General features: G+C 43.8%; 1 protein-coding gene across 1 annotated transcript; it reads right to left on the minus strand.

Annotated features, from left to right (window-relative positions):
- Positions 1-6,977: 6,977 nt before the first annotated feature.
- LOC126424602 (mucin-5AC-like) lies at positions 6,978-35,808 on the minus strand. Its single transcript, XM_050087342.1, has 3 exons — positions 35,770-35,808; positions 21,938-22,086; positions 6,978-9,450 (listed from the first exon to the last, which is right to left on the minus strand). Exons 1-3 carry the CDS (start codon positions 35,806-35,808, stop codon positions 6,978-6,980), a joined length of 2,661 nt encoding a protein of 886 aa, XP_049943299.1.
- Between the last annotated feature and the right edge of the window lie 36,281 nt (positions 35,809-72,089).

Below are 72,089 nucleotides of genomic sequence, written 5' to 3' on the forward strand. Positions count from 1 at the left end.
ACTATGACATCGGAAACAGTGGACCTGGGGATGTTTAGGAATGTGGAAATCTCGCGTACAGACGTATGACTCAAGTGACACCCAATCACCTGACAACGTTCGAAGCCTGTCAGTTCCGCGGAACGTCCCATTCTGTTCTCTCGCGATGTCTAATGACTACTGAGGTCGCTCATATGGAGTAGCTGGCAGTAGGTTGCAGCACAATATACCTAATATAAAAAACGTATGTTTTCTGGGGTGTCCGGGTACTCTTGATCACATAGTGTATATTACCACTTTCTGATACACAATGGTAGTACTGGCAACAATGTACACTCCTAGAAATGGAAAAAAGAACACATTGACACCGGTGTGTCAGACCCACCATACTTGCTCCGGACACTGCGAGAGGGCTGTACAAGCAATGATCACAAGCACGGCACAGCGGACACACCAGGAACCGCGGTGTTGGCCGTCGAATGGCGCTAGCTGCGCAGCATTTGTGCACCGCCGCCGTCAGTGTCAGCCAGTTTGCCGTGGCATACGGAGCTCCATCGCAGTCTTTAACACTGGTAGCATGCCGCGACAGCGTGGACGTGAACCGTATGTGCAGTTGACGGACTTTGAGCGAGGGCGTATAGTGGGCATGCGGGAGGCCGGGTGGACGTACCGCCGAATTGCTCAACACGTGGGGCGTGAGGTCTCCACAGTACATCGATGTTGTCGCCAGTGGTCGGCGGAAGGTGCACGTGCCCGTCGACCTGGGACCGGACCGCAGCGACGCACGGATGCACGCCAAGACCGTAGGATCCTACGCAGTGCCGTAGGGGACCGCACCGCCACTTCCCAGCAAATTAGGGACGCTGTTGCTCCTGGGGTATCGGCGAGGACCATTCGCAACCGTCTCCACTGTTAGGCCGTCTTCCGCTCACGCCCCAACATCGTGCAGCCCGCCTCCAGTGGTGTCGCGACAGGCGTGAATGGAGGGACGAATGGAGACGTGTCGTCTTCAGCGATGAGAGTCGCTTCTGCCTTGGTGCCAATGATGGTCGTATGCGTGTTTGGCGCCGTGCAGGTGAGCGCCAGAATCAGGACTGCATACGACCGAGGCACACAGGGCCAACACCCGGCATCATGGTGTGGGGAGCGATCTCCTACACTGGCCGTACACCACTGGTGATCGTCGAGGGGACACTGAATAGTGCACGGTACATCCAAACCGTCATCGAACCCATCGTTCTACCATTCCTAGACCGGCAAGGGAACTTGCTGTTCCAACAGGACAATGCACGTCCGCATGTATCCCGTGCCACCCAACGTGCTCTAGAAGGTGTAAGTCAACTACCCTGGCCAGCAAGATCTCCGGATCTGTCCCCCATTGAGCATGTTTGGGACTGGATGAAGCGTCGTCTCACGCAGTCTGCACGTCCAGCACGAACGCTGGTCCAACTGAGGCGCCAGGTGGAAATGGCATGGCAAGCCGTTCCACAGGACTACATCCAGCATCTCTACGATCGTCTCCATGGGAGAATAGCAGCGTGCATTGCTGCGAAAGGTGGATATACACTGTACTAGTGCCGACATTGTGCTGCTCTGTTGCCTGTGTCTATGTGCCTGTGGTTCTGTCAGTGTGATCATGTGGTGTATCTGACCCCAGGAATGTGTCAATAAAGTTTCCCCTTCCTGGGACAATGAATTCACGGTGTTCTTATTTCAATTTCCAGGAGTGTATTTGCTTATACACAGAGGTCCATAGCAAATTGCCAGTCGTATTTACGAATACGTCCGATTTCTGCCACATGTTTCATGTTGCTGTTTTGCTACTCAGTCCAAACACTGCAGCTCTCTACACCAGTCTATATTGTGCAGATCTGTTCATATCTCCATAACTATTCCAGAGCAAATCTTTCTGAATCTGCTAACTGTATTCATCCCATGCTCTCGAAAACTTTCACCTCGTACAGTTTGCTCTATTGCCAAATTGACGATTCCTTCATGCTTCAGCACATGTCCTATCAACTTACTGCTTTTCTTAGTCAATTGATGAAATAAATTTCTTTTTTTACCATATAGATTCGATACATTCTTTTTTGTTACTTGAACTAAACTTCTAATCTTCAGCATTCTTTTGTAGCACCACATTTCTAGCGTGAAATACTCACTGTGCTCCTTTCACTTCTGTACAAGGCTACACACTAAGCAGATACCACCAGCAAAGACTTCTTACCACTTAATTTTATATCAGAAGTTAACAAGGTCCTCTTTTCCAGAAATACTTTTTTTTTTTGCTATAGGCAGTCCGCATTTTACTACGGCCGTCATTAGTCATTTTCATGCCGAAATAACAAAACTCATTTACTGCTTTTACTGTACATTTCCTAATCCAATTCCTCAGCATCGCGTGGTTTAATTCGACAACATTCCACTACCCTTGTGTAATTTTTGTTGATATTCCTATTTTCTAGACACTGTAAATTCCATTCAACGTTGCTGTCTATGCTATGACAGAATTACAATGACGTCGAGAAACCTCGAAGTTTTTATTCCTTTCCCCAGAATTTTAATTCCTTTTCCATCTTTCCCATTGCTTACCTTTACTGCACGTGCAGACTGAATAACGTCGGCGGTATCTCATTCGCTTCTTTACTGGCGCTTTCCATTCCTCTCCTTTGACTCTTATAAATGGGAGTGAACACTGAAAATAACATTTGTCCCTGTATTTTCCCTGATACCTTCAGATTTCAAAGAGTGTTTTCCAGTCAGTATAGTCAAAAGCCGTCTCTAAATCTACAAATTCTATAAACGTAGCTTTGGCTTCTCGCACTCTATATTCTTAGAGGAGTCATAGGGCAAGTACATTTCTCCAGAACCAAAACTGATCTTCCCAGAGGTCGACTTCTAAGAGATTCTTCTACAAATAATTCGTGTTAGTATTTTGCAACGACACCCTATGAAAGTGATATTTTCGTAAAATTCACACCTATCAACACTCATCTTCTAGGAAATGAACTAATTGTATTATTTTTTGTATCAGGTTTTTTCACCTGTCTCATACATCTTGCACACCTGGTGGAATGGCTTTTTAATGGCTAGCTTTCCCAGGAATCTCATTAATTCTGAAGGAATGTAGTCCTCTCCAGTGGCCTCTTTTCCACGTCGGTTTTTGAATGTTTTGTCAGACTGAGCTTTCAGTATCATATCTGTGGTATTGCACAGAGACTGCTTTGGCACACCAACGTGAATGGATACTACTGAAATTAGTGAAAGCTAACTGCAATTCACATTGATGTATGGGAGGCGCTTCGGAAGACCACACCTCCCATCTCAGAACAGCAGGGACCTCACACTGATGTCAATATAGGATCGAGCATGTAAGAGCTCGGTCCCAGTTCGAGACCTCAGCAACAGCCGTCGACATCGTAGTGTAGGACCAAAAAATTGTTAAAGTTTCAGATGAACATATAGTGTTATTAATGTTGAACATTGAACCTCAAGGTGCATCAAATGATGCTTTGCTAGTCCATGGCAGTTGCAAATTATATACTCCAATGGCAATGAAGAGTGTCAAAGTTAAGTAAATCTTGTATTCATTTGTGCAATAAACTGAATTAACATTTCGTTTGTTCTAGTACGATAAGCCTACTCCCAGCTTAATCAAAGAACACACAATTGCGTCTGAATGAAAGTAGTTTCACCTAATCACGACAATATCTCCCATCTTACTTCCTTTTTCTATAACATCGTCTTCAGTTCCCTGTTTAATCCTTCTGTATCCCAAATATAACTTTTTTTGCTAAGTACTGACTTGCCACTTGAGCTCTTTATGTTCATACAGCTGCTTTTCTCTCCTCCAATGGTCTGTTTAATTTTCCTAAACGTCTCTACTCCTTTTTTCTGCTCCATTTTTACATGTTTTTCTTTTTTGAATTAAATTCAGTATTTCCTGTGATTTCTAAGGATTTATATTGGGTTTTGACTTTTCCTTATACCCCTCAGAGATGAAAGAATGAATTCACAAAAGAAAACCGTGTAAAAATGGAGCAGAAAAAAGGAGACGTTTAGGAAAATTAAACAGACCTATGGAGGACAGAAAAGCAGCAGTATGAACAGATTCTCTGCTGCATCCACTACTTCATCCCCCAAAGCTATCTATTCACATTTTATTGTATTCCTTTCTCCTGTTTCAGCGAGTCATTACATCATGCTCTTTCTGTAGCTTTCAACAACCTCTGATTCTTTCACTTATACGAGGTCTCATCTTAATTTCCCACTTTTTGCATTTTCTTCATATTTTAACCTACAGTTCGTGACAGTAAATTATGGCTAACATCTGCCCCTGGAAATGCCTTATAACATAAAATTAGGTTTCTAGATCTGTGTGTTACCATTATATAATCAATCTGAAACCTTCAGGTGTTTCCAGGTCTCTTCCAAGTACATAGCCTACTTAAATGACTGTTAAACCAAATGTTACAGCTGATAATATTATGCTCTGTCGAAAATTAAACCATGTGGCCGCCTCCCTCATTTCTTTCTTCTAGTCCATATTCTTCTACTTTTTTTCCTCCTCTTGTTTTTCCTACTATGGAAAACCAGTCCCTAACTATCTCAATAACTCTTTTTTATCTCATCCTATACTATTTCAATCTCTTCATCACCTGCATAGGTGCGTGGCATACGAACTTGCACTACTGTTTTGGGTGGAGGCTTTGTGTCTGCCTTCGCTACAATAATGTGTTTACTATGGTGGTCGTAGTTGCTTACCTGCATTCCTGTTTTCTTATCCATTATTAGACTACCCTAGTTTTAGCCCTATTGGATTTTTTATTTATAACCCTGTACTCACCTGACCAGAAGTCCTGTTCTTGTTGCCATCGCACTCCACTAATTCTCACTATATCTATCTTCAATCGATCCATTCCCTTCTTAATTTCTCTAACCTACCTAACATGTCATAGCGTGTCCTGCAGAATACAAGTTTTGTTTTTCCTGATGGCATGACATAAGTCTCGTTAATCACGTTTGTAGGAAAATGGTTTCTTTAAAGATATGTGTCTGTCAAGTTAGTATCATGTTCACATTTTATCTTACGATGGTGGAAAACACAGTTACAGCAGTCACAACAGTGATTTATTCGGCATAATAAGTTTAGCCGCAGTTTAGGCTCGTTATTGTTGATCAGTTGGTGGTAGACTTATGACTGATTTGTCAATAAATAGTTCTTCAATTATTATTTTACTGCTGCGTCTTTCCTGTTAGAGTAGAGTTCTTGAAATACTGTGACTGATCGACAAATTGGCTAGTTGATTATTTTCCGAAGTTCATTTTACACTGAAATCAGTACAATGGTTATATTGGCTGTTTTGTAATTTTATTTCAATTCCCTTTTAATTAATTCGCTTGTGCAATATTCTGAATCTTTCTAAGTTTAATCACATCTTTTTCTTGTCTCTTCAAAAAGGAGAAGAACTGCAATAGAGAAATTTAATTTCAAAGCAGCTAATTAGCTGTAAATGATGTAAGTATGTTTCAAAATGATTTACACGAAAGTACACTGTTGTCATCGGTTTATTTGAACGCATTTAGACACATAAAGTAACATATGATTCTTAATTCTTAACAACAAGTAAACAGTCATAAAATATGACAGCAAAAACACATAAACATACGAAACGGCAAACAAACGTCTTTATGGCAACTTTTAACTTACTATTCTTTTTAACAAATAAATCTTACTGTAAGTGTAACATTAAACTGTGACACTGTATTCAGTCTTTAATCTATGAAACGATTTGTACTCAGTAGGAAAAGGGACACTACACAAGTCATCAGAGTCATCCTGGGCTAACCTGATAGACATATTGTGTGTCAACATCAAGTCGAAGAAGCTCGCCACTTGCGCTTGTTAAGAATAGCCGAGTTCACTGTTAGCACTTTGCCCTTACTGTCTGGTCACGCATTCAGTCATCCACTGATTTACGATCTTCCTTAGGTTCTTCAACTGGCTTATGATGTAACCAGCATATTATTTGCACTGATTGTGGAAACTGATTGGAAGTTATGTTGTAGTGCCATTCCTCATATCGTATATATAGATGCTGAAACGAGAGCCCATCGTGGGAGTAATATAAGTACACAGTACTGATCTTTGTCTTCCGAATGTTATGGTCTTCGTAATCGCATACACCATGCACACATGAAGTTTCTATGAACATCCTTAATGGCTTCATCTAGTTGCTTACACTGTTAAAGCGGCGGAAGTGTTCACTTTTAGACTTACTCTATTACAGTGAAGCTGCACACTAGAGGAATAGTTTGTATAACATTAGTGTGTTCTACGCTCCTGATATTAATTGTCACAAAGGCAATGTCGCAGGATCCACAAGGGATGCTGGCGAAAATGTCATGTAGACAGAAGTTGCTGGTAATAGACTGGTAGAATGTGGTTACGATGAACAAGTAGATGAGTAACTATACGAGACACTTGTTGCCTTCGGTGAGGAGATCTGGGGTGGTGAAATGAGTTTTAATTGGAACGGTCTCTGCAAGCGATGATACTCTGTTGCCACTATGCTGATCACAGGCTAGCAGAAGACGATTCGACAGATAATCTGTTGTTTGAATTCTACATCTTGTAGATGTATAACAGCAGTTTATGACTCATGTAATGGCATGTTGAGAATTTATGGCTACTGGTTTATATCTGTGTTTGATTTCCCCAGTGATCCATATAGGATAGTCTAAATTGTGTGAGAGACATCAAATAATTCCATAGGTTAGAGATGGTTGTTCAACTTTGGACTCTGAACTTTCCCAGTAAATGCATCTAACGTAGATGTGTGCACCTAATGGCCCCACACAATCATATGGCACAGCCATACAGACAAGCAAATCCATACAGTCAGACAGTCTGTTCAACGGCTAACACATTTTAGGCTATTTCTCTGTCACACTGTGGCCATACGTGAATGAAACTTTTCGTCCAATGAGAGCTTATTCTACATTGGCATACTCCACTGGTGATGTACACCATCTCCAGAAAATGGTGGTAGGAACTGCTGTGGTTGTGGCTGGTAGTATGGTGTGAAAACGGGTTGATGTTGTGGCTGCTGATGGACTGGAAAACTCTGCTGTTGATAAGGAACTAGAACAGCTAGTCCAATTGTTTGCTGTCCTCCCTGAGAAACGACATTCGGTACTGGCTGCGACGCCCCAACGCTGCCAAGCTGACCTTCAACAGTTGCTACTTGTGTTGGAACTGTGTCGATCACGGGTTGGCGGAAGCGAACTGGAGCGAAAACTTGTTGCTTTGCTGCTTCTCTCGTCTGTATTGGTTGCTCAGATGTAGATGACACTGGATTCTGTGTGGTCGTGGAGACGTCAGTGGGCTGTTCAGAAGTGGAGGTCACGAGTGTCGAGGTCAGAGTTGACGTTGTCGAGGTTGTGGGTGTGATTGCGTCCTGCGTCACAGTCGCAGATACTGATGAGATGTCGTCTGGCGAGTTAGCACTAGTAGCTGCTGAAGCATCTACGCTTGAGGTTGTGGAAACAGCTTCTCTTGTTGGTGCAGGTGAAACAGCCAGTGATGGAGTAGCTGTCTCTGATGTTATGATAATCTCTGGGGCAGAAGTCGACTGTGGAGCGAGAGATAACGGCGCCGATGTTGTTGTTGTCGTCGTCGTCACCACTCCAGTTGACGTTTCTGACGTAGATTCAGGAACAAGCTCCGCTGGCGTTTGAGACTGAGGTCCAATAATCTTCGGAATTAGAGCAGAAGGTGGGGTGGCCGGCAGTGCTACACTAGCCTTGGTGGTGGTGCTCTGTGCACCTTGCTGGTTTGTAGACAATGGGAACAACGCAAATGCACTTTGATAGTGTTGTGAGACGCCTTGATTGTTCTGCTGCAAGTTCTGTTCGATAAATTTCTGCTCCAGTTGCTGTTTGTATGTGGCGAACGTATTTTGGAGCACATCTAGCTGTTTCTGATAGAGTTTGTCCTGGTCTTGTGCTTTCTGTAAGAGATCGATTCCTGTAGTGTGATCTTGAGTAAAGTTCAACTGTGCTGCAGTTTGTTGTTGATGCTTGGACAGGAATATTCGGTGCTGCAGATCAGCTATTAGGTTCTCACTTACCAATGCCGCATCCTGAATATCTGCAGTAGTACTTCTCAGTCCTGCATCAGCTGCTGGAGTTGTCTCACTTACAGCGTCCACCACAGCCTCTGATGTCACCTCAGTTGTAGCATCCTTTTGCTGATTGTAGTCTCCAAAAGAAGACAGGAGCAGCTGGTGATATTGCTCAGGTGATTGTTGTACTTGGTTTTCGTGTTGTGTAGGTGTAAGGTCTTGAGGATGAGGCATGTGGGGATCAGAAGGATGAGGAAATTCTATGGATGAAGAATTTGCCAGTGTCAAGGCATCGTAGGAAACGTTCAGCGTAGCTAATGGTCCAGTACTGTCTATACTGCCATTTGAGAGCAGTGGTGGTGCAGGAATTGGAATTGCAGGATGCAGTATTTGGTGGTACGCTGGGACAGCGACTGATTGATACTGAGGTGTTCCAGCAGTCACTAGCTGCAGTTGTAATACAGGCGATTCACTTGCTGGAAGTTCTTCGTTTGATGTGTTGTGAATTCCAGGCTCATCACTGAACACAGGTGATTGAGGTGTTTCTTCATCACCTCCTGGCTGTACAGGTGGCTGGCTGACTGACTGATCATCTGCTGCTGTATCTATGCTCGACTGATTTGATGTTTGCATAGCAGTTAGTTGCTGCTGGATGAGGCCCACGAGCGCATACTGTAGGGGGATGTTGGAGTCCTGTTGTTGAGAATTGTCAGCACCTGTTGAGATGGCGGCAGTTTGCTGCTGGTTCTGAGCGATGATTGCTGGTTGCTGCTGAACGGAAACAAGAACTCCTCCAGTTGGATAGTGTAGTGGATGCTGGGCTGTGGCAGTGACTCCCGGAGTCTGGTCCAGAGGGTAGCCCTGAGCAGTGGGCAGAATTTGCGGTTGCACACTACCTACTGGCAGTGGCTGCAGAAGCTCTCCCGGTCCAGTTGGTGCAAAGTCCCCACCAAAACCAGATACACCTGGGTTCTGCTCGAGACTGTTCTCCAGCTGCTCTCCAACCTGGAAGGCTCCATTTGGGGCTGAGACAGGTACTGGGTGTGGGACTGGGAAAGGCCTGGGAACACCATAAGGTATCAGATGCTTGACTGGGTAAGGTTCTGGCTTTCTGACAGGCACAGGATATGGGTGGTTCACAGCAACTGGTACAGCTTGGGGAACTGGAATAGGGATATCTTGTGGAAATGGTATGGGTACGGGATGGGGCACTCCATACTGGACAGGGTGCTGTACTGGTACTTGGAAAGGTGCATCTACAGGTACAGGAACTGGATGAGGCACAGCATACGGCACAAGCTTCTCCACTGGGTATGGTCGTGGCACTGGGAATCTGACAGCATACCTGGAAATGGAGACAGAAAAAGTTGCTTGGATGCATCTGGTGACTTCTTATTAACAAATAAGCAAGATGTAATTTAGAATACGCTGAAGATATTTTAATAAAGTGAAGTACATTTAGTGTTTTTCTCAAAGCATATTGTCACAGAGCATGTAGGTCTGAAACTTGCTCACTCTGTGAGACATGGTAGGAGGTGATATGTGGCAAATCTGACGACTGTAGAAAATGCTGATAGAGGTACTAGTGTTTCTTGTGATCACATGTTAACTCACTCACATCGTTACTTAATATTCCACTGGGCTTGGGATTATCGAGACAGGGACGTCAATCAATGGAAAAGTGTCGTCTGGTTGGATGAGTTATGTTTCTTGTTGCACCAGGTCGATGACTGCGTCCAGATACTCTCATCTAGGCGAATGGCTGCTCGAAACATGCACCACACAATGGACATGGGCACCTGTAGGATCAGTGTTATACTGATGGAGACATTCACCTGGAATTAGGTCTGTGGTAGTTCTCGAAGGCACGGTGACACATGTGGACTGCATGGACATTGTTGTGGACCACCTGCATCCTTAATATTTGATGTCTCTCCAGTGTCGAAGGCATCTTCGAGCACGAGTGTGACAAAGCCAGGATCGTACTGCAGTCGTTTGAGAAGCATGGTAGCGATCTTGAAGTTGATGTCTTGGCCACCAAATATGCTTGGCCTGAACCCAATGTAGCTCCTCTGAACCACTACTGCTCGCCAGATCCGAATAAAAATAAGAAAAAAAAAAGAGCTCGAACTCCGTCCAGCAAGGTCTCGGAAAGGTCAACAGTACCGATCGATCACCATGTCATCCACAACAAAAAGCTGCACTGGACAGGGATGTGCAGGGAACATCGTCAGCACACTGCGCTCCTGGCTGGCTTCATAAGGGCTTAGTGCACCCTGCTTGCCAACAGCGCTCGGGAGACCAGAACGGTCACCCATCGAAATACTAGCCAAGCCCAACAGCACTTAGCTTCGGTGTTCTGAAGGGAACTATGACAAGACCGATGGCAATCAACAAACAAATGGTCCTCAATTTATGGTAATTGCATGAGCTGTGCATAGACATCTCGTGGCACAGACTTCTGGAACGCTACCAACGTCTTGTCGAATCCAGACCGTGGAGAATCGCTGCTGTTGTGCATTCCAAAACTGAAGTAAGATGCTACCAAGCATGTGGTTATAACGGTTTGCAGCTTCTTCTTATGTGCTTTGCTTGTCCATGAATGGTCTATTACGGCGTTCCTGTGCAGCGCATCTTAAATTCTATCTGTTCTTTGGATATATACACTCCTGGAAATGGAAAAAAGAACACATTGACACCGGCGTGTCAGACCCACCATACTTGCTCCGGACACTGCGAGAGGGCTGTACAAGCAATGATCACACGCACGGCACAGCGGACACACCAGGAACCGCGGTGTTGGCCGTCGAATGGCGCTAGCTGCGCAGCATTTGTGCACCGCCGCTGTCAGTGTCAGCCAGTTTGCCGTGGCATACGGAGCTCCATCGCAGTCTTTAACACTGGTAGCATGCCGCGACAGCGTGGACGTGAACCGTATGTGCAGTTGACGGACTTTGAGCGAGGGCGTATAGTGGGCATGCGGGAGGCCGGGTGGACGTACCGCCGAATTGCTCAACACGTGGGGCGTGAGGTCTCCACAGTACATCGATGTTGTCGCCAGTGGTCGGCGGAAGGTGCACGTGCCCGTCGACCTTGGACCGGACCGCAGCGACGCACGGATGCACGCCAAGACCGTAGGATCCTACGCAGTGCCGTAGGGGACCGCACCGCCACTTCCCAGCAAATTAGGGACACTGTTGCTCCTGGGGTATCGGCGAGGACCATTCGCAACCGCCTCCATGAAGCTGGGCTACGGTCCCGCACACCGTTAGGCCGTCTTCCGCTCACGCCCCAACATCGTGCAGCCCGCCTCCAGTGGTGTCGCGACAGGCGTGAATGGAGGGACGAATGGAGACGTGTCGTCTTCAGCGATGAGAGTCGCTTCTGCCTTGGTGCCAATGATGGTCGTATGCGTGTTTGGCGCCGTGCAGGTGAGCGCCACAATCTGGACTGCATACGACCGAGGCACACAGGGCCAACACCCGGCATCATGGTGTGGGGAGCGATCTCCTACACTGGCCGTACACCACTGGTGATCGTCGAGGGGACACTGAATAGTGTACGGTACATCCAAACCGTCATCGAACCCATCGTTCTACCATTCCTAGACCGGCAAGGGAACTTGCTGTTCCAACAGGACAATGCACGTCCGCATGTATCCCGTGCCACCCAACGTGCTCTAGAAGGTGTAAGTCAACTACCCTGGCCAGCAAGATCTCCGGATCTGTCCCACGTTGAGCATGTTTGGGACTGGATGAAGCGTCGTCTCACGCGGTCTGCACGTCCAGCACGAACGCTGGTCCAACTGAGGCACCAGGTGGAAATGGCATGGCAAGCCGTTCCACAGGACTACATCCAGCATCTCTACGATCGTCTCCATGGGAGAATAGCAGCCTGCATTGCTGCGAAAGGTGGATATACACTGTACTAGTGCCGACATTGTGCATGCTCTGTTGCCTGTGTCTATGTGCCTGTGGTTCTGTAAGTGTGATCATGTGATGTATCTGACCCCAGGAATGTGTCAATAAAGTTTCCCCTTCCTGGGACAATGAATTCACGGTGTTCTTATTTCAATTTCCAGGAGTGTACACAAGGACTTCCTCGTGTGTGGGGTGAACGGGGTCTCGCTTGCTACCATGTGGCCAACAAGACAGCTACAATTTGATGTCGGAACCGCTGAAGGGAAAGCTTTGTTCAGTATACGAGCAGCAAAGCAGTTGATTTTGGCAGCTGGATGGAAATAGAGATGTTTTTTGCAGAGGACCATGCTGGTTCTGGAATTCTCGATGTATGTGTTTCCTAACTGAATGCAGACACATGTGCAGGACGGTCTGATGGGGGGGGGGGGGGGGCGTGAAAGAACCATTGGGAAGATTTTAAGTAATTAGTCTACTATTGGCCACTATCGCCTTCTAAATGGTCACATAGTCAGACCTAGGGAGGCGAAAGTGAGCCAGAACATAGTCAGGGACGAGCCATAGTTCGCATAGTTAAGGAAAAGCAGTGTGTGGAAAGACAGAGTCTTCGGTACTGCAGCAGTGGGAAGGGCAGGCGATATTGACTGCTACAGGGCACGCGATTGAGAGAGAGAGAGGTCCCGGTGGCGGGCGGCTGGGTACATCCAGCACGGCCAATTGGCTTCCTCTGCCCTGATTGGTCAGAAGCCGAGGAACCCGCAAAGGCGACATGGAATTTTTCAGAGCGTGGCTTGCTCAGCGTCGACACCGTTAGTAAATAAAAAGTAAAATAAAATCCCCTACTATCGGTCTACTATCTCGCTTATTCTTACAGACACCATGCTTGAAGTAGCCATGAGTTTATTTTTCCTTTCTTGGTTTATCTAGACTTACAAATTGATGCAAGGAGAAAATATAAAAATGCAGTAAATGAAGCAGGCAAAAAGGAATACAAACGTCTCAAAAATGAGATCGACAGGAAGTGCAAAACTGCTAAGCAGGGATGGCTAGAGGACAAATGTAAGGATGTAGGGACTTATCTCACTAGGGGTAAGATAGATACCGCCTACAGGAAAATTAAAGAGACTTTGTATGAATATCAAGAGCTCGGATGAAAATCCAGTTCTAAGCAAAGAAGGGAAAGCAGAAAGGTGGAAGGAGTATATAGAGGGTCTATACAAGGGCGGTGTACTTGAGGACAATATTATGGAAATGGAAGAGGATGTAGATGAAGATGAAATGGGAGATATGATACTGCGTGAAGAGTTTGACACAACGCTGAAAGACGTGAGTCGAAACAAGGTCCCGGGAGTAGACAACATTCCATTAGAACTACTGACGGCCTTGGGACAGCCAGTCCTGACAAAACTCTACCATCTGGTGAGCAAGATGTACGAGACAGGCGAAATACCCTCAGACTTCAAGAAGAATATAATAATTCCAATCCCAAAGAAAGCAGGTGTTGACAGATGTGAAAATTACCGAACTATCGGTTTAATAAGTCACAGCTGCAAAATACTAACGCGAATTTTTTACAGACGAATGGAAAAACTGGTAGACGTCAACCTCAAGAAAGATCAGTTTGGATTCCGTAGAAATGTTGGAACACGTGAGGCAATACTGACCCTACACTTTGTCTTAGGAGAAAGATTAAGGAAAGGCAAACCTACTTTTCTAGTATTTGTAGACTTAGAGGTAGCTTTTGACAATGTTGACTGGAATACTCTCTTTCAAATTCTAAAGGTGGCAGGGGTAAAATACAGGGAGCGAAAGGCTATTTACAATTTGTACAGGAACCAGATGGCAGTTATAAGAGTGGAGGGGCATGAAGGGGAATTTCTACTATTTCTCATTGCCTTCGTCTTTCTCCGATTTACTCTCAAACCATACTGTGTACTCATTAGACTATTCATTCCGTTCAGCAGATCATTTAATTCTTCTTCACTTTCACTCAGGATAGCAATGTCATCAGCGAATCGTATCATTGATATTCTTTCACCTTTTAATTCCACTCCTGAACCTTTCTTTTATTTCCATCATTGCTTTCTCGATGTACAGATTGAAGAGTAGGGGCGAAAGGCTACAGCCTTGTCTTACACCCTTCTTAATACGAGCACTTCGTTCTTGATCGTCCACTCTTATTATTCCCTCTTGATTGTTGTACATATTGTATATGACCCGTCTCTCCCTATAGATTACCCCTACATTTTTCAGAATCTCGAACAGCTTGCACCATTTTATATTGTCGAACGCTTTTTCCAGGTCGACAAATCCTATGAAAGTGTCTTGATTTTTCTTTAGCCTTGCTTCCATTATTAGCCGTAACGTCAGAATAGCCTCTCTCGTCCCTTTACTTTTCCTAAAGCCAAACTGATCGTCACCTAGCGCATTCTCAATTTTCTTTTCCATTCTTCTGTATATTATTCTTGTAAGCAGCTTCGATGCATGAGCTGTTAAGCTGATTGTGCGATAATTCTCGCACTTGTCAGCTCTTGCCGTCTTCGGAATTGTGTGGATGATGCTTTTCTGAACGTCAGATGGTATGTCGCCAGACTCATATATTCTACACACCAACGTGAATAGTCATTTTGTTGCCACTTCCCCCAATGATTTTAGAAATTCTGATGGAATATGGCAACGATTATTTCCTGACTGGACTTTGCACGCCACATAGTCACCCGTTGATGGAGAAGAGACTTCTCGATCGTGAAATGCCTATTGTCAGTCCCCCAAATGCATCAATTCTGCTTGTTGACGAACCTATCCAAATGATTATGGGCTTCGTCGCTAAACGTGCATTCTAATTCCCACCATGTTCCGCTACCAACTGTGCAGTTTGAACGTCCGAACGCAAACCGTTCAGAATTTGTGACGATTTTGTTTCATATAGTTCAATAATTGTCACCCTGATTATTGCAGGATGCTTAACATGTTGTCAGGCTGAAAGCTGGCCACGAATTAAGAAAAATGTTGCCTCCCCACGAAATGCCAGATGTAAAATCACCATCTTGTAACAGATCAGTAAATAATCGTGGGAGCACGTTGTATTAGTAAAAACTAATTTGTTGATACCTTCAGTGTACGAGTATAATGTTTGACTTTGTTGACGGAGCATTAACCTCGCCTCTGCTTGCACCATCAAAAGTGAAGGCCTCGAATGTGTCCTTTAAGTTCTGGAAAGGGACGAAAATCGGATGGGGCGAAGTCGGGACTGTATGGAGGATGATGGATCACAGTGAACCCAAGGCGGGAGTTCGGCAAGTTCATAGTGCATTCCATCTCCAAAGACGGATAACCACATTTAAAAATATTTTGAGGGATCAGTGGTACTCTGACAAACCAGCTAGAAGATCAACAACGATGGATTTGTAGGGAGAAAGCTGTTTTTAATCTCTATTGCGCTACTCCGTAACAAACTGATTTCTAATTGGAAGGAGAATCAGCATTGGTTGTATTTTTTTGTTTTATTATCCGCAAAATCGATTTTCGGACACTTAGTGACCAATTTTAATTGTGTATTACAGCACTGAGGATGGTCACTAAGTGACCGAAAATCGATTTTGCGGATAATAAAACAAAAAATACGACCAGTGCTGATTCTCCTTCCAATTATATCCACTATTTGGTCGTGGTGCACAGAACACTCCATGGAGTCGCTAATCAATAAACTGGTTTCTGTTACGTTTTCGACTGATACAACGTGGATAGACCTCCGAGATTTACTTTATAATGTTAGATCTTCGGGGAGAAACAAAATGGATGAACTCTTATATTTTGAAACTCGATTTCAACAAGCTGTTTCTGACACACCGACATAGTTACTCAAATGGGTTAGGCGTCCCTTATAGTTATTTAAATGGATTAGGTGTCACTTATCAGATAGAAGCGTTTTTACGAATCGCATTTTTGTACCAAAACATTTTTTTAGCCAACTTTAGCCCAATACGCCTAAAAAGACTTGACACTCACGTTATCAAACTATACGTGTTATCAACAATCTATTAGACGACAGAACTACGTAAGTAGACGTTCCTAAACTATGTGAAGAAATGAAGCTGCTTAATATTTGGAAAAAATTTTTTCGAGACGAAATGACGGGAAAAAGAGCACAGGTAGTCTCAGTCTTCCAGAAGGGTCGTCGAGCAGATGCGCAAAACTATAGACCTGTATATCTGACGTCGATCTGTTACAGAGTTGTAGAACATGTTTTTTGCTCGCGTATCATGTCGTTTCTGGAAACCCAGAATCTACTCTGTAGGAATCAACATGGATTCCGGAAACAGCGATCGTGTGAGACCAAACTCGCTTTATTTGTTCATGAGACCCAGAAAATATTAGATACAGGCTCCCGAGTAGATGCTATTTTCCTTGACTTCCGGAAGGCGTTCGATACAGTTCCGCACTGTCGCCTGATAAACAAAGTAAGAGCCGACGGAATATCAGACCAGCTGTGTGGCTGGATTGAAGAGTTTTTAGCAAACAGAACACAGCATGTTGTTATCAATGGAGGTCCGTCTACAGACGTTAAAGTAACCTCTGGCGTGCCACAGGGGAGTGTTATGGGACCATTGCTTTTCACAATATATATAAATGACCTAGTAGATAGTGTCGGAAGTTCCATGCGGCTTTTCGCGGATGATGCTGTAGTATACAGAGAAGTTGCAGCATTAGAAAATTGTAGCGAAATGCAGGAAGATCTGCAGCGGATAGGCACTTGGTGCAGGGAGTGGCAACTGACCCTTAACATAGACAAATGTAATGTATTGCGAATACATAGAAAGAAGGATCCTTTAGTGTATGATTACATGATAGCGGAACAAACACTGGTAGCAGTTACTTCTATAAAATATCTGGGAGTATGAGTACGGAACGATTTGAAGTGGAATGATCACAAAAAATTAATTGTTGGTAAGGCGGGTAATAGGGTGAGATTCATTGGGAGAGTCCTTAGAAAATGTAGTCCATCAACAAAGGAGGTGGCTTACAAAACACTTGTTCGACCTATACTTGAGTATTGCTCATCAGTGTGGAATCCGTACCAGGTCTGGTTGACGGAGGAGATAGAGAAGATCCAAAGAAGAGCGGCGCGTTTCGTAACAGGGTTATTTGGTAAGCGTGATAGCGTTACAGAGATGTTTAGCAAACTCAAGTGGCTGACTCTCAAGAGAGGCGCTCTGCATCGCGGTGTAGCTTGCTGTCCAGGTTTCGAGAGGCTGCGTTTCTGGATGAGGTATCGAATATATTGCTTCCCCCTACTTATACCTCCCAAAGAGATCACGAATGTAAAATTAGAGAGATTCAAGCGCGCACGGAGGCTTTCCGGCAGTCGTTCTTCCCGCGAACCATACGCGACTGGAACAGGAAAGGGAGGTAATGACAGTGGCACGTGAAGTGCACTCCGCCACACACCGTTGGGTGGCTTGCGGAGTATGAATGTAGATGTAGATGTACGTCTCTTGATAGTGTCTTGATAGTACCAACTTCCCAGTACGCTCTTCATAGAAGGCATCCTCCTGTGTTTTCAGGCAATTTTTTGCGGTGGACTGCAGCTCGTTCTCTGTGTCAAAATGTTACCTTCATAGTCAGCGGTTCATTTGAGCAGACATGAAAATCAGAGGGAGCCAAGTCCGAGCTGTATGGTGGGGGTGATCCATTCCTAGTGCAAAAGAACTGTCATGGAGAATGGAATGTGAGTGAACCCCTAAGGGACCAAACTACTGAGATCATCGGTCCCTAGACATACACACTACTTAAACTAACTCAGGCTAAGAACAACACACACACCCATGCCCGAGGGAGGACTCGAACCTCCGGCGGGAGGGACCGCGCAATCCGTGACATGACGCCTCAAACCACGCGGCCACTCCGCGCGGCTCATAAAGAATGACGTGCGTGACAGTTGCTTTATATGGGCTGCATGAAATCAGGCGAAAATCTCTCTCTAGGCTCTCATACTTGGCAAGAGACAGTAATTTCTAGGCATTTTTGCGTGCTTACTGTGTTCTCAGAACAGAAACATTCAACGTGAAGCAGTGGACGGGTATACTGGAGACACAGCCAAACACATTTGTACAAAGCTTCATCGAACTCTAGCCATGGTTTCCATTTCACAACCGATCGTTCATTACTGTCCGAATAGGTCACGTATTAAATTTCATGACCTAGATCTCTGTATATCTTCCTTTGATCATTTAGCAGACCTGCACATTAAATCTGCACATATCTGAGATCTCCACTAAGATTATGTTCACCAGTTTTCCCAAATGTGTTGTTCATTTCGTTTAAAAACACATCTATCGGAACGGCATGATCCCATTACCAAGTTCTTATAGTGGGGTCACGTATTCCAGAAAGATGTGACTTTAATCACACATTTGGACAACTGGTGCATAATAATCTCCGTATTGATGTCGTCATATACAGGGTGAATCACTAACTATTGACACCAAGATTAACTCTGAAAGTATGATAGCAGTTGAAAAGTTTATGGGACAAAAGTTGCATGGGACAACGGGGGCCATAATATAACGTTGGTTTTTTTTAAATTTTTTTTTTCTTAGTGGGATCGCTTCAGAGATATGAAGGTCAACCTTTTTTTTTTTTAATGGGATGCTATAGTTCGGTACTTATTGTCTGATAACGGCTATTGAGACGAATCCAATGATGTGTAACAGTAAGGTCTTTGAAGGTCAACGAAGGTCAAAATGTGGCACGAACATCCGTTTACAGAAGGTGTTCGAAGTGATTTTGGTATCAATGCAGTGCTACAACCTTCTTATCGTGGATTGAGTGGTATTCCCTATCACATCGGCACTTATCGAAGCACATACTCTGACAGTTCTCTCTCGCATATATTCAGGTATAGTTGGAACGTCTTTACAAACAATGTCTTTCACGAATCCCCACAACAAAAACTTCAAAGGCGTCAAGTGTGGTGAACGAGCCGGCCACAACACATCTCCTCCGCGTCCAATCCGACGATTTGGGAATTGTCTCTGCAACTCACTTCTGGTCATGAGGGAAAATGTGCCTGACACCCATCGTGTTGATACGACATTCTATTCCATGCTCCTACAGGTATTTGTTTCAATAACAGACCTAATGTTTCTTGCAGGAATGTGGTGTCCCTCCTACCATTTCCTTCGATGAAATAGGGGCCTATAATTCTGTCCTCCAGAATTCCACCATACATTCACCGGCTACGGTTTTTCTGTGTGCAACCTGCCGTAGCCAGCATGGATTTTCAGGTACCCAATAATGAATGTTATGCAAATTAACATTTACATGGTTCGTGAATGTAGTCTTGTCAGTAAATAAAATCAAATTAATAAATGTGTCGGCCCTATGAATCTGAAGTTGAGCCCATCAGTGGAATTCAGTGTTACGCATAGAATCCCTACCAGTTAATTCTTGGTGGAGACTGATATGGGAAGGATGATATTTATGGCAATGCAGAACACGAACAACACTACTATGGCTCACGCCAGATTCCCTTGCGATTTGACGCGAACCAACACAAGGATCTCGAAACACAGTGGCAAGAATACCAATTTCCGTCTCCTCGTTAATAACTTTCCTTTGCCGGATATGTTTCCGATGCGTTAAAGATCCAGTTGTTCTCAATTTATCATACACATATTTAAATATACGACGTGTAGGGTGAGTACGTTGAGGATATCTTTCAGCGTGTAAGTCTCTAGTTCTCACTGAATTTCGTTGGCATTCTCCGTAAATGAGAAGCATATCGACTTGCTCTTCTAGGGAATACATCATTCACATTCGCTTGATTCGACGATACTAGTATTATCGTTCCTGTTAGTGCTGTATTGCGAAACCGTCGAATGGTGTTTGCATATCAATGGCACGTTAGATGTATACGCTGTATTCGGGGAATATTTACTACACTACTGGCAATTAAAATTGCTACACCACGAAGATGACGTGATACAGACGCGAAATTAAACCGACAGGAAGAAGCTTTTCAGAGCATTCACACAAGTTTGGCGCCGGTGGCGACACCTGCAACGTGCTGACATGAGGAAAGTTTCCAACCCATTTCTCATACACAAACCAATTGATCGGCATTGTCTGGTGAAACGTTGTTGTGATGCCTCGTGTAAGGAGGAGAAATGCGTACCATCACGTTTCCGACTTTGATAAAGGTCGGATTATAGACTATCGCGAATGCGGTTTACCATATCGCGACATTACTGCTCGCGTTGGTCGAGATCCAATGACTGTTAGCAGAATATGGAATTGGTGGGTTCAGGAGGGTAATGCGGAACGCCGTGCTGGATCCCTACGGCCTCGTATCACTAGCAGTCGAGATGACAGGCATCTTATCCGCACGGCTGTAACGGATCATGCAGCCACGTCTCGATCCCTGAGTCAACAGATGGGGACGTTTGCAAGACAACAACCATCTGCCCGAACAGTTCGACGACGTTTGCAGCAGCATGGACTACCAGCTCGGATACCATGGCTGCGGTTACCCTTGACGCCGCATCAGAGACAGGAGCGCCTGCGATGGTGTACTCGACGACGAACCTGGGTGCACGAATGGCAAAAGTAATTTTTTCGGATGAATCCAGGTTCTGTTTACAGCATCATGATGGTCGCTACCGTGTTTGGCGACATCGCGGTGAACGCACGTTGGAAGCGTGTATTCGTCATCGCCATACTGGCGTATCACCCGGCGTGATGGTATGGGGTGTCATTGGTTACACGTCTCGGTCATCTCTTATTCGCACTGACGGCACTTTGAACAGTGGACGTTACATTTCAGATGTATTACGACCACTGAGTCTACCCTTAATTCGATCCCTGCGAAACCCTACATTTCAGCAGGATAATGCACGACCGCGTGTTTGGGTCCTGTACGGGCCTTTCTGGACACAAAAAATCTTTGACTGCTGCCCTGGCCAGCACATTCTCCAGATCTCTCACCAATTGAAAACGTCTCGTCAATGGTGGCCGAGCAACTGGCTCGCCACAATACGCCAGTCACTACTGTTGATGAACTGTGGTATCGTGTTGAAGCTGTATGGGCAGCTGTACCTGTACACGTCATCCAAGCTCTGTTTGACTCAATGCCCAGGCGTATCAAGGCCGTTATTACGGCCAGAGGTGGTTGTTCTGGGTACTGATTTCTCGGATCTATGCACTCAAATTGCGCGAAAAGGTAATCACATGTCAGTCCTAGTATAATATATTTGTCTAATGAACACTCGTTTATCATCTGCATTTCTTCTTGGTGTAGCAATTTTAATGGCCAGTAGTGTATTTGTACGATATACGAGAAAGAAGCGTCAGAGCATGTGCTTCGATAAGTGCCGATGTGATAGGGAACACCACTCAATCCATGATAAGAAGGTTGCAGCACTGCATTGATACCAATGGTCATCACTTCGAACACCTTCTGTAAATGGCCGATCATGCCACCTTTTGACTTTCGTTGACCTTCAAAGACCTTACTGTTACATAGCATAGGATTCGTCTCGATAGCCGCTGTCAGAAAATAGCATCCCATAAAAAAAAGCGACAAAAAACCAACGTCATATTATGGCCCCCGTTGTCCCATGCAACATTTGTCCTAGAAACATTTCAGCTACTATCATAGTTTCGGAGTTATTTTTCGGAGTTATTCTAGGTGGCAATAGTGATTGACCATGTATTTGCACTGTATTTTCACAATAGATAACAAAATCTGAGATTGTGAAATGAGCGCCAGTGGATCATACGCCGTGGATTCACTCACAAGGGGAGGTAATCTCGTGGTATAACGGCGGCAAAAAGCTATATTGTAGTTTCCATAGTTCTAAGTTTCAAAACACAATGCCCGTGCAGCATTACACAGTACAGTGGCGGCTGTCTCACCTGTGTATCCTCCGGACGCGCGTGGGCGGCAGGAGTTCCGGGAAAGAGATGGTGGTCAGCGTCGCCCCGGCGTGGTCGGCGCCGGCCAGCGAGGCCCACGTGGGCGGCAGGGGCGACACCGCGCACGTGGCCACCAGCACGAGTGCCACCTGCAGAAGGAAACACCTTTAGTTGTCGAAATAACACAGACGTCTCTTACTAGGGGCTGGATGCAAGGCCTTCTCTTACTGCAGGACTTACGATCAGAATTCGAGTGGGCAGCAACTGCGTCCTGCATCCACATCCATAATGTACGAAACACAGTGGACTGCATTGCAGAGGGCATTTTCTCCCTATCCGGGTTCTGTCTCTCTTATGGAGCGCGCCATGAATGTGTACATAAACGCATCTCCGCGCATTGTAACTAAGCACTATTTCGAAACCAAACCGAGCGAGATGGCGCAGCGGCTAGCTCACAGGACTCGCATTCGGGATGACGGTTGAATCCCGTGTCCGGTCATCCTGATTTAGCTTCACAAGCTGCGACATCGTCGCGAAAAAGCACAGTGACCCGTACTGTGTAACAATTTTCCTTCAATTTACGTCTATGATCACAATCTTTTTGTTTAACAGAGGCACGATGCATGAGTCATGTGATGTGATTTATATGTATTTGACTATGCTTGTGCTGATTCCGCATTTAACATTTGACGATGCCACTATGGCTGCAGTAAAGTAGGACTTTGTTTTTATGAGACAGATCTGATGATGGTCATTAAAGACCGAAACCGGTAATCTGTTAAACAAAAAGATTGTGACCATTGACGTAAATTAAAGGAAACTTAATCATGATTTACGTTTTCCGTGATTTCCCTAAATCGCTTCAGGCAAAAGCCGGGATGGTTCCTTCGAAAGGGCGCGGCCGACTTCCTCCCCCATCCTTCCCTAATCCGATGAGACCGATGACCTCGCTGTCTGGTCTCCTCCCCCAAAACAACCCAACCATCGAAACCAAGTGCGTTGTCTTCGACAGCGAGTGTTCGTCAGAGACAAGGGTATCGTCAGAAGTGCCCCAGGGAAGTGACGTAGGACCGATGTTGTTCTCTATATAGTGTGATTCATGTGCCCGTACCACTGGGTTTTATGCAGCCCGCAACATCTGGAAATACTATACGCGAGATTTTCATATTCTCTCTCTCTCGCTATCCGCAAACTGTTAGTCCTAAAAACAAAGTGAACTCGGCTGGAAATTTAACATAGTTAGATTTTATACTGGAATATACTTCCGCTGGAGGCCACGGTTTTCGAGTTTGAAGATCCGTTTTCTAAGTTTTTCTTCAATAATTCGAAAACTAAGGCCTCTACTGAGAACATATCCCAGTACAAAATTTAACTACATGAGATGTCCTAGGAAAATGTCTTTCATTTTTTTCTATAGGACATGTAGTTTGTACGTAGTAAGCGAGACAGTATGACAGTCTTGCACGTGGTATTTGAAGGTATTGCGGGTTGCATAAAACCCAGCAATAGGGGCAGCTCATATTTGACCGGATGGGCAGCGTGAGCAGCAAAATTGTGGCTGTTTCCTGATGATGCTATGAGTACAAGAAGGTATCGTCATCGAGTGACTTCAAATGTCATCTTGTAGATGACTTAGAAAAATATTTGTAGTTGCTGTGGTGGATGCTTGTTTGCTCTAAATGTTGGAAAAAATGGCTCTGAGCACTATGGGACAACTTCTGAGGTCATCAGTCCCCTAGAAATTATAACTACTTAAACCTAACCTAAGGACATCACACACATCCATGCCCGAGGCAGGATTCGAACCTGCGACCGTAGCGGTCTCGCGGTTCCAGACTGTAGCCCCTAGAACCTCTCGGCCACTCCGGCCGGCCTCTAAATGTTGGAGAGTGTAAGTTAATACAGATGAAAAACAAGCCCGCTCGTAGAGGTCTGATTGACACAGTCTCGCCAGTCGCTGTGGCCGAGCGGTTCTAGGAGCTTCAGTTCGGAACCACGCGGCTGCTATTGTCGCAGGATTGAATCCGGCCTCGGGCATGGATGTGTGTGATGTCCTTAGGTTAGTTAGGTTTACATAGTTCTAAGGTCAAGGGGACTGATGACCTCAGATGTTAAGTCCCATAGTGCTCAGAGCCATTTGAGCCATTTTGACACAGTCTTGTCGATTAAATATTTGGGTGTAGCGTTGCACAGTCAGAAAGGCGTCAGTATTTAAGGCGAATGGTCGACTCAAGTTTATTGGGTGAATTTTAGGAAACAGTAGCTCATCTATTAAGGAGAGCGTGTATAGAACACTAGTGCAACTCATTCTCGAGTAGTGCTTAAACTGTTTGGGATCACCCTCCGGGAGGGGCTGTAGGAACACGTCGAAGCTATTCAGGGGCGAGCCGCTAGATTTACTACTGTTAGGTTGGATCAATAACAGAGATGTCTCGCGAACGCAAATGGGAATCATTGGAGGGGAGACGACGTTCTCTTTGCGAAACACCATTGAGAAGATTTACAGAACTGGCATTTGAAGCTAGCGGCTGGCCTACGTGGTGCGATCTCATCCATCTCATCGTATATTACTGTCTTCCGTGAACCATTCCGCACACACTCGTTGCAATGCCGAAACACTTCGTCCACACGAGCGTGGATGCATCACATTCTTTCATGCCAATAATGCACCCTGTTCCAAATTCACTGATTTGACGGTACGGTTCGCGCATACGGCCGCGAGGCATGCCGCACGTCTGCTCGCGTCAAACTGATCCATAACCTCCGGTTTATAGCGACAAAGAGAGCGGTAGACACGTTTTTACCAGCAGGTGGTGTTGCGTCACGATATCGATGTTGACCTTGAATCCACCGGCCGACAGGGTTCAGATGGTAATCATTTCTGCAGAACATACAGTAGTAATACACATGTCCTGTGAATATGAACGTCCCATCTCTATTCTGTCAAGGCGTTTTTCTGAACATGAGTGTATTTAGACGGCTGGAGTGGCCGTGCGGTTCTAGGCGCTGCAGTCTGGAAACGAGCACTGCTACAGTCGCAGGTTCGAATCCTGCCTCGGGCATGGATGTGTGTGATGTCCTTAGCTTAGTTAGTTTTAATTAGTTCTAAGTTATAGGCGACTGATGACCTCAGAAGTTAAGTCGCATAGTGCTCAGAGCCATTTGAACCACGAGTGTATTTACTATATTTTGCTTCACGAGGGCCTTCTCTCACAATCATTTTAAATTACCACTATTTTTAAATTTGGATCTATGATTCAAAGTTACCAGCTTTGTGCTACTGCATCGTTATGGGTAGCCTTCAATTTCAACAATCTAAGCGCAGGTATGTTTACATTTTCACCGCCGGCTCATCTGTCGATTCAGTGTATACATGTATTCAGGTACGTATGTTGGTGTAAAGAGGTTAACATGCATTGCCATCTAGTTTTCTAGTTGACTCCTCCTCATCTTTTACTCTGTTTTGAGGCATATTTTCTGATGACTTGTGAGTAAATTGAAACTGATATGATAGTTTCTCTGTCACTTAAGCATCAAATACATTGTAAAAAACAAGTGTGAGCAGGAACGCGCAGCGAGGGCTCTGTACAAACTTAATCCATTTATAGATATTTTTTCCATTCCGGGAATCGAAAATCGCGACAATTTTTGCCTGTTATCGATATCGATACTGGCAAAATATCGATCCTGCCAATTCCAATTATTTTTTGCCTGTTTTTATTTTAAGTTCAAATTTTTTCTGTAACTTCGCATTCGCTACTGTAATTACTCGTTTATCTTATAAATTTTGGAGTTATACTAACGTGCTAAGCTAATTGGCTATTGCAGATATGTTGACTTCGTCTGCTGTCGTCACTGTTGCGTTTACTGGTAAGATTTGACGAAAGTCTTCAGAGAAGAAAATTCTACAGCTGATCGTAAGGCTAATGCAGTTATGCAAATGCCGAACTTTTGTGTCGGCTATTGGATCTCATCCCAAACAATGGAAGTGCAATCCCGGATGAATTACCAGTATTACTTGCTATGAAACATTACAGATACTGCACGTGTGGAAGACATGGTCTGTCACGATATGCTCTCATACAGAATGAGCAACTCGTAAAGGATCTGTGATGTCAGCGCCGACGTGGCGTGGTAGCTTCACCCCTGTCACCGCTGGATGGCAGAGCCGTCGTTTTCACAGTGGCAGGTGGCTTCGTTTCATTGTAGCTCAGCGAACTAGCATGAAATGTTTGTATATTAAATACACAAACCTTCCTCGTGAATCACTCCACCTATTACTGAAAACTAGATGGAAATCCCTAACGTAGTTCCTCAGATTTTTGACGGATTACAAATGCGGGATAATATAACGAAAATATTTTTTATGTGAAAGTTAAACAATGGAAGATCCACGATGGAATGTAACAATATCAGAGAAGGGAAGTTACCACTCACAATATAGCGCAGATGCTGAGTCGCGTTAGGCACAACAAAAAGATTCACACAACTATAGCTTTCGGTCATTAAGGTCTTTGTCAGCAATAGACACACACACACACACACACACACACACACACACACGCGCAAACGCAAACGCAACATGCACACACGTGTGCGGTCTCAGATAACTGAAACCACACTTTAAATTGTTATTTAATTTTAGTTTGTACGAAAATGTGATTTGCTTCCTCCAACAGCCTTTCGATAAGAGTAATCTGAGATGCTTCCCCACCACTTTTTCCTCGCAGAACATTGGAGATTTCTCCAAAAAGGATCGATTTGGTATGAGTTGTTGTAATAAAAGACCGGTAAAGATATGTTGGCGGTTAAAGGCTATCAGTTTTATAGCTATTGAAATACGCCATTTGAAGGAATCAGGTCATTCAGAATTCATCAAAACGTGTCGTTTAGTACGAATTGTTCTCATTAATTGTCAGGCAATGACATACCAGCATTTACAACCTTTAGAGGAGAGGTAACCAACCTTTCTTACCTGCCGCACACTTTTGTATTAGTACCAAAATTTTGGTAACCGCCGATCAGTTGCACGATAGTGGTAGTATCTAAAGTAGGAATCATTTTTTGGAAAATTTTTCAGCGAATCTGGCAATGCCCCGCCGTTGCTAAATACAGGGTGAAGATTAGTAGAACCGACTAACTGCAGAGACGGGTTTCTGACTGGAAATGGACGAGAAAAGGTCCTATGAACATGTGTCCGGACATGGACGGTCTGCGTGCAACGGAACACAATACAGAGCTGCATCGCATTCACGTCACAACAGACGTGGAAGTGACAGTGGTAATAGCGTTTGAGATGCAAGATACATGTAATCTTATTAGCGAGTGCAGGCTTTCTCGGCGAATTTCATATATGAACTCTTCACGGGTTGTCAGCCGAGTAGCATCGTCGTCTCGTAGCAACGTTTCGATGGGATGCGTCTCCATCATCTTCAGGCCTGAAGACGATGGACACGCGTTCCATCGAAACGTTGCTACGAGACGACGATGCTACTCGGCTGACAACCCGAGTTCATATACATGTCATCTTACTTTGGCTTACACCGTGTTGGCAGGTCACTTGCCTGGAGCTTGTACTAGGGTTCGTCTCAGTACCCTGTAGAACCCGGTCATCCAAATCTACTGTACGCTCAGTCCGCTGCCTCCCTCCACGCTGGTCTGAAAGGATCACACAAACACACAAAAGGGCTTGAAATGTTGTGTGTCGTGGTTGGTGTCTGCGAGGGTACTTGTTTTGGTTTGGCCGTCGTACCTCTCGATCACTTCCACCTGCTTGGTCGTATACAAACACGATCTCGGCTTGTTCCCGTCGTCCCCAATAGCTGAATGGTCTATGATACTGGCGCTAAATAAGGATAAATAAGAGGATATATCAAAGGATGGAAAGGTAAGATACACACACAGAAAAATATATACGAGGGCCGTTCAGAAAGTAACCTCCGGTTGATTTAAAAAAATACACCAAGTTAAATAAAAATATTTTAATATATACATCTTACAACTACATCTTTGCACTATTTTTCTACATAGTCTCCATAGCGATTGAGGCACTTATCGTATCTCTTCACAAGCTTTGAAATTCCTTCTGCATAAAAATCACCCGCTTGTGCCTGGAGCCAGCCTGTGACCGCATCTTTGAGCTCTTCGTCGTCATCAAACCGCTGTGACCCGAGCCATTTCTTCAAATGCATGAAGAGGTGATAATCACTTGGCGCCGGGTCTGGGCTGTAAGGTGGATGGTTGATAACGTCCCACTTGAAGGACTCAAGAAGGGCCGTTGTTCTGCGAGCAGAGTGAGGACGGGCGTTATCGTGCAAAAAAACGATACCGGAAGTCAGCATACCACGGCGTTTGTTCTGTATAGCCCGTCGTAACTTTTTTATTGTTTCACAGTACACGTCTTGATTAATGGTCGTACCACGTTCCATGAATTCAACCAACAACACCCCTTTGGCATCCCAAAACACCGTTGCCATCAGTTTTCTGGCAGAAAAATCTTGCGAGGCTTTTCTTGGTTTGGTAGGCGAATTTGAATGTGCCCACATCTTTGATTGTTCTTTTGTCTCAGGGTTCACGTACTTAATCCAGGTTTCGTCACCGGTCACGATTCTGTTTAACAATGGTTCTCCTTCGTCCTCATAACGTGACAGAAAGTCTAATGCAGAGGCCATGCTTTGAGTTTTGTGGTGGTCGGTAAGAATTTTGGGCACCCATCGTGCACAGAACTTACGGTAACCCAATCTTGCTGTCACTATCTCGTACAAGAGAGTCTTGGAAATCTGTGGAAAACCAGTAGACAACTCCAACATTGAGAAACGTCGATTTTCACGAACTTTTGCATCAACTGTCTGAACGAGTTCGTCAGTCACCAATGATGGTCTACCACTCCTCTCCTCATCATGAACGTTTTCTCGTCCACTTTTAAATAAACGTACCCATTCACGGACAACTCCTTCACTCATAACTCTTGGTCCGTACACGGCACAAAGCTCACGATGAATAGCTGCTGCAGAATATCCTTTGGCTGTAAAAAACCTTATGACAGCACGCAATTCACATTTGGCGGGGTTTTCTATTGCAGCACACATTTCAAACTGCCACAAAAACTAAACTAGCGCAGGTACGACGTTCACTCGACCACGGCTTGATGCCGACTGACCTGTTGAGTGCGTGAACGCACAGATGGCGTCGCTACTCCCCCCACAACCCGCACTGTGACCAATCGGAGGTTACTTTCTGAACCGCCCTCGTACAATGATCGAAAGGGAACTCTCAAAGTAAATTACTACAATCGATTAATTTATCTCAAGTCTGAACATTTCGGACCCAAAAACATTAAACAATTAAAAAAAAATAAACTTTCATTTTCGCTCAGTCGGCGAGTAGTTATCTTAAGATGATGTAGATTCGTATTCGTAAAATATGGAATGTTATTCGTCTATAAAAGTCCAAAGCCATTGTTTCGGCAGCATATAGTTTGAAAGGAAGACGGTGGTTCAACGTCCCGTAGCAGACGTGGTCGTTAGAGATTGAACATAAGCTTGGTTTGGGGAAACAGGCCGTGTCTGAAAGGTTAAGGACCGCCGCTGCTCCCCATCTAAAATAACTTAGGAAGAGTGAATTGTCCTCCATTTTGAATAACTCCTTCCACCGATTTGAGATACTCACAAAAATTGAAAGTAGGTAACCAAACGAACAATGGAATTCGGTTTTTCACTAAAAACGAGTCAAGTATGTAAACAAATGATCTGTCTCATCCATTTCAACAAATTGCTAAAATGGTTACTAAAATAGGGACGGCCACAAAAAAAAAATAAAATAAATGGTCAGCGCGGCGCAACGCCGCACGAAGGGGCCCGGTTTCGATATCCGGCTGGGTCAGGAGATTTCCTCCGCTCAGGGACCGGGCGTTGTGTTGTCCTCATCATCGTTTCATCCCCGTCTTCGACGCGCAAGTCGCCCAATGCGGCGTCGGATATTATAAGTACTTGCTATCGGCGGCCGAATTTCGCCGAATGGGGGACTCCCGTCCCACAATGCCGTACGCTCATTTGAATTTAATTTTTTCGGCTTGTTCCCGACGTGAAAACCGGACCTTTCGGCTGCTTACTGTATGCTGCGTCAGTTACAAAGCCAGCAACGCACAAGGACGGCACGTGGTCAGAACTTCCATTCCTCAGCGCTATCTACCGTGGCAACGGTGCATTTCCCGACACACGTTCATAGTATCTTTTTTCCTCCATTCCCAGTCAGGAATCCGTTTCTGCAGTTTGTCGGTTTTATTTATGTTCTCCCTGTATATATGGGAATCAGATGTACACTCTAATCTCCTCCGCCATCTCTTTCCATCTCCTCGTAGCCCCCTCCGTTAATCCATTTCCTCCTCGCCTCTCTGTGTCCATTCCCCCCCCCCCCCCCGCGCCCCCCCTCCCCTCTGTCCTTCTTTATTGTTAATGCAAAGGAAACCTCGATTGGGATTTGAAGTCGCTTAAAATGAACGAGAAAATCGGTTGGAATCATTTGTATGCGGGATACGAGAGACACCTCTTCAGCCGCTAAATCCGTGAGGATAAGGATAGTAGCTTCAGTGACAGTATTCCGCATAATTTTAATCTACGAATATTACAAAAGCTTCGGCCGATACAGATGGCCAAGCGGTTCTAGGCGCTACAGTACGGAACCGCGCGACTACTACGGTCGCAGGTTCGAATCCTGCCTCGGGCATGGATGTGTGTGATGTCCTTAGGTTAGTTAGGTTTAAGTAGTTCTATGGGACTGATGACCTCAGAAGTTAAGTCCCATAGTGCTCAGAGCCATTTGAACCATTTGTCGATACAGATTTCGAAGTACCAATCTAATTATGCCGATTAGCCATAAATGCAGGATTCCTCTTTTCTGTGAAACCGACGGCGAGGAAGGAAGCGAGACAACACGTTTTTGTGCATGCAGCTTTTGTTCGTAAACATATAAGAAGAAAGAACATATAGGGGAGAAACAATTTGTCTAGTGGTTTACGTGTCCTGCTATCGTACCTGAAACTGACTCCGAGAAAGCATATGAAAGCGCACATTTTCGCAGCTCAGCACTGTGTTTTCCTTATCGCAGTCGCTCGTAATAGAAAAACTATGCATTGTTCGTCTGAATATTCACTACAATATCGAGTAAAAATCTGAACTAAATCTGTCAAATAGTTTTCAAGATTTTTTTGTAACAATGTTATTAAACAACGACTTGTCTTTATATAGTAGTACGGATACAGCAGAGTTACACGAAATTAAAGCATACGGTAAACACTGTAGACCCAAAGAAACAGGTACACCTGGGTAATATCGTGTAGGTCCTCAGCGAGCGCGCAGAAGTGACGCAACACGACGTGTCAAGGACTCGACTAATGTCTGAAACAGAGCTGTGACACCATTAATCCTACACCGCTATCCGTAAACCCGGGAGAATACGACAGGGTGGAGATCTCTTCTGAACAGCACGTTGCAAGGTGTGTTCACGTCTGGGGAGTTTGGTGCCCAGAGGAAGTGTTTGAACTCAGAAGAGTGTTGCTGGATCCTCTCTGTAGCAATTCTGGAAGTGTGGAGTGTCCCATTGTCCTGCTGGAATCACTCAAGTCCGTCGTAATGAACAGTGGACATGAATGGATGCAGGTGATCAGATAGGATGCTTCCGTACGTGTCACCTGTCAGAGTCGTATATAGACGTTTCAGGCGTCCCACATCACTCCGACATCACACGCCCCACAGCATTACAGAGCCTCCACCAGCTTGAACAGTCCCCTGCTGACATGCAGGGTCCATGGATTCATGAGGTTGTGACCATACCCGTACACGTCCATCCGCTCGATGCAATTTGGAACGAGACTCGTCCGACCAGGCAAGATGTTTCCAGTCATCAACACTCTAAAGCCGGAGTTGACGGGCCCAGGCGAGGCGTAAAGCTTTGTTTCGTGCACTCATCAAGGATACAAGAGTGGTCCTTTGGATTCCGAAAGCCCATATCAATGAAGTTTCGTTGTATGGTTCGCACGCTGACACTTGTTGATGGCCCAGCATTGAAATCTGCAGCAGTTTGCGGAACAATGGCCGCAGCGATGTCCGACATTTGATGTTTTACCGGATTCCTGATGTTCACGGTACACTCGTGAAATGGTCTTACGGGAAAATCCCCAATTCATTGCTACCTCAGATTTGCTGTGTCCCATCGCTCATGCGCCGACTATAACGCCACTTTGAAACTCTCTTAAATCTTGATAATCTGACATTGTAGCACCAGTAACCGATGTATCAACGGCGCCAGACACTTCTTGTCATATATAGGCGTTGCCGACTGCAGCGTCGTATTCTGCCTGCTTACATATCTCTGCATTTTAATACCCATGGCTATAACAGTTTCTTTGGCGCTTCAGTGTAATAATATCTTTCAAACTGATGGAGCACAGCAATCAGTTGTCCTTTCCTTTCAGGCTTTATGAAAGTGAATCTAGGTTTCAGCTAGCGCCTACCCATTATCAATGCACTAATTCGTAGTTTCAGTACATGTACTAGTATGTCAGACCCCTGCTATTCCGGGTTCTGTGACATTTCATTCAAGACAGCAGGAGACTGACGTATTAGGACGTGTATTGAAACTGTGAAATAGTGCACCGATAAGGGCTAGGGAATAGCTGAAATCTAGTTTTGCTTTAATAAAGCCTGAAAGGAACGGACAACTGATTGCTGTGCTCCATCACTTAGAAAGTCAAATCACAGTCGTTGAGTGCATTCCGCATTCCTAATGGAACGTAGTTTGACATGTAGTAATAATACTTACCAAATACTTACAAGGGAACCTCCCCATCGCACCCCCCTCAGATTTAGTTATAAGTTGGCACAGTGGATAGGCCTTGATAAACTGAACACAGATCAATTGAGAAAACAGGAAGAAGTTGTGTGCAACTGTGAAAAAATAAGCAAAATATACAAACTGAGTAGTCCATGGGCCACATAGGCAACATCATGGACGATGTGGGCTCCCGAGCGCCGTGGTCCCGTGGTTAGCGTGAGCACCTGCGGAATGAGAGGTCCTTGGTTCAAGTCTTCCCTCGAGTGAAAATTTTACTTTCTTTATTTTTGCATAGTTATTATCTGTCCGTTCGTTCATTGACGTCTCTGTTCACTGTAATAAGTTTAGTGTCTGTGTTTTGCGACCGCATCGCAAAACCGTGCGATTAGTAGACGAAAGGACGTGCCTCTCCAATGGGAACCGAAAACATTTGATCGCAAGGCCATAGGCCAACCGATTCCACCACAGTAAAACACATCTGATATATTCTATACGACACTGGTGACGGCATGTGCGTCACATGACAGGAATATGTTGTCGACCCACCTAACTTGTACACTTGGGTAAAAAGATTCTTCTACCTTGCCCGATTTAGGTTTTCTTGTGGATGTGATAATCACCCCCAAAAAAGTGATGAAAACATAAGAGTTTGTCACATAAACTGAAAATAAAAAATTAAACTTTTCACTCGATGGAAGATTTGAACCAAGGACCTTTCGTTTCGCAGCTGCTCATGTTACCACGAGACCACGGCGCTCCTGCGTTCACGGTGTCCTTGATGTTGCATATCTTACCATGAACTACTCAGTTTGTATATTTTGCTTATTTTTTCACAGTTCCACACAACTTCTTCCTGTTTTCTCAATTGATCTGTGTTCAGTTTTTCAAAGCCTATCCACTGTGCCAACTTATAACTAAATCTGAGGGGGATGCGATGGGGAGGTTCCCTTGTTAGAAAAATACTTAGAAAAACGTTTTTAAGCTCTCTACCACTTACGGTCCACTATAAAAGCTGGAACTCCCGTTAGTAGACGGTAGGGATCAGGTTGACTGCGACTGCTTTAGGGCATCGTAAGATAAAAGACGCAGGTTTAAATGACGCCTGTCAACTGTAACGTAGTGGAGAGAGAAGTGAATGGTTGACAGTTTGCGTCTGGTTTTCTACAAATGTATATTTTTCACTTGAGGTGTTAGAAAGGCTAGATGATATTCTTATTAATTAGACAGAAGATTGGAATATTATACTGTATGTGTAAACAAGAGCAGCATACGTTCAGGAGTGAGGTTTTTTTCCATCTTATAGATGTGCCAGATAACAAAAATCAGTGAAGACCAAAACTGCATTCAGCGTTACTAGCAGATTCCCTCGCAGTTCTGTAGAGTGTATACTGCAGACAGAACAACGTGACTGGCACGTGGACAAGTGGACAATCGTGCGTATCAACCCTACGAACACCAAGTTACTGCAGGTTACGTGGAGCACTAATCAAGGCCAAAATTTACCCATGCTATAATAGATTACAAATCTTGCAATATGTATTTATTTCCCACTGTGAGATCAGTTCAAGAGTGCTTAGTGACGTTATAAGTACAAACGTAATGTTTCGAAAATATAGAGCGGCCAAAAAAGTATAAGTTAATATACTGTTTTCTCTGGTAAAAGGTATAACAAGCAACACTGGACAAAACTTGGCAACGAAAGTATATTTAAATCAGAAACATGAAGTTCGTGCTTGTATATACTGGCTTTCCGAAGTTTCTATTCACTCTTTGATCCATTTTAGCTGAATAATACATTTTTGTCCTTGAGGTAAAGTTTCGGAAACAGAAATAAATCACTTGCGCAAATATAGATTACAGTGTATTGAAAACTGTCGAGAAACACTCTTCAATTGGAAAGAATACTGTCATTTTTAGATGACTTTTACTCCATGGACACAAAATAGTTGATTCTGAATGACTGTTACGTAGATGGCGACAAACTCCACATCCAGAGATGTTTGTGTGTATGAATAATCAATTGGAGATGGTACATAAAGATAATAAAAAAGTAGTCATAAATTTACTTGAATAACAGCAGTGTTTTGAATGACTTACTACAGTTACTGCATGTCAAGGTTGCAAAATGAAATTGAGACATAAAACATCCTGGCAGATTAAAACTGTGTGCCGGATCGAGACTCGAACTCGGGGACTTTGCCTTTCGTGGGAAAGTGCTCTACCACTTGTAGAGCACTTGCCCGCGAAAGGCAAAGTTCCCGAGTACGAGTCTCGATCCGGCACACAGTTTTAATCTGCCAGGAAGCTTCATATCAGCGCACACTCCGCTGCAGAGTGAATATCTCATTCTGGAAATTTAGACGTAGTTTGAATTATGATCACAGACGGTACCAACCCAGTGCAAAATATGCCCTTGAGCATAAAAGTTGTATTTTGTATTTCCTGTTTTTAAAATTTTAACCACGTAAATGTGCAGTATAGTATTTTATAAAGTGAAAGAAAAATAGAAAAGGCGCATAAACATAGGTTATTAATATAAAATAATAATGTACGCGCAATTTTTGTCCGTGTTTACCGACTCTATCTTTAATAGACGCAGTGAAAGAGGAGCAGTGATCGTATAATGTTAAAAGTAACAATTAGTGCAGTTGACATCTTGGATATTCGGGAATCCAGCCGGATGTTCGCGTCGTTCTCGCACGATATTTTAACAGCGTGCCTCGCTGTCTTCTTCAGGTGCTACCTGAGACTGGTCCTTGGGTCGATCGAGTGCAGCATAAATACTGGACTCGATCGACCCAAGGGCCAGTCTCAGGTAGCACCTGAAGAAGACAGCGAGGCAGGCTGTTGAAATATCGTGCGAGAACGACGCGAACATCCGGCTGGATTCCCAAATATCCAAGATGTCAACAGATCGCCGGGAAAGCATGAAGAATAATTAGCACAGTTAATGAGGGTAGCCAAAATGGTGACCAGCAGGTGGAGTGGCGTGGCGTGCCTACCTTGAGAACGGAGAAGACCTGCGAATCTCCGGAAGCCATGGCTGCGCCGCCTCTGAGGAGATTCGCTCGCGGCCCGCATTATATACGGGCGGAAGGAAGGAAGGAAGGAAGGAAGTAAGTGTGGGCGCCGGAGTCGCCGCGACAGGAAGGAAAGACGGGAGCTGGGCCGGAGCGTATCCCGTGAATACCGGTTCCTCCGCCGTTCGATGGCCCGCCGTCGCAGAGCATCGGATGTCAGCCAACCCACCGCAGCTCCTCACTTGGTTTGCACGTGACAAGCAATAACGGGGACCACCTGCAAAGTTCTACGATAGCTCCAGCAGTATCTACAGGGCACCTGCAGAGAGTACTCTACTGCGTTGGCTCCTTACTTAGCTTGCATTTATCGCGAATCTCTTGCCCAACATAAAGTCCCGAGCGACTGGAAAAAAGCGCAGGTGACGCCTGTATATAAGGAGGGTAGAAGGACGGATCCTCAAAATTACAGACCAATATCCTTAACATCAGTTTGTTGCAGGATTCTCTGACATTCTCAGTTCGAATATAATGAATTTCCTTGAGACAGGGAAGTTGCTGTCTATGCATCAGCACGGCTTTAGAAAGCATCGATCCTGCGAAACGCAACTCGCCCTTTATTCACATGATATCTTGTGAACCATTGATGAAGGGTATCAGACGGATGCCATATTCCTTGACTTCCGGAAAGCGTTTGACTCGGTGCCCCTGTGCAGGCTCCTAACTAAGGTACGAGCATATAGGATTGGTTCCCAAATATGTGAGTGGCTCGAAGACTTCCTAAGTAATAGAACACAGTACGTTGTCCTCGATGGTGTTCATCGGAGGTGAGGGTATCATCTGGTGTGCCCCAGGGAAGTGTCTATCTACATAAATGATCTTTTGGATAGTGTGGATAGCAATGTGCGGCTGTTTGCTGGTGATGCTGTGGTGTACCGGAAGGTGTCGTCGTTGAGTGACTGTAGGAGGATACAAGATGACTTGCACAGGATTTGTGACTGGTGTACTGAATGGCAGCTAACTCTAAATATAGATAAATATAAATTAATGCAGATGAATAGGAAAAAGAACGCCGTAATGTTTGAATGCTCCATTAGTAGTGCGGCGCTTGACACAGTCACGTCGATTAAATATTTGGGCGTAACGTTGCAGAGCGATATGAAGTGGGACACGCATGTAATGGCAGTTGTGGAGAAGGCGGATAGTCGTTTTCGGTCCATTGGTAGAATTTTGGGAAGATGTGGTTCATCTGTAAAGGAGACCGCTCATAAAACACTAATACTACCTATTCTTGAGTACTGCTCGAGCGTTTGGGATCACTGTCATGTCGGATTGAGGGAGGACATAGAAGCAATTCAGAGGCGGGCTGCTAGATTTGTTACTGGTAGGTTTGATCATCACGCGAGTGTTACGGAAATGCTTCAGGAACTCGGGTGGGAGTCTCTAGAGGAAAGGAGGCGTTCGTTTCGTGAATCGCTACTGAGGAAATTTAGAGAACCAGCATTTGAGGCTGACTGCAGTACAATTTTACTGCCGCCAACTTACATTTCGCGGAAAGACCACAAAGATAAGATAAGAGAGATTAGGGCTCGTACAGAGGCTTATAGGCAGTCATTTTTCCCTCGTTCTGCGTGGGAGTGAACAGGGAGAGATTATGCTAGTTGTGGTACGAGGTACCCTCCGCCACGCACCGAATGGTGGATTGCGAAGTATGTATGTAGATATGTAGATGTAGAGTCTTTATGTGTACGTAGCACGTTTACTTTCCCATTTCTGCCACTCATGGAAGCAAAGCAATACATTAAACATCGAATTACGGCCGTTTCTGTAGTCTTTCTTATAATCCTTGTTACAGTCCTTCTAATGTTTATTTCTCTAGGGCTACTGATGTTCTTAGCCTTTCACTTCTTCTTTATCTCCTCTTTCTTCTACTGTTTTTTATTTTCTTCCACTCCTCTTCGTCTTTCTCATCAGCTTCTTTTCTAGTTATCCTTACTTGCCCTTCTTGTTCTTCTCCTACTTTCTTTTATATTCTACCCCTTGTGTTGTCTTCTCCTTCACGTTCTCCTTGTCACCTTCAGTTCTTCCTAACAACTTATCCCCCAAATCGTTATTCAATTTTCTTCCTCCTCCTCCTGTCAGTTACTTACATGTTCCATACATCATTTTAACGATTCTTTACTCGAAATGATGTGGAAAGAGTCAATTTATAGAATATGTATACATAATTAGCGTTAGCACTGCTCTCCGTCTTCAGGCCACAAGTGGCCCATCGGGACCACCCGACTGCCGTGTCATCCTCAGCTGAGGCTGCGGATAGGAGGGGCGTGTGGTCAGCACACCGCTCTCCCGGTCGTTATGATGGTTTTCATTGACCGGAGCCGCTACTATTCGGTCGAGTAGTTCCTCAATTGGCATCACGAGGCTGAGTGCACCCCGAAAAACGGCAACAGTGCATGGCGGCCTGAAGTGCCGGCCACGCCCGACAGCGCTTAACTTCGGTGATCTCACTGGAACCGGTGTATCCGCTGCGGCAAGCCCGTTGCCAGCGTTAGCACTAATGAACTCATTATCATTTTTAGTTCTATTCATACAACTATACTTTGTTTTATTTTCGAAATTGTTACTTTTAACGCCTTATAGACACCCTTCCTCTTTCACTGTGCGCACATTTCCTGCCTTTTCCACGAGATAACCTTGTTAAAATTCTGATAATACCCTGCCCACTCACATTAATGCAACGACGCGTCAAAAGCCTGAATAACCATCTTCTACAGTGCCGACCGCTGCGAAACGTGCAGGAAGACATTTTCTAGAAGGGATGTGCAGCCAAACCGAATCCGGTGTTTTGGCCAACTGCGCCAGGTTTCTCAGCTGAGGATCCAAGGCACGACAGCCCAAACGAGGGTTTTAAATCCGGGGAGTTTGGTGACCAGGGGAGTCTCGAATCACGCACTTACACTGCGAGTTGTGTATCATGTTGCTTTGTCCTGCTGGTAGCTGTCATTATGCAGTGGAAAAAGAAAGAGCATGTCGTCGTTGATGTGGCCTCCAAAGATAGATAAATACATGTCCTGATTTTGTGTTTACTTCATGAACTGGTTATTCTTCTGAAGCAAATTTGTAGTAGATTTGCAACATTTGAGTCAGTTTAACATGAACTTGTTAGAAATCACAGAAACATGTGCAGAGACGAACGTTGTGTGTAGACAAATAAGGTCACACTGCCAAAACGTATTAGGCTCTCAAGCTTTTTTTCCCCTCCGATGATTTATTAATTGAATTTTTATTTATTTAAGGGGTCATTGTATGTCAAAGTTGAATTATCGAATTTTGAGACACATTATCTTGGAAACTGTTAAGACACCAACTTAAATTTTCCGTAATTATTGAATGCACCTTTCTAGATACACTGAACTAGAATTTTTGCTAAAATTGTATTATGGGGCATTTTATCTTATTTTGTTTGAAACTCTCAATTTTTTGACGGAATTTTGTAAATAAATGAACATAAAAACAAAACAAATCTGGATATTTTAATTATTCTAGTTCCATATGTGTTGAATATCACACTTGGCATGCTGTGAAAATTTCATGTCTCTGCCATTCGCACGTTTTTAGAAAATGGGTCATTTATTGCAAAAAATGTAGTTCAGAGATATTAAGGTTTAAACTTTTTTATTACAAATTCTTATATAGACTTACATTTCTGCGTCTTTTATGTACTAGAATTGCCCTGGTCCATAGTCTGTGTCTTCTTCAGTGTCACAACAGTCCAGTACTTGCCTCCTCCTATTCTTTCTTGCTTCTTTTTTCATTTGCTGAGCAGCTAACTCTGCTTCATGTACACGAAGCTAATCCAGTTCCCGCAGTCCTTTAGCTGTGTTCTGTCCAAATCGTACCCCTAACTTCTTCAGAAACTGAAGGGTTTCATAGTTCCCACCATTAAAAGTTATTACAGCATCAGACACTGCTAACTTTAGTCATAAGGCCAAAAAATACATTTTTAGGCACACGGCACCACACAACATTATCGAAGGACTCATTCAGATTCTGGGTCTTCCCCTGTAAACACTTCTTTACTAGCTCAGGATTTGCCAAATCTCTGTAAATAGGTTTGATTGCCTTCATTACCGAGAAAGGAAGAGAATGTTTATGTGTAAATTCATGCAGGGTGCCAGAAAATTCAACTTGCCTATATTTACACCACGTGTTTCGTGGAGGAGGACACAAAGCATCGGTTGATATTCGATGAAAGAAAGTGCTCCACATAGCTCTTTCCATCTTCTCTAAATTGGCACAGTTATCTCTAATGGCCTTCCATAATTTTCATGTAACTCATTAATTACTTTGTCCGTTAGTCTTCCAGCACATTGTATTGTCTTGCCATCAGACAGTTTTGGGTTATCCAGCTTGGTGTTTTAGGTTTATTCGTAATGCCAACTTCTGGGACGTAGCAGTAGGCAGAAAATAAAGCAATTCACAGCCTTCTAGACTGTGTAGTTCCCAAGATATGACTTCGCAACTGTGGCAGTGTATGTGTAGCCGCGAAATTTGACACACACACATCAAAATTCAAAACATTATTTGAAGGTCTCACAAGTGTCTGATTTTAATGTATTATATACCAAAATTTTCAGGAAAGTCCAAAGTACATTTTGGAGTAGAAATCGTAAAATGTCAAATTTCAACAAATTTCACATACAATAACCCCTCAACTCGTTTCCTATGATTAATGTATCCCTTCGGCTGGGAGTTTATTATTTCGTTCCTTACAGCTGTATTCGCAAGTGATGGTTCCTACTAGCTATGGACTGAAGGACGAAGATCAGTGGCAATAGCTGCTGTGGGGAATGTAATGAGCATCAAATGTGTCCCTTGCCTTTACAACATTGCTGGGAGAACTTGAAGAAATCACTGGAGTTCTGAATCTGAGGTACAAAGGCAAAGCCGTGTACCATAACTCACATTCCATCAAGAAAATGAATTAAGTTCGAGGATTATCGGGATGACTGGTAGCGGAATGCCCATCACATCTAAGTTTGGTCTATGGTCGTTGTTCACTTTCTGTTTAGAAAATAATATTCTTCATCGATTTTCAGCTGTAAAGAGTTTAGCTGGAAGGAAGTGGTTTCATAGGTTCGTTATTCGCAGTCCACAAATGGCTAGGAGGAAGTCACAGAACCTGAACCCGGCGTGCGCAATGAAATTGAATTTTTGGATAGTTCATGACCATTTCACCAAATTACACGAAGTGACAAGAAACCAATGTGATCGACAAATCACAATGCATTTACATAATGGATTAAAAAGGATCGAAATTGATACATTCACCAATGGTTCTGACAAAAAAAAAAAAGTCAAAAGACGTTCGTTTAGTGGCTCCAGAATACGGAGAAACGTCCTCGAGCAGATGCGCAAAACTATAGGCCTATATCTCTGACATTGATCTGTTGTAGAATTTTAGAACATGTTTTTTGCTCGCGTATCATGTCATTTCTGGAAACCCAGAATCTACTCTGTTGTAATCAACATGGATTCCGGAAACAGCGATCGTGTGAGACCCAACTCACTTTATTTGTTCATGAGACCCAGAAAATATTGGATAAGGCTCCCAGGTAGATGCCATTTTCCTTGGCTTCGGGAAGGCGTTCGATATAGTTCCGAATTGTCGCCTGATAAACAAAGTAAGAGCCTAAGGAATACCAGACCAGCAGTATGGCTGGATTGAAGAGTTTTTAGCAAACAGAACACAGCATGTTGTTCTCAATGGAGAGACGTCTACAGACGTTAAAGTAACCTCTGGTGTGCCACAGGGGAGTGTTATGAGACCATTGCTTTTCACAATATATATAAATGACCTAGTCGATAGTGTCGGACGTTCCATGCGGCTTTTCACGGATGATACTGTAGTATACAGAGAAGTTGCAGCATTAGAAAATTGCAGCGAAATGCAGGAAGATCTGCAGCGGATAGGCACTTGGTGCAGGGAGTGGCAACTGACCCTTAACATAGACAAATGCGATGTATTGCGAAAACATAGAAAGAAGGATTCTTTATTGCATGATTATATGATAGCAGAACAAACACTGGTAGCATTTACTTCTGTAAAATATCTGGGAGTATGCGTACGGAACGATTTGAAGTGGAATGGTCATATAAAATTAATTGTTGGTAAGGCGTGTGCCAGATTGAGATTCATTGGGAGAGTCCTTACAAAATGTAGTCCATCTACAAAGGAGGTGGCTTACAAAAAAATCGTCCGACCTATACTTGAGTATTGCTCATGAGTGTGGGATCCGTACCAGGTCGGGTTGACAGAGGAGATACAGAAGATCCAAAGAAGAGCGGCGCGTTTCGTCACAGGGTTATTTGGTAAGCGTGATAGCGTTACGGAGATGTTTAGCAAACTCAAGTGGCAGACCCTGCAAGAGAGGCGCTCTGCATCGCGGTGTAGCTTGCTGTCCAGGTTTCGAGAGGGTGCGTTTCTGGATGAGGTATCGAATATATTGCTTCCCCCTACTTATACCTCCCGAGGAGATCATGAATGTATAATTAGAAAGATTCGAGCCCGCACGGAGGCTTTCCGGATGTCGTTCTTCCCACGAACCATACGCGACTGGAACAGGAAAGGCACATAAAGTGCCCTCCGACACACACCGTTGGGTGGGTTGCGGAATATAAATGTAGATGTAGATGCTGAACCAAAATGCGACCATCGTTTTCAAATAAACAGAATCTGGATTCGTCCGAAAACGCCGATGCTTTTGCTGTCCCCAGTGAAGCCGTTATATAGACCGTTGCCGTCTAGCGGAGGCACTTTCGTGAAAGTAGGCGGAGAACTGGACGACGCTTAGATGTAAGCAACGACGCAGCTTTTTTTAAATTCCGTCCAATAGTTACATCAAAAAGATGTACACATTCACCAGAAACTTGTTTGTTACCTCATCACACCATTCCGGGCTAAGTGGAGGAAGCTTAATGCACGGCTTTTTGGTTATCATGGAGCAAGCAGTGCCTGGCACTAACAAGGGGAGGCCGCCAATTGTGAAATTCAGATTCGGTTCATACTGCGCATAATAAAAGCTCATGGCCAGAGGTGTAATGTGGCAAAGCACCAAGGTGCACTTCTCAGCCGTTGTCGAGAAAATCGACAGTTAAAAGAAACCGTTGCGGTGAAATATCTCTACGGTTAATAGTTTTATACAGCGTCGTGGCGCAGCGGTAAGCGCTCGGGTTCGTAATGCGAAGGTCGCCGGATCGAATCTCGCGCCATGCAATTTTTTTTTTTTAGTATTTTTTGTTATTCAAATGTGTCTATACACACACACACACACACACACACACACACACACACACACACACACACACACATATATATATATATATATATATATATATATATATATATATAATTCCCGGCAATCAGTTGCAATAATTATGCATATAATAAGTTGTTGAAGGTCGTTTGTCGTGGAAAAACTGGCGACTTCGAACATCATTATGTTTTCCGCAAACAAAGTTGTATTTCACAAATGTTATTAATTGTCTCCATAATGTTACCCACGTATAATTAACGGAAGACGTAGAAACGATATTCCGAAACGAATACGTATAGCGTAAGTCAAACGTTCGAATTAGAATAGAAACCTCACGAACACACATTTGCTGTGACAGGTATGAAATACAAGCTCCGTTATTCGCTCGTTACACTTGAAAGACAGATGTCGAATGGGCCGAAACGAGCCGCCGCATAAAAGCGTAGTTGCCTGCTAACTTCGAAAGAAGGTAGATGCGGTCCCGCGCCACGACGCTGTATAAAACTATTAACCATAGAGAGCATTTCACCGCAACGGTTTCTTTTCACTGTCGATTTTCTCGACAACGGCTGAGAAGTGCATCTTGGTGCTTTGCCACATTACACCTCTGGCCATGAGCTTTTATTATGCGCAGTATGAATCGAATCTGAATTTCACAATTGGCGGCCTCCCCTTGTAAGACTTTGAATGTGTTACACATTTTTTTCCACGGTTTGACGCTTTTAACAAGCTTAGGGACGTGCAACATAATACCGAGAAGACAAAAGGACTGAAAACGCGTTCTGAGAAAAAAATGGCACTTCTAAGGTTTAACATTTCCACTCCTCAAGTAGCGTCAGGCGAGGGAGAATGTTTCCGAGCCACACTCTGATACACATTCAATTTCGCTTTCTCCTTGAACACTTATGGAATTTCTTAAGGGATTTTTGTTTACATCGTTTGACCCGCCATCTCCTGTACTCGGAGAAACATTCCTCCTATTTTGTTCGGTCGGAACTTGACTCGGCTTTCCTGTAACAGCACACTCAGTTGTCTCCGTCTGTGTACGTTCTATTGTTTCAGACGGTGAAATCGCAGACGCTGTCGCTCCATGTGCCATCGATCGCGTTTCAAGTCCTCTCTCCGACTCACCGCCCATTGCGTCACGCTGAACTGTCTCCGTCGCGGACACTTCTGAGTTGTCTGCTGTGAACGGTCCGACCGCAAATGCGATGCCACTTCGACAGTCGGATCGTTTCAAGCTTGTTGCCTCCCAGCAGTAGAACCAGCAGTGCCGTCATCTTCAGCTGTATTGCTAGCCTATAGAACTAGCTCTTCTTGTAGTCAGCATTCCCCACATATACCGGGTGATCAAAATGTCAGTATAAATTTGGAAACTTAATAAACCTCGGAATAATGTAGATAGAGAGGTAAAAATTGACACACATGCTTGGAATGACATGGGGTTTTATTAGAACCAAAAAAATGTTCACAAAATGTCCGGCAGACGGCTCTGGAGAGCAAAACGTCAGTGACTGCGCTTGACAATCGTGTATAAAAGGAGCTGTAATGAGAGAGAGAATCAGATGCGCCAGCAGTCGCAGCATGTTGACGTTACCTGAAAAGGCGCTTTTAGTGAAGCTGTATTATCAGAATGGGGAATGCGCTAGTTCAGCGTTACGATACTATCGCCATAGTAAGGAGATTCGAAGGGGTAAAAGTCCGTTGACAAATGCAGCTGTGGCGAGAATGTTCGAAGCTACGCGTTGTTATGGCGACCGAGCACAAGGCGTAATGCTGCTGAGACAGTTCAGGAAGAAATGGAGACTGTAGCGGGTTCGTCTATGCACGGGGAAGTCAGCGCTCGTGCAGTCGCACGTCGCACCGGCATTCCATACACTACTGTTTGGCTGGCACTGAGGCGTACGCTCCGATGCTATCCGTACAACATCCATCTGCATGAACTGTCACCTGACGATTTAGTGAAGAGCAGGGAATTTGCGGTGTGGGCGTTTCAAAAGATGGCGGAAGATGACGATTGGTTGAGTAACGTGTCGTGGACCGACGAAGCTCATTTAACGCTCCGAGGGTCTGTCAACGCCCACAACTGCAGAATTTGGGCTACCGAAAATCGTAGAACTGTCGTGGAAACTCCATTGCACGACGAGAAAGTCACTGTAGGATTCACCACATCTACCACTATCGGGCCTTTTTTCTTCGAGGAAATGCGTGATTCTGGTTTTGTAACTGCTACCGTGACGGGTGAGAGGTACGCCGATATGTTACAGAATCGCATCATCCCCAGCCTGGCTGATAAACACCTGCTGGAACGTACGATGTTTGTGCAGCATGGCCCTCCACCCCACATTGCTAGACGCGTGAAAGATCTCTTGCGCGCGTCGTTTGGTGATGATCGTGTGCTCGGCCACCACTTTCGTCATGCTTGGCCTCCCAGGTCCCCAGACCTCAGTCCGTGCGATTATTGGCTTTGGGGTTACCTGAAGTCGCAAGTGTATCGAGATCGACCGACATCTCTAGGGATGCTGAAAGACAACATCCGACGCCAATGCCTCACCATAACTCCGGACATGTTTTACAGTGCTGTTGGCAACATTATTCCTGGACTACAGCTATTTTTGAGGAATGATGGTGGACATATTGAGCATTTACTGTAAAGAAAATCATCTTTCTTTTGTCTTACTTTGTTATGCTAATTATTGCTATTCTGATCAGATGAAGCGCCATTTGTCGGACATTTTTTGAACTTTTGTATTTTTGTTTTTTTGGTTCCAATAAATCCCCATGTCATTCCAAGCATGTGTGTCAATTTGTACCTCTCTATCTACATTATTCCGTGGTTTATTTAGTTTTCAAATTTATACTGACTTTTTGATCACCTGGTATACTTGTATTGTAAATAAAAACGCCTTGCCTTGCTGCAGTTTTACTTGTTTTTCCCAGACGCGTTTCGCCATTTTCTTGCTCTAAGGCATCGTCAGTGGCATCTGCAACGATACTGTTTTGTTATTTTTAGATTATCAAACAGTTCACGTAGCGATTTTTTATGTAAATAAGTAATTACTTATGGTTTGCTCTGATCTGAGTTTTCTCTCATCTGGTATGGAGGTCTTACTACCACTTCATTACCGATACATAGGCACAATTCTGTATTCCCAACTTTTTTACACCATAATGTTTCTCCTTTTTTGTGGTGTACTATTATTCTTTTGCCTCTCTATATAACTATTTCTTCGGACACTGTGCTTTTAACAACGAATATATTGTAACTTCATTACGTGTTTCTTCCTCTTTGGTTTGTTTACCTACATGTTGTCAACGTAGGATACGTTCGAAATCAACTTCTATTCATGGTGTTTATATCGCGTGTGTGTGTGTGTGTGTGTGTGTGTGTGTGTTTATGAGAAAGAGAGAGAGAGAGAGAGAGAGAGAGAGAGAGAGAGAGAGAGAGAGAGAGCTGAAGAGTGTATATATGGTTTTTGTGTGTGGTTGGGGGGAGGGAGGGGGGAAGTTGATGGATTGAGTTGTAGAGTGTTAAACATGAATGGACTAGCTGTTAGCGACTGGTTGAAAGCTTTGGTGATAGCTTTTCGACTTTTCGTTTCAATGTTCTGTGGAGGGGTTTATAGATAAGTGAGTGTAAAGATGTTGGGTGTTATTATTATTATTATTATTATTATATTGAGTGGTATTATTATATTAATCTTCTTTGGAAACCTTATTCTATTATTTTATATATTAGTGTAAACAATGAATTGTTTGGCAGGTGAACTTGATCATTCAACAGGGCTTTCCTTTCTGCTTTGGTTTCCTGTATGTGGAGATTTTTTTAAATGTTGATTCTAGTTCTTTTCATGTCTTCTTCTCTAGTTGTTTGATTGTGATTATGTTCTTTTAGGTTTTCTGCAGATGTGGTGTGGTTTGTCCCATATTTCCAGGCTCTCGTGTGTTCTTTGTATCTTACATCAAATGTTTTACCTGTTTGTCCTGTGTATCTGCTTTCACATGTGTTAAACTGTAAATATGTACTTGTTTTCTGGAATATGTCTTTGTTTATTGTCAGTTTTGGGGTGTATTTTTCTGTAGAATTGTCTGTTGTGCATGCTACGTTTATTCTCTGTCTTTTGAAAATGTTGGTGATTTTATGTGTGGGTTTGTGTTTGTAAGTAATTGGGTACCATCTTGTGTTTTCTTTCATCTTTTCCTGATTATTCTGTGTGGTTGCTATGGGATTGCATGTTTGTGTTTGCTTCTGTTGTGTTGTTGTCTTTGGTTTGGTGCTTTCTGCTTCTATGTTACGTTTAATTTTGTTGTTCAGCTTTGTGACTATGTTCTATTGTAACCATTGTTTTGTGCTATCTGCATTATTGTGCCTAGTTTTTTGTGGTAGTTTTCTTTGGTGAGTGGCACTGTGTTGAGTCTACGTAGCATGTGTCGAAGTGCTGCTTGCTTTTGTGAGTGTGGGTGGTTCCAGAATTGGGGAATGATAACCTCCGTTGCTGTGGATTTCTTATTAGTTCCCTCCATTTTCAGCATACTCATGTATCGTTACATTTTAGACACTTTGATTCTTTTCAGGTATTCCCACTGTCCACTGATCACATCTGTACCACACTTTGCTACAGATGTAAGACATATATTTTCACAGACATTTCTTCCTCCCATTAAGTCCTACATTTGATACCACAATGTCTGGTCACATTAATGTGACAATCTGTTAAAAGTCTTAATAACCACCTTTTTCAGGGAGGTGTGCAGGTAGAGAGTCAGTGACGTTATGGAACGTACCGACAGGGATGTGGAGCTATGCCAACTCCATTGCTGTGGTCAGCTGAACTAGGTTCCTCGGTTGAGGGTTCATCACGGCAACAGCCTGATCGAGGTGAGCCCCACAGATTGGCTTTAAATCTTTACAGTTTGGTGGCCAGAGGAATACCGTGTACTCTCCCTGGTGCTCTTCGAATGATGCAAGTACACTACAGGCTCTGCAACACTTTGCACTGTCCTGCTGGTAGACGGCATCGCGCTGAGGAAAAACAAATTGCTTGTAAGGGTGGGACATGGTCTCCAGGGAGAGAGGTGTACCTGTGTTGATCCATTGTGTCTTCCAGAATGACGGGATCACCCAATACCACGATAACATTTCCCAGCCCAAAAACTCTTTGCTTGTTTGCTTGCAAATGTACCACGCCGTACACACCATCTGTCTTGTGGGTCATAAAAAGTAATTCATCTCAAAACGACATCTCCATTCAGCGGAGGTTTAGTTGTGGTATTGGCATGCAAATTCCAGCCTCCATCTTCGATGAAGAAAAGTCAGCATGGGTGTATCAACCAGGTGCCTATTACAGATGTCCATAGTCAGCAAAGTTCGCTGAACAGTCGTTGAGGAGGCGCTATTGATAGCCTCTGGGTTCATCTGGCTGATAAGTTGCTGAACATTGCACGTCCTTTCGCCTGCATATATGCCTGGGGCCGTCGTTCTTCCCTGTCATGAATAGCCTTCGTGCGCCATAGTTGTCTCTGCACCGGTCTGGATGGCACCATTTTGCTGTGCACGGTGCACTTTAGCCACAGGGGCATGCGAACAGTTTACAAGCTTAGCTGTTTCGGAAATGCTTTCACCCTTGGACTGAAAGCTAATCACCTAGCCGTTTTGGACGTCAGATAAATCACTCAATTTCTTCATTAAGACTTTGAGAGGGCTGTTCGCCGCATCCGCTGGACACACTTTATTCATGGTCAAGTCATTGAAATATCTCCAAAACTACACATCGGATCGAAAAAAAGCTATAATTAAAAATTGTTTGTCTCGGACACCACACTCGAGCCTCTCACCACACACTGTGCGCAGATGGTTTGGGGGGGGGGGGGGGGGGGAGATGGGGGAAACTTTGAAACCTTCGATGGGGGCTCCCATTTTTTATTGCAGATTGCGATTCTACGGCAAAATCTACATACTTTTGTCTGAAGCGTTTTCTTCATTTAGCGGCGCTTAATCAGAGGGCTCGAAGTGGGTCCACAATTATAGTTTACGACATGCTACTCAACGGCCCTGAATATCCATTAGCATGTAGGACTCCACCTACTGTTCTACGCGCCACGGTGGCCGTGTAGAGTACTACAACGTATCGTAATGGGCAGTACACTACGACAGGATATCACGTATCGTGCAGACTTAGAACAGATAGCGGCTCTAAGCATTACAATACTTGGGCAGTATTTATTGCCTTTACTCCTACCTATCATTTGGACGTGGAATGTTGCAACTACAGAAGAGAAAATTGAAATGAGCCTGATTGATGGAGAATGCAGGAGGAATGTTGAGACTGCTGTTGACTTACACGCTGAACGTTTTCCAGAGAAAGTTCGCTCTCATTATTTCTTTTACGAGATTGTGAACGCCTTTATGTCTGATTACAGCATACAGACCGGCAAAAGGAAACGAAGCAAACGTGTTACAGAAGAAGCTAATGAAACACCTGTACTAGCGGCAGTGCACCACAAACCATGAATAACCTCCGGGAAATTACGCTGTGAGTCTCCGATGTATCTGTAAGTAGTAACACCACCATACTGCATCGTCCTAAGTATCAATATGCCAAGAACTTCATTGCGCCGATTTCCAAAACCGAGCAGTTTTTTGTATATGGTTATGTCAACAAATGCAAAGGATCCCCATGTTAGTTGCTGAGTTACTACTTTCCTTTGAGTCTACATTTGCAAACCATGGTAGTATTAAGTGGTGTAACATGGATTACTGGAGTGTAGACAATAGTAGGGGGACAAGGCGGGAATCAGCACATTTTGTTAGTGTGGGTTGCCTACATTAGGGGCTGGTATGCACTCAGGGGCACACCTATTGTTCTCCTTTGATTGACAGGTACTTAACCTATTGTTCTCCTTTGATTGACAGGTACTTGACCTATTTTTCTGCTAACAGGATCATCCCTTTTGATTAGCAGGTCGTTAACCTATTGTTCTGGTAAAAGGTTCCTTTTAGCAGATCAATAGGTTAAGTACTTGTCAATCAAAGGATAACAATAAGTTTTTCCCTGAGTGCTTTCCCACCTCTGATGTAGGCAACCCGCACTAACAAAATATGCTGATCCCTGCCTTGTCCCCCCACTGACAATCCCCACTAGTTTCAACAAGTTGACCATCATCGCCCTTGGTCGGTTAACGTACGGGATGGTAACATGGGGCACAAACTCCTTGGTATGTATTTTATCGAAGGCACATTAAATGACCGCAAATGTCGAACGTTTTTGGAACAGAAACTCCTTGCACTACTGCAGAATGTCGCCCTGGATATTCAACGACGTACGTGGTTTCAACAAGATGGCTGCCAAGCGCATATGCAAATGAAGAACGGGAAGTATTTCACTGTGTTTACACTGGTTGGTGGATTGGCAAAGGTGGCCTTATTAATTGGCCCACTTGATCGACGGATTTGACGTTGGCGGATAAGTTTCTGTGGGGATATTTACGAGATAAGTGCACCAGCCAGTGCCAACAGGCCATGAAGATACAGTCAGCCGCATAAAAAACGCCTGTGCTGACATTTCCGTAGATACGCTTCTGTGCTGTGTACGGTCATTTGAAAAGCGAATCACTAAGTGTATTGATGAAACTTCCTGGCGGATTAAAACTGTGTGCCGGAGCGAGACTCGAACTCGGGACCTTTGCCTTTCACGGGCAAGTGCTCTACCATCTGAGCTACCCGAGCACGGCTCACTCACCGTCCTCGCAGCTTTACTTCTGCCAGTACCTCGTCTCCTACCCTACAAACTTTACAGAAGCTCTCCTGCAAACCTGGAGAACTAGCACTCCTGAAAGGAAGGATATTGCGGAGACATGACTCAGTCACAGGCTGGGGAATGTTTCCATTCTGGAAGTGTATTGATGCTGGTGGTACTATGTTTGAACACTTACTCTAACTGGAAAAGTAGAGTAGCGTTCGCCTTGAGCCATAGCCACAGTGGGGCGTGAGTAGTCCACTATTCGATATGTTGGAGGAATACAGTGTTGCGAATGGGGTTTCCAATCAGGAGTTACGAAATTGTGGTCTGTCCTACCCTCGCAACATGGAGGTGGGATCCCACGTGCCGTTGGATTTTCAAGGGCCATTGAGTAGCATGTCGTAAATTACGACTGTGTACCCATTTAGATTCCTCCGTTTACGGCGCCATCTGTGCCGAAACGAAGAAAATGCTTCAGACAAAATGAACGTAGATTTTGCAGTAGAAGTGTAATCTGCAATAAAGAATGGGGGTTCCCATTGAAAATTTCAAAGTTTCCCCCCTGCTACCCATGCATGTCGTTTGGTGGAGGGTCGAGTGTGTCATCATTGGAAGTCTCCCTTCGAAACAAGTAAATTGAAATTATAACTTTTTTTTGGTCTGATGTGTAGTTTTCGGAACATTTCAATGTCTTCAGTTAAAATGAACACCCTGTATAGCTATGTTTGCTTGTGTTGACACCTGTCGTCTGTGAGTGGTTGCTGTTGGTTTGTGGAATGCGGGGGGGGGGGGGGGGGGGGGTCACATTAACCCTATGCTAGTCTGTGTCTACATCTCCTAAACAATCTTTTGCTGACTATGTGCTAGAACTCCTTCACTCTACATTCCCACTGCAAGGTCCCCTATTTCGATGTTGAACTTAATCGTAATCTTATTTTTGCTGCTCCTCATTGTTTTAATGTTTCCTTAATTTGTTTCAGTCTACATCCTAAGCTCGTTATTCTATCATCCCTTGCAACAAGTGTAAGAAATTTGCACATTAACAGAGGATAGCCATGGGTAAAATAATATTGATACTGAAGTAACCGCCCGCATCTCGTGGTCGTGCGGTAGCGTTCTCGCTTCCCACGCCCGGGTTCCCGGGTTCGATTCCCGGCGGGGTCAGGGATTTTCTCTGCCTCGTGATGGCTGGGTGTTGTGTGCTGTCCTTAGGTTAGTTAGGTTTAAGTAGTTCTAAGTTCTAGGGGACTGATGACCATAGATGTTAAGTCCCATAGTGCTCAGAGCCATTTGAACCATTTTGAACTGAAGTAACCACTGTTTCGATATGAAGTCTAAAGCACGATATAACGTTTTTGCCTGTAGCTAAGAAACCACCCCTTTCGCTCTCTCAAGCGCCGAAGAAACTGCGATGCTCAAGAGCTTGTTCTTAGTTATTGACCACAGATAACTGGCCGAAGGCTGTACATCGGCAAGTGCTCTTAGTTATGTGGGACGCTTTGAGCCAAAATCGAATGGAACACTGCACAACGCAATTAATGTGCTTTTTCGAAACATCTTAATTATTTCCCATGGCGACGCAACAGTTTGAAACTCTGTAATGGTGCAAAAATCGTGGCGCCCTGTGACGTCACCCTCTGGTCGTCGACGTCTCAGACAGCGTCGACACGTGCCATAAAGGCCACGGCACAGAAGTTCATGTGAGGTTGAAGAATACATAGTATTGTAGAACACTCAGTATAATGTCGGTTATTGAAACTGAACTACTCTTCTCGGACAGTCACTATACCCACACAAAAAAAAAATAACTTGTAGCGTTGGTGAGGTCCGTCGGAGCTGGTCCCACCTCGGCGAGGAACTGGCTGTACTGCTGCTGCGTTGGTCTTATAAAGCCGGCGGAGGCCGGCGGACTACTCCAACTTTCCGTGTATCTGTGAGGAGACCTCTGCAGAAAAAGGTTCGCATTAGTCTCTAGCGAGTTCTGTTTGTTTTGAATAATTGTTTTCCTGTTGATTGCGCCTGCAAGTGCTTGTGTATGTTATAGGGTACACAGGGATGTCTTGAGTGTAGTCTGCCTAGCAGGGGCCGTCTGTAGCAGACGTAACAGAGGTGTAAGGCGGGACAATGACGTCACAACTGCACCAAATTTTACCAGAATTCCGCCCAACGCCAGTGTGAACCTGTGACACTGTGAGTACGCCGTCATATCCCCTCTTATCCAAATTGTCTACCTTTCTCCCGACAGCTCTGGCCCAAAAGGCGATACTCAATGTTTCTTATTTGTATAAAATGCGTATTTGAACCATCGGCTGTTTTTGTTTTAAATCCAAATACCTACTGGTTTCGGTCGTGGACAATCTTAAAGGATGTGGGTTAAAATGGTGGCTTGATGATGGCCCAGGACCGTAACCGGTAGATATCTGGGTTTCAAATATAAACAATTGATGGTCCAAATATGCATTTTATGTATTACTTAACGGCTGTTGACTGTCACCTACGGAAAATGTTTACTATTTGTGGCCGAGGAAAACATTTCAGGCACACTGCTGCTCAGAATGGACACAAAAAGGCTTCTTGGGGTGGCAGAAGGGCCTTTCCATCGATGTTCGAACTACACTAAGTTTAAGTCTAGTCACAGTATCCTCGTCGCCAAAAGGTAAGTGTTGTAGCTACGCCTTAGGCACCAAAGTTTATATTAACAAGGAGCTCCGAAGTGTCACTGGCATCAGTCTAAACAGGGGCGCTACTTCCAACCAAACAAGAGACACACGTACCTATAAGTGAAATTATTGAAATGATCACACTTCTAGTTTAAAAAAAAACCATTTATTCAGTGACACAGAGTTCATTGTACCACATAGATGCTCATAAATTAAGGATAACTGCAGAATGTGATGTCACACAACGTGGCACTACACAATACTGGCGCTAATAGCATAGGCACATAGGGAACACACACGACACAGATCTGTAAGTCCTCGGTATTGGTGATAAGTTAAAACCACCGTCCTGAAATACATGAGCCACAAAACGCCACTGTTTCCTGCGCATGTACCCCGACGTCAATATGGGATATGATCAGCGTCCACACGTACACAGGTCGCACAACGGGTTGGCATACTTTGGATCAGATGGTCGAGCAGCTGCTGGGGTATAGCCTCCCATTCTTGCACCAGTGCCTGTCGGAGCTCCTGAAGTGTCGTAGCGATACGTCGACCGAGAGCATCCCAGACGTGCTCGATCGGGTTAAGGTCTGGAGAACAGGCAGGCCATTCGCCTGATATTTTCTGTTTCAAGGTACTCCTCCATGATGGCAGCTCGGTGGAGCCGTGCATTATCATGCACGAGGAGGAAGGTGGGACCCACTGCAACCCTGAAAAGGCGGACATACTGGTGCAAAATGACGTCTCGATAAACCTGACCTGTTACAGTTCCTCTGTCAAAGACATGCAAGGGTGTACGTGCATTAATCATAGTCTCGTCCCACACCATCAAACCACGACCTCCATGCAGGTCCCTTTCGAGGACATTAAGGGGTTGGTATCTGGTTCCTGGTTGACGCCAGATGAAAACCCGGCGAGAATCACTGTTCAGACTAAACCTGGACTTGTCCGTGAACATAACCTGGGACCACTGTTCCAATGACCATGTACTGTGTTCTTGACACAAGGCCTTACGGGCTCTCCTGTGACCAGGGTTCAGTGGAATTCACCTTGCAGGTCTCCGGGCGAATAAACCGTGTCTGTTCAGTCGACTGTAGACTGTGTGTCTGGAGACAACTGTTACAGTGGCTGCGGTAAGGTCCCGAGCAAGGCTAACTGCAGTACTCCGTGGGATATCTGTGGGATATCGGTCTTCTTGTGGTGCTGTACACTGTGGACGTCCCGTACTGTAGCATCTGGACAAGCTTCCTGTCTGCTGGAATCATTGCCATAATCTTGAGATCACACTTTGTGGCACACGAACGGCCCGTGCTACGACCTGCTGTGTTTGACCAACCTTCAGTCGCCCTAATATTCTACTCCTAATAACATCAATATACGTTCTTTATGCCATTTTCAATACACAGTCACCATTAGCATGTCTGAAAACGTCAGCACACTTACTCGCTGCACCGTACTCTGACATGCACCAACACAAATTTGCGTGTGTGGACTGCTGCCAGCCCCACCGTGCGACGACCGCAGGTCAAATGCACCGCATGGTCATACCCCGAGGTGATTTAAGCCCTCAAACCGCCCACCAGAGCGTTGTTTCACCATGTATCAGCACTATCCTTAATTTATGAGCATGAGCGTATATTCCTAGCTTGCAACAATCCTGCTCTGAGTCCAGCTGGTGCACACTACATTTTTCTGCCTGATAAAGGCTCTGTCGTGGCCATGTCGTACGTTGTTGAAAAGTGGCTGATCCTTCTTCGGACAATTGAACTACAATGAACTGGAGCGATAGCTGCGACTGTCACGGGAACTGTAATTCCCACAGGAAGACGCTCTCGAACACACTTTGCTCGTTAAGCCACAGCGTGCGACTTATATCCTACGCAGTCACACTAAGCTCCGCAAAATTTGTCCCATGTGATGGGTGATGCGAAATATAGTTCCGCCCTGCTAGCGACCTCTGCAACAGGCCACATGGTTCTGCTGGCGGACTCGCTTCGCCTGGTACGTTGACTACTTGTGTAGCTTGCGTTGTTTGAGGGAAGTCTAACTTGCAGGGGCTACGATTCACGGTCACAGTATCCTTCCTCCTCAAGGGAGAGATGCGGATCTTCTTCTGATGCCACTACTGTGGGCTGATAAGATTCACCTCCGAGATGACTTCCACGCTGTTACAGCTGGACTGAAATTAGACAGGTTCTGGTTGCGGCAGAGCATCAGCGCTGATTGATGGCTGCGAATCTACGTCCTCCACCTCCATGTAGGACCTGTAGTCCCCAAACGAAGCTGAAAAAGATTTATGGATAAGTTTACCACGTCGCGGCCAGAGCTGGTACAAATGCTTACGGCGGTTATCACTTCCGGCCTTCCATGAAGCACCTGCTGCAATTAGTAATTTATTCTTAGGGTTATATGTGACAAAACATATGGAATCCTACACAGAAAGAGGTAAAGAACCTGGCACACCCGCCTAATATCGTATAGGACCCCGCAAGAAAACAGAAGTGCCGCAACAACACGTGGCATCGACTCGTCTAATATCTGGAGGGAACTGAGACCATGAATCCTGCAGGACTGTCAGTACGAGCGGATGGGGATCTCTTCTGAACAGCACGTTGCAAGGCACCCAAATATGCTCAATAATGTTCGTGTCTGGAGAGTTTGGTGGCCAGCGGAAGTGTTTAAACTCAGAAGAGTGTTTCTGGAGCCACTCTGTAGCAGTTATGGTCGTGTGCGGTGTCGCATTGTCCTGCTGGAATTGCCCAAGTCTGTCGGAATGCACAATGGACATGAACGGATGCAGGAGATCAGACAGGATGCTTACGTACGTGTCACCTGTCAGACTCGTATCTAGACGTATCAGAAGTCCCATATCACTCCAATTGCACACGCCCCACATCATTAATGAGCTTTCACCAGCTTGAACAGGCCACTGCTGAAATGCAGGGTCCATGGATTCATGAGGTTGGCTCCATACCCATGCACGTCCATCCGCTCGAAGCAATATGAAACGAGACTCGTCCGACCAGGCAACATGTTTCCAGCCATCAACAGTCCGATGTCGGTGTTGGCGGGCCCAGGCGAGGCGTAAAGCTTTGTGTCGCGCAGTCATCAGGGGTACACGACTGGGCCTTCGACTCAGAAAGCCCTTATCGATCATCTTTTGTTGAATGGTTCGCGCTCTGACACTTGCCGATGACCCTGGTCTGAAATCTGCGGCAACTCGGGGAAGGGTTGCACTTCAGTCACGTTGAACGCTTCTCTTCAGTCGTCGATGGTCCCGTTCTTGCAGGATCTTTCCCCGGTCGTAGCTATGTCGGACTTTAGATGTTTCACCGGATTGCTGATATTCACGGTACACACGTGAAATGGCCGTACGGGAAAATTCCCACTTCATGGCTGCCTCGGAGATGCTGACTCGCATTGCTCTTGCACCGACTATAACACCACGTTCAAACTCACTTAAAACTTGATAACCTGCCATTATATCAGCAGTAATCGGTGTAACAACTGCGCCAGACACTTCTCTTACATAGGCGCTGGTGGCCACAGCGTCGTATTCTGCCTGTATACAGATCTCTGCATTCAAATACTTACGTCTATACCAGTTTCTTTCGCGCTTCAGTGTATAAAGCACTTTTCAGCTACTTGGTTTCTTCATGTAGCATACCAAAGCTATGAAAATCTCAGTTAACATGTATGGTTAACAGTCATTACGTAATTTTGAAGTTTCATTTTTCTTTATTTTCCTTATGAAAGCCGGCCGAGCGGTTCTCGGCGCTTCAGTCCAGAACCGCGCTGCTGCTACGGTCGCAGGTTCAAATCCTGCCTCGGGCATGGATGTGTGTGATGTCCTTAGGTTAGTTAGGTTTAAGTAGTTCTAAACCTAGAGGACTGATGATCTCAGATGTGAAGTCCCATAGTGCTCAGAGCCATTTGAACCATTTGAACCTTATGAAAATTTATCAGTCAGTATATTTTCATAATAAGGAGCAATTGTGAGCAAAACGTCTGATTATTAGTTTATCCTGTAAGGTAGCAATTTTACAACAAAATTGCAAAACCGTTGTGCCATGGAAAAAGAAAATGTGTTAATCTAGAACTCTCTTAATTTTTTATTGGTAGATTTTTATAACATATTTTATAATACAACGACAGACCCTTCACAATTTCAATTAACAGCCAAAAATTCAGTGTTTGCATTATTATGTTCCGCAGAATTGACCAAGTTCGGCTTTGCAGGCCATCCTCAAGTATTATATGTAGCAACAACATGTCTTAGTATATCCGACTAACAGCACTGAATCCGTGGTGTAGGGCCCTCGTCCGCTGCTCGTGGTCGTGCGGTAGCGTTCTCGCTTCCCACGTCCGGGTTCCCGTGTTCGATTCCCGGCGGGGTCAGGGATTTTCTCTGCCTCGTGATGACTGGGTGTTGTGTGCTGTGCTTAGGTTAGTTAGGTTTAAGTAGTTCTAAGTTCTAGGGGACTAATGACCATAGATGTTAAGTCCCATAGTGCTCAGAGCCATTTTTTTTGTAGGGGCCTCGTCTGTCACTAATAATCGTCATTCTTCCCAGCGTCGTTGCCAACGGTTTGTGAAAGAAGGAGGAGGAAGATGCTGAGTATCAAGGCACCCTCTTGCCCTCGGGGTGGGAAACTGGCCCAAATAGGTGAAAGAATCCACAGTGTTCAACGTCGTGAGGATGCAGAAGTCAGCAGAAACCACTGCATTAAAGACATATAATTTGTATCCACAACACATGTGGCCTCGAATTCAATAAGTATCATGATCTTTTCATAGGCGAAAAATTCTCCTAATCTGGTCTCTAGGGAGGTGGGCGTTCTGTTACGAGAAAAGAATGAATAACGAACGATGCCATAACATTCTACGAGACAGAGAACGTTTTAACGCAAGAAGGAAGCTAAAAAATCTTGAAAGAGAAATTAGATGTAGTGGAGGCCAGTGAATGAAATGAAGATAAGGACAACTGGTCAGATAAATATTGGGTAATATCAACAATAGAAGAAGAAAATTGTGTAAGGAGAGAAGGATTGATTATGAACAAGGAAGCAGTTTAAAAAAAAAAATGGTTCAAATGGCTCTGAGCACTATGGGACTCAACTGCTGAGGTCATAAGTCCCCTAGAACTTAGAACTTCTTAAACCTAACTAACGTAAGAACAACACACACATCCATGCCCGAGGCAGGATTCGAACCTGCGACCGTAGCGGTCGCGCGGTTCCAGACTGTAGCGCCAGAACCGCTCGGCCACCAGCGGCCGGCGAAGCAGTTTAAAGAGCGACCTCTATGAAAAATTCAGTGACAGGATTGTCCTCATCATATTCGACAGCAAACCAACGCCGACTACGATAGTTAAACTACATATGCCGATGTAGCAAACAGAACAAGATAAGGAGAAAGCACTTGAGGATATTGAACGGGTATTTTTGTATTTAAAGGCGACAACTACAACGTGCTGACATGAGGAAAGTTTCAAACCGATTTCTCATACACAAACACCAGTTGACCAGCGTTGCCTGGTGAAATGTTGTTGTGAAGCCTCGTGTAAGGAGGAGAAATGCGTACCATCACGTTTCCGACTTTGATAAAGGTCGGATTATAGACTATCGTGATTGCGGTTTATCGTATCGCGACACTGCTGCTCGAGTTGGTCGAGATCCAATGACTGTTAGCAGAATATGGAATCGGCAGGTTCAGGAGGGTAATACGGAACGCCGTGCTGGATCCCAACGGCCTCGTGTCACTAGCAGTCGAGATGACAGGCATCTTATCCGCATGGCTGTAACGAATCGTGCAGCCACGTCTCGATCCCTGAATCAACAAATGGGGACGTTTGCAAGACAACAACCATCTGCACGAACAGTTCGACGACGTTTGCAAGCATGGACTATCAGCTCGGAGACCATGGCTGTGGTTACCCTTGACGCTGCATCACAGACAGGAGCGCCTGCGATGGTGTACTCAACGCCGAACCTGGGTGCACGAATGGCAAAACTCATTTTTTCGGATGAATCCAGGTTCTGTTTACAGCATCATGATGGCCGCAACCGTGTTTGGCGACATCGCGGTGAACGCACATTGGAAGCGTGTATTCGTCATCGCCATACTGGCGTATCACCCGGCGTGATGGTATGGGGTGCCATTGGTTACACGTCTCGGTCACCTCTTGTTCGCATTGATGGCACTTTGAACAGTGGACGTTACATTTCAGATGTGTTACTTCCCGTGGGTCGACCCTTCATTCGATCCCTGCGAAACCCTACATTTCAGCAGGATAATGCACGACCGCATGTGCAGGTCTTTCTGGATACAGAAAATGTTCGGCTGCTGCCTTGGCCAGCACATTCTCCAGATCTCTCACCAATTGAAAACGTCTGGTCAATGGTGGCCGAGCAACTGGCTCGTCACAATACGCCAGCCACTACTCTTGATGAACTGTGGTATCGTGTTGAAGCTGCATGGGCAGCTGTACCTGTACACGCTATCCAAGCTCTGTTTCACTCAATGCCCAGGCGTATCAAGACCGTTATTACTGCCAGAGGTGGTTGTGCTGGGTACTGATATCTCAGGATCTATGCACCCAAATTGCGTGAAAATGTAATCACATGTCAGTTCTAGTATAATATATTTCTCCAATGAATACCCGTTTATCATCTGCATTTCTTCTTGGTGTAGCAATGTTAATGGCCAGTAGTGTAAAACCGACGATGAAAAAGCAAATGCTGTGCTTTGAAAATTTTTGTTTCGTTTTCTTTCTCAGAGTCAGTTTTGACTAAGGTATCCCAGGCATTTAAACAATTAGGCAAATAGTTTCTTCCACATACACCACGTGATCAAAAGTAACTGGACATCCCAAAAAAACATAGGTTTTTCATATTAGGTAAATTATGGTGCCACCTGCTGCCAGGTACTCCATATCAGCGACCTCAGCAGTCATTAGACGTCGTGAGAGAGCAGAATGGGGCGCTCCGCGGATCTCACGTACTTCGAACGTAGTCAGGTGATTGGGGGTTATTTGCGTAGTTTGTCTGCACGCGAGGTTTCTACACTTCTAGACATTCCTAGGGCCACTACTTTCCATATGATAGTGAAGTCAAAAAGTGAAGGGTCACGTACACCACAAAAGCGTACAGGCCGACCTCGTCTGTTGACTGACACAGACCGCCGACAGTTGAAGAGGGTCGTAATGTGTAATAGGCAGACATCTATCCAGACAATCATGCAGGAATTCCAAACTACATCAGGATCCACTGCAAGTACTATGACAGTTAGGCAGGAGGTGAGAACACTTGGCTGTCATGGTCGAGCGGCTGCCCACAAGCCACACATCACACCGGTAAATGCCGAACGACACCTCGCTTGGTGTAAGGGACGTAAACGCTGGACGGTTGAACGGTGGCAAAACGTTGTGTGGAGTGACGAATCACGGTACAAAATGTGGCGATCCGATGACAGGGTGTGGGTATGGCGAATGCCCGGTGAACGTCATCTGCCGGCGTGTGTAGTGCCAACAGTAAAATTCGGAGGCGGTGGTGTTATGGTGTGGTGGTGTTTTACATGGAGAGGGCTTGCACGCCTTATTGCTTTGCGTGCACTATCACAGTGCAGGCCTACATTGATGTTTCAAGCACCTTTTTGGTGCCCACTGTTGAAGAACAATTTGGGTATGGCGATTGCATCTTTCAACGCGATCGAGCACCTGTTCATAATGCACGGCCTGTGGCGTAGTGTTTACACGACAATAACATCTCTGTAATGGACCGGCCTGGTAAATTTTGGAACGCCGTCTTTGTGGCAGGTCTCACCGATTGACATCGATACCTCTCCTCAGTGCAGCACTCCGTGAAGAATGGGTTGCCATTCATCAGGAAACCTTCCAGCACCTGATTGAACGTATGCCTGGGAGAGTGGAAGCTTCCATCAAGGATAAGGGTGGGGCAACACCATATCGAATTCCAGCATTACCGATGGAGGTCGCCACGAACGTGCAAGTCATTTTCTGTCAGGTGTCCGGATACTTTTGATCACATAGTGTATATTTTTCTCCTTGTGTACAATTTTAAACAAAGTTGTATACAAATAGCTAGTTTTAAAAGGAAAGTTGTATTCATGGTTTATCATTTCATGATTAGATATCGACTGCGGAATGTGAATCATCCGAAACTTCGCAATCCTATCGGTTCAGGGATTAAAACTACGATAAATACTGTCACTGAAGCTTCTGTCCTCACAAATCTAGTAGCTTGTACCTCTTATATTAATGATCCGAACTAATTTAATAGCTATTAGTTTTAAGTGACTTCATTTGCTAATCAAGGCTTCGTTTGTAATAACAATAAACAACGCTGCAGGTCAGAGCGAGCGAGCGAGAGCGAGAGAGAGAGAGAGAGAGAGAGAGAGAGAGAGAGAGAGAGATGAAGAGAAAGTGGGAGGGAAGAAATTGGACAGAGAGGGGGAAGGAGGGGATAGATAGAGAAGGAGGTGAGGAGGGGTTGGGGAGATTGTGGAGGATGAGGGAGACATGGACAGTGAGAGAGGGGAGAAGGAGATGGACAAAGAGAGGGGGTGAAGGGGAGTAGGACGTATATACAGTTCCCACACTTATTTACGAATTGCGAAGCATTGTCGGGTTCGCTAGTTACTTATGAAATGGAATTTATTATTTGTAAGGATATAAAACACATAATGGACGAAACTGAATGACTTTTAGTTCTAGTTATGTACAAAACAAACAAATAAAGAACAAAGAACCCTAGCGATGTCAGTGTTGTCATTTACTACTGTTCTTTAAACAAACTAAAACGTAAGTTTGAGTACTGTGGTACAGTCACTTTAATCTTCAGAGTTGTCAGACAACATCAAACGCAATCTTTAATGCTGGCAGCCAACTCTAAACTGTCTATTCTGGTGATGCTCTTGTTCGTTTGATGATCAAAACCGGCAAAAAAAGTGCGCCATCTGGCTGTTTACTAAACTTGGTTTTGACAGTCACTCTCCCTACTGTCATGCCTGTTCTTGCTCAAAGAGAACAGTGTTGCCAACAGTTAATGTGGGCTCCCCACCAGATTCAAGTGCAAAAACCTACAGAAAACCTGTAACAACAACTGTACATATAATAAATTTTTTCTTTATGAATTTAGATAAATTAATGTAAGCAATGTTTTGAACTTTTCTTTCGGTTCGTATCGTTATGTTAAAGAGACTGTGAGCAACTTTTGAAATGAATATTATTATTTATGTTAGATTTCAAATAATGTGGTAATCAAAGGAAAGAGTATTTAATGTTAAAACTATTGTAAGATGTGAAAATTGTAATTTATACACTTGGTCCATACGTAGGTAATGCATTAGGATATGTGTAGTAGAAAACCTGTGGTGAATACCCTACCTGTAGGGCAGCGGGAAAAGGTGGAGGCAGGGGAGGCGGGAAAACGCACACTGGCGCGGTTCGGCACAACGGGCACAGTATTACAGTCGGAGGCGAGCAACGGTCGGAGTTGGGCATCGTTCGGAAGTACACGTACTGTACCGAGGAGGCTACCCAGGAAAAGTGGATTCCATTGAGCCTCGGATGAACCGATTCCGACGACTACTTGGCATGGCTATATTCTGAGGCACAAAGTTGGAAAGATAACGACGCTAAGAAGAAGGAAAGTGCCGCTGCAGTGAGAGCCTTAGCCGTGCTTGCATGTGTGCCGTGCGTCTCGCTATCTCGCTGCCCGCCATCCGCCGCACCGACTTGCACAGGTCAAACGTTTATTTCATCTTTAGAAGTGTATCTGTGTGGACCAGTGTCGAAAATGTTTCTGACTGCTCAATAATAACGTGACTTTTACCAGCATTGCCTTAGCCGTGACTTATCCTGATTACTGACCTAGACAGGGTCCTTACCTCGTATTGTGCAACCCGAGTATCCTGAACTGAAAGTTTAATGTTAGTGTTAATGAAAATTATCGGCAGATTAATCTATGCCATAAAGGAGTCTAAAGTTCTGTGTGTTATTGCAAATGTTGGTAAAGAACAAAAGCATGACTAAATTGGAAGAGAGTTTTTTGAATTGAGTTAGCGATGTTATTTAATTAATTTGAGACAGAAATAATGACAGTTAAATTATTCAGAAGTAAGACAAAAGAGTAGTTATCCATAGATTGATAATTTTGAGTGTTAATTTGCCTTCAGTACTTAATAGTTTCAGTTTAACGACCATAACAGTTTCAGGGTTCCGCCCCCCCCCCCCCCCCCCTTCTCTTGTCCATTCTTTCAAACCTTGAAATGTTTTGATCAGATTTGACCAGTAAAGCTAAGTCTATATTAATCCTAAGTGTATTAGTGTTTTTCTATCATTAATAGTGATATATTGTGTGTACTTTCAAGATTGTCGATGCTAGGGCAATCTATGCCCGATTTCAGTCTGCTCAATATACAAAATGCAGTTCGTAGTAATCATTACTGTGTGGTGTTGTGTAATTTTAGCTCGTCCAAATTAATATAAAAGGAGAAAACTTTAGTTCAGTGGATTTTTTTTTGGTTCCAAACTTTGCCATATAACGCAACGTTACTACGTGTAGTTATGCTTGTACATGCACCCACTTGTACAAGGCAAAACTCACTCATTGCCTAAGTAGGCTGGCGACCGAATTATTAATTATAGGTAGCATCTACTGTGTGTACTTCTTGACCATGCGAAAGAGTAATTATACTTTACATTTGCTTGATGCATCACTGTAGTTATTGACTGAGTATAAGTCCGATCTTGCTTCTATTAGGTACACGCGGTCAACTAATGTACTAAAATCCTTGTTTATAAGGTGAAGCCCGTGAACTTATTGCAGTACAGGCTTTATAGAGCTAACGTTCGTCCGGGCAGGGCGGTAGCATTACAAGAGGCTTCCCGGTGACAGGACATCCAGCTGTTGTCGGTTACAAATTAATGTAAATACCGAACAGTGGATGTTCAGTGGCACGATTTGCAATGAAAGTCAGTAAAATAAACTGCAGTGTGAGTCAAGTATAATAGTGTGGTATAGTTGGCATTCAATATGGACAGGAACGTAGGCAGGGTAGATACGCCAAGTGAAATGGAGAATGCGGCTGGCAGTAGCCGGAGTTTACGCGGCCAGATAACAGATGGCGTTAGCGGAAGACAATTGGCGTACTTACAATACCACGAACACGTCAACGAACAGATTGAAATGTCGAGATCGTCTCGAATACAGCAAGGGACAAAACAGAAAGAAGAGGGTGACTTTGTAGATAATAGTGCGTACGTGAACGAATCCACTGACTTATTTGATTCACCACAGATAAAGAAAGAACCGAAAGAAACTTTTGAAGTAGGATCGGAACACACCGATTCCGTAGAACAAAACAGTGTGAAAATTTTAAACATGAACGATTTATTTGAACAATTAACCAAACAAATTGCAGGACAGAGTGAGCAGCTCAAAATACAGAACAAGCAGCTCAAAACGCACGTTGACGAGCAAATCAAAACACAGGTGGATCAAATTAAAGCACAGGTCGAAGGACAGGGAATTAAAATTAGTAAACAAATAGAACAGGTAGAACAAAAAGTGGGTAATTTAAGTTCTGTGGTAAATACACTGAAACTTGAAATTGATACCATTAACAAAAATATGGATACTATGCAGGAGGAAATTGGAAACATTAATAGTAGATTCGATGTTGAAATTCCCAACATCCAAGAGAAAGTAGAACCTCTGGTTGAAACTAAGGTAGTCGAAAAAGTTTTCGGTCTTAAAACTGAGATCGTAAACGAATGTCAACACGGGATATCGCAATTGAAAAAGGTAGTTTTAGACACTGAAGGGGATTTAAGTAAAAAAGTATCCGGATGTGTTCAAAATTGTGAACAAAATACTACGAAAATTCAAGGCAGGATTTTCGATCTGGAGAGCAAAATGAAAGATAGGCCTGGTGTTGTCTGTAATGGCACACCCATTACGAAGCTGTTAGAAGGCGAGGAACGCTTCGATCCAGCCAAGAAACATAACGGGTGGCATCCGTTAGATTTTATCAAAAATTGCGAGAGAGTATTTCCTGAGCACTTGTCTGATCAGGAAAACATAAATGTAGTAATTAGCGCCTTAGCAGGTGACACTAAGCGCTGGGGGATAAATTTAAATACCGAACGAATGACGTTCGAAGAATTTAGGTGGAGATTTACGGAAGAATATTGGTCTGAACAAAAGCAGGACCATTTATGGCGGGAGTTCATCATGGCCAAACAGCATGATAACAGGGGCAGGAATTCTTTGAAAGATTTCTGCGAGCATTGGTACCGGAAATTGACGCATTTAAGAGGCCGGAGATCAGATTCAGAAATTATCTGGGAGTTATATAAAAAGCTTCCAGAAGATTCAAAGAGGTATGTAGGAAGCAATCATCGCAGATTCCAAGCATTTCTCGAAAGAGTCGAAGACGAAGATCATTGGCGCGAAAGTCGTGCCAATTATCAAAATTTTGGTAACCATAATAACCGACACAATGACGAACGAAATGAGGGCGATGGATTTCGCGTCAATGTAATACAGAGAGGAAGAGGCAGAGGAAGAGGCAGAGGAAATTATCCAGGTCGCGGTCGAGAGTATACCGCGCAAAATAATAACGACGCGGGAAACTAATTACCGCGAACGTTGCGGGCCAAACGGAAGCGGACAACGCATACAGGCCCCGATTTAAGAAAAGATATCGGACCGACCGTAATGTAATGAGACAGGATAGGGACAGTCATGGAACGCCGCGACGTTTTGTGGCGAAACAAGCGTCAGGTGCGAGCCAGAATGAGTCATCTCTGCCGCACAGAGCGCTACATGTTAACAGGCGAGTGGAGCATCAGAGGGCAACGGCCCAGCCTAGCAGAACATCTGTTCGGAAAGAAGCCGCTAGCAATACGGCAGCAGTAGGTACGAACGTAGCCGTAAGAGCTGAGGAAAATTTTACGAGTGATAATTCCGTGGCAAAGGAAACAATAAATGAAACTGTGAATACACAGAGAGGTGCGGTTAGCAGTGTTTGCAATGAGATAAAAGGCGAGGATGAATTAGCAGAAGTAACTGATTGGCGTGTGCAGATCGATGATCTGTACAAGGGCCTAAAGCAATGTGAGTGGGAGGATTTTAAAAGAGAGTATGAGGCGAAGAAATTAGTTGGTGGAAAGAGAGGTAGTAGGGACGTCCATAAAGTGACGTGGCCCAAATTTGAAGAGGGGAGAATAAATAGCGCCGCGCAAAGTACGCGTGCTGCCGATAGGAGGAAGGTTAATGATAGGAAGGATTTGGAGGATGAAATCCTCAGCATTGACGAAGAAATAACTTCTGCTAACAGTCCGCCAATAGTACAAGCTGCTACCGAGAGGCACCGTGGAGAAGGGGTAGATGATTACCTGAAAGTAATTAAAGTCCACGAGGATTACACTAAATATGAGGTCACAGTAGATGTAAATAAAGCTGATGATGAGGCCGTTTTGCCAAAAGAGGAGATTGAATTAAAATCCAAGCCTGACGACAAGACAGAGGAAGAACTTAGTGCCTGTCTCAGAAAAGCTTTTATGTTAGAACCTGAAAGCGATCCGGAATGGTCGGATTCCGACGATAGTTCGGATGATGAAAGATACACAAATACAGACGTAAATGAATGTACTAACTCTCCCTATTGTGCAAAAGTAGCATACTTAAGTGAATCTGATGTTGAGGAAGAGAGTAGTGGTGATTCTAGTGAAGATGAATTTTCAGGTGTAAAGGAAAATGAATATACTTTTACTGAAAGAGGGTATGAGAAAATCAGTGAAAATAAAGGGAATGCAGTTAATTGCGGTATTGTACCTAATGATGAAGAAACTTCAAAGCAAAATCCAGACGTTGAGACCGAACAAAGAAAGAAAGAACCACCGGACGACTCAATGTTTATTTTGCGAAGAGTTCAAGTAAGCAAAGACTTTGAACTCCAGAGGCCTAAAAAGCCACCAGACTTAAGTGACTGTTTGATGAACCATAAAAGACTGCCTTGTTAATAAAGAGACTGGGGGCAGGGTGCTGTATTTGTATATATTATTATTATTATGCATGACTTTATTATTACTGTAACTCAGTGTTATCTGAAAGTGAATTATTGTTTTTTTGAATTAGAGCCTGGGGCAGGTTTATATCGGATTTTGAGAATGTCATGAACACATTACATCATGAAACTACAGGATTTCCACCGGAAGAAATTTTGTTAGGCAGAAGTAGTAAAAGTTTAATTGAAGAAAAACTAGAGTTTCCACCTTGTACAAGTTTGGGATTGGATCAAAAGAAAGAATTGGTGATAAAAAGGACAAAGCAAAAAGCTGAATCTAGATCTAAAAGACACAATAAAAATTTAAAAGTTTCAAAATTTAAAATTGGAGATTATGTTCTTTTAAAAACCCACGAAAAGTCTAGTGAAATAAACCATGAAATTTCAAAATTTAAATATGTTTATAATGGACCATATATAATACAGAATATTCCACACTACAATGCTTACTACCTGATCTACCCAAAATCCAAAAGACCTTTAGGTGTAAGAAATATTGTGGACCTGAAACTGTATGTTCCTAGGAATGAGTAAATGTGCTGTATCTTATGCTGAACCCAAGTTATTCTAAATGTATCTAATCTTTGTAAATGTCTGTATACCCTTGAAAGTGTGCTAATGTAGTTATGTGAGTTTCAGATTACCAATTGTACTGTAACTGTAAAACTGTATGGAGAAAAGGACTGAAAAGAAAGGATAAATGCTATCAGCCAGATAAAAGATGGGACTGTCAAAAATGAAAATGGGCAGTGTATGAACCATAATATGAAGGACTGCCAAATACCAATGAGGGCAGATAAATAATCGATGGAAAATTGTAAATGTGATCCAGGAGATGTGACAATATGAAGTGAAAAGGACTGCCCAAATCCGCACAATAGGCAGCAAATATGTGTAGTTAATTTTCTGAATATATGTGTGTGTGTTTTGTTTAGTAAGTAAGAAAATGGACTGCTATTCAAAGCAAGCAGCGACAAATTATCTTATAGTGTATACAAAATATGCAATTGTTTTTGTAGTTAAATGTTTGTATTCCAGAATTTTAAATTATTTCTTTGAGAAATTTAGAAAAAATGATTAAATTGCTAATTTAGTAATGTTATGATGGGAAGTTGGACCGTGCAAAAGGCACTTGAGTAAATGACAAGTAATTATTCTTGATGTGTTAAAAAAGTGTAAACCTATATACAGTGAGTAAAACGAAATATGTAGTGTAAATCTTTTTGGACAATTAAGTAAAGATTCGGAACCACTGTATAATTGTAAGATTTAGTGTTCCCATAAAATTTGGACTTAAGAAAATTTTCTGGAAACAGGGGCATTTGTAACGACAACTGTACATACAATAATTTTTTTCTTTATGAATTTAGATAAATTAATGTAAGCAATGTTTTGAACTTTTTTTTCGGTTCGTATCGTTATGTTAAAGAGACTGTGAGCAACTTTTGAAATGAATATTATTATTTATGTTAGATTTCAAATAATGTGGTAATCAAAGGAAAGTGTATTTAATGTTAAAACTATTGTAAGATGTGAAAATTGTAATTTATACACTTGGTCCATACGTAGGTAATGCATTAGGATATGTGTAGTAGAAAACCTGTGGTGGATACCCTACCTGTAGGGGAGCGGGAAAAGGTGGAGGCAGGCGAGGCGGGAAAACGCGCACTGGCGCGGTTCGGCACAACGGACACAGTATGACAGTCGGAGGCGAGCAACAGTCGGAGTTGGGCATCGTTCGGAAGTACACGTACTGTACCGAGGAGGCTACCCAGGAAAAGTGGATTCCATTGAGCCTCGGATGAACCGATTCCGACGACTACTTGGCATGGCTGTATTCTGAGGCACAAAGTTGGAAAGATAACGACGCTAAGAAGAAGGAAAGTGCCGCTGCAGTCAGAGCCTTAGCCGTGCTTGCATGTGTGGCGTGCTTCTCGCTATCTCGCTGCCCGCCATCCGCCGCACCGACTTGCACAGGTCAAACATTTATTTCATCTTTAGAAGTGTATCTGTGTGGACCAGTGTCGAAAATGTTTCTGACTGTTCAATAATAACGTGACTTTTACCAGCATTGCCTTAGCCGTGACTTATCCTGATCACTGACCTAGACAGGGTCCTTACCTCGTATTGTGCAACCCGAGTATCCTGAACTGAAAGTTTAATGTTAGTGTTAATGAAAATTATCGGCAGATTAATCTATGCCATAAAGGAGTCTAAAGTTCTGTGTGTTATTGCAAATGTTGGTAAAGAACAAAAGCATGACTAAATTGGAAGAGAGTTTTTGGAATTGAGTTAGCGATGTTATTTAATTAATTTGAGACGGAAATAATGACAGTTAAATTATTCAGAAGTAAGACAAAAGAGTAGTTATCCATAGATTGATAATTTTGAGTGTTAATTTGCCTTCAGTACTTAATAGTTTCAGTTTAACGACCATAACAGTTTCAGGGTCCCCCCCCCCCTTCTCTTGTCCATTCTTTCAAACCTTGAAATGTGTTGATTAGATTTGACCAGTAAAGCTAAGTCTATATTAATCCTAAGTGTATTAGTGTTTTTCTATCATTAATAGTGATATTGTGTGTGTACTTTCAAGATTGTCGATGCTAGGGCAATCTATGCCCGATTTCAGTCTGCTCAACATACAAAATGCAGTTCGTAGTAATCATTACTGTGTGGTGTTGTGTAATTTTAGCTCGTCCAAATTAATATAAAAGGAGAAAACTTTAGTTCAGTGGATTTTTTTTTTTTTGGTTCCAAACTTTGCCATATAACGCAACGTTACTACGTGTAGTTATGCTTGTACATGCACCCACTTGTACAAGGAAAAACTCACTCATTGCCTAAGTAGGCTGGCGACCGAATTATTAATTATAGGTAGCATCTACTGTGTGTACTTCTTGTCCATTCGAAAGAGTAATTATACTTTACATTTGCTTGATGCATCACTGTAGTTATTGACTGAGTATAAGTCCGATCTTGCTTCTATTAGGTACACGCGGTCAACTAATGTACTAAAATCCTTGTTTATAAGGTGAAGCCCGTGAACTTATTACAGTACAGGCTTTATAGAGCTAACGTTCGTCCGAGCAGGACGGTAGCGTTATAAACCACTAACAAAAATGCCCCTACTCTCATAATCACTTAAATTTCCACTAATGTTTTTTAATTATTATGAAAGAAACCAATAGTTTCCTTTCTTCACAATCATTAAATGAACGTACAATAAATAAATTAGCAAGTCAAGGTCAGGAACACACAAAAATGTTTATAACAACAGCCAATTATTTAAATGAATTCGTCTTTTTCAGATGAATCATTTTTGCCTGCGTCATCGTCATCGTCGGTTACTGATTGATACAATCCTTTGGTACCGATTTGTTTGGAATTTCATATCCATTGCAGCATTTTCTTTCAACCTCAAACCGCAGCTTATTCTTGATATAGCAGTTGAAAGATTAAACTTCATTAGATTCCTCTGCTTGTTTTTTATTACATTCATACTGCTAAATATTCTCTCAACATCGGCATTGGAATGAGGCAGTATTTGGGGAGTAACAGCAAAAGTCGCTAATTTCTCAAATCTGGATTCCACTTGAGCGTCTTTGAAATGCCATACTTCATTCTAAATTTTTTTGTATCTTTAGATTCGTTCCAGTTCAACAAATGAATTTGTCGCCACTGATCATCCACTGTTGGTATAAATTTTACACTTTTATTGGACTGAGCCATTATATCAATTAGATTTTCTTTGTTGTGATTAAGTGCTTGTTCAATATTATCCTGGAAATTTTTTTGATCGTCAAATTTTCTGGTAATCTACTTTTTTATTTCTTCAGTCAGACTTATTATAAACGTTTCTCTGTCTTCCCGCAGTAATCTTTTTTCTCTCATTTCAAGCAATTGCTTTTCAAAGCTTAATCCCAGATAACAAATTCGATCGAAGGAATCACGAATATTTTGAGTAAAAATATTAACTTTATTTGCAGCTAACGTAACTTTACTGACAAGCATATGTATCACTTTGGTCAACTCATCAATGTGTTTGGTGTGATCTATATCTTTCGACTCGAACATTTTATTGACTGTTTATTACATTTAATTTTGGATGTAAAAATAAAATATATGCGTAATTAGTCTCCTTCGCATAGATAGCGTGCAATATACCATGTGACACTTTCCGCGCACTTTAGCTATGGAAATACACTCCTGGAAATTGAAATAAGAACACCGTGAATTCATTGTCCCAGGAAGGGGAAACTTTATTGACACATTCCTGGGGTCAGATACATCACATGATCACACTGACAGAACCACAGGCACATAGACACAGGCAACAGAGCATGCACAATGTCGGCACTAGTACAGTGTATATCCACCTTTCGCAGCAATGCAGGCTGCTATTCTCCCATGGAGACGATCGTAGAGATGCTGGATGTAGTCCTGTGGAACGGCTTGCCATGCCATTTCCACCTGGCCCCTCAGTTGGACCA

The sequence above is a fragment of the Schistocerca serialis genome, chromosome 10, assembly GCF_023864345.2.
Source record: "Schistocerca serialis cubense isolate TAMUIC-IGC-003099 chromosome 10, iqSchSeri2.2, whole genome shotgun sequence".
Taxonomy (NCBI): domain Eukaryota; kingdom Metazoa; phylum Arthropoda; class Insecta; order Orthoptera; family Acrididae; genus Schistocerca; species Schistocerca serialis.

Excerpts from the sequence above, each read along its gene's own strand:
- LOC126424602 (XM_050087342.1), bottom strand. The coding sequence starts at position 35,808 with ATGGCTTCCGGAGATTCGCAGGTCTTCTCCGTTCTCAAG. Across the intron at positions 22,087-35,769 it reads AGGTCTTCTCCGTTCTCAAG|GTGGCACTCGTGCTGGTGGC; the intron begins GTAGGCACGCCA and ends TTCCTTCTGCAG. Across the intron at positions 9,451-21,937 it reads CGCGTCCGGAGGATACACAG|GTATGCTGTCAGATTCCCAG; the intron begins GTGAGACAGCCG and ends CTCCATTTCCAG.